We start from the raw sequence: 72089 nt of genomic DNA, 5'->3' as shown, positions 1-72089 counted from the left end.
TATTACTAGAAAAAACACACAAGAAATAAGAGAAAGAAATATGAAAAACACAATAAAGTAAGTTAGTAAGCATACTATACACAGGGTGAGTTCCAATACCATATTTACAATGTGCAGGGGTACTGGGGTGATGGAGGTAGATATGTATAGGGGTAAGGTGACTAGGCATAAGGATATAAGATAAACAGAGTAGCAGCAGCTTGTATGTGAGTCGGTGATTGTGTGATTGAGTCAGTAAGTGCATATTATGTGTTAGTGAGCAGATGATGGAGTGTGTGTTTGTGTGAGTGTGTGTGGGGGGGGCAGTGAGACAGTGCAAAAGTACAAATAAAAGGTCAATAAAATATTTATCACTCTTATTGTTTGGGGTTAGAACTGCTTCCGTAAGGCAAGCAGTACCGGTACATCAGGTGTGGCACCAACATGCTCTTGAACAGAGAATAGTCTATGGCTTGGGTGGTTGTAGTCTTTGACGATTTTCCGGGCCTTTCTACCACACCCCCTGATATAGATGTCGTGGATGGTTGGCAGCTCAGCTCTAGTGATGTACTGGTCTGTCCACACCACCCTCTGTAGCGCCATGCAGTCGAGGGCGGTGCTATTGCCATACCAGGCAGTGGTGCAGCCAACCGGGAAGAGGTGCTGTCGCACCTTTTTCACGACTGTGTTTGGACCATTTTAAGTCTAGTGATTTGGACACAGAGGAACTTGAAGCTCTTGACCTGCTCCACTGCAGCCTCCCCTCCCCCTGTTTTACACAGTCTGGGTTTTGTGAAACATAAACTAGCAGGTGCTTTACACGCTTGGGTGTTGGTGCCAGCTATCCCAGGATTTCCATAACCCGCGGGTCCAGGTCTGCACTGCCAAAACGTTAATCACACATGTTTTCACCTCTTTACTGCAGCAACCAGATAATAACAACATAGAGAAGACGCAAGACCACAACAAATGAAGACAATGTGTACTGTTGAGTTACATATAGGCCTATATACACTAATCTGCTATCTGTTACAACACAATTCAATAAAATGATGCTAAAACAAATAAGAAATGATTTCAACATCAACAGAAATCTGTTTACCCTGCTGTATGCCCCTTTATATCAGGTGGTACCAAAACCGTGTACTTTAAGTAGTTACATATAGGGTTGGTGTCATGACATTGTACAGTACAAATGTGATACACTTGCATTTGAGCACTTACACATTGAACATTTTAATGATTTATCTGTATTCCTAGATTGCACGTTGTAATGAAGATTCTCTTTAGGCAATGCACCCGACTGAATGTTCTGCTTAATGCATTCTCAATTGGCACTGATGAATATGTTGTCTAAAGTGGCCGTGAAACACAGAGACATTTTCAAAAGGAGGCAAATAATTAGTAGGAAAATCTTTTGTCATCGTTGTGATGTTGCCAGATTGACTTTAGATGCAGTTTAACTTTAGCTAGCAAGCATTTTTTAAATAAACTTTTCTAGGTAATGGCATCGCTCTAAAGTCAATTTGACGACATTCATAATAATTTCAACATTGTTTCCAATTAATTATTTGTCTACTTTAGCAATGTCATCGTACTACTAAGCTACAGTGCCTTAGGAAAGTATTCAGACCCCTTGAATTGTTACACGTTTTGTAACGTTACAGCCTTATTCTAAAATGGATGAAATAATATTTAAAAACTAAATCAGGTCTTAAGACATTTTTAAACATTTATTAAAAATTCAAACCAGAAATACCTTATTTACATAAGTATTCACACTTTGTTATGAGACTCGAAATTGAGCTCAGGTGCATCCTGTTTCCATTGATCCTTCAGCTGTTTCTACAACTTCTACAAGTCCACCTGTGATAAATGTGAAAGAAAATGTCTGCAGCATTGAAGCATTGATCATTCTTAAATGGAAGAAGTTTGGAACCACCAAGACGCTTCCTAGAGTTGGACGCCCGGCCAAACTGAGCAATCAACGTATATGGGCCTTGGTTAGAGACGTGACCATGAACCTGATGGTCACTCTGACAGAGCTCTAGAGTTCCTCTATGGAGATGGGAGAACTTCCAGAAGGACAACCATCTCTATACTACTCCACCAATCAGGCCTTTATCTTAGAGTGACCAGACGGAAGCCACTCTTCAGTAAAAGGTATATGACAGCCCGCTTGGAGTTTGCCAAAAGGCACCTAAAGACTCACAGACCATGAGAAACAAGATTCTCTGGTCTAAGGAAACCAAGATTGAACTCTTTGGCATGAATGCCAAGCATCACGTCTGGAGGAAACCTGGCACCATCCCTACGGTGAAGCATGGTGGTGGTTGCATCATGCTGTGGGGATGTTTTTCAGTGGCAGGGACTTGGAGATTAGTCAGAATCGAGGGAAAGATGAACAGAGCAAAGTACAGATAGATCTTTAATGAAAACCTGCAGGGTCGTTGTCCTGTTGGAAGGTGAACCTTCGCCCCAATCTGAGGTCCTGAGCTCACATTGGGGTGAAGGTTCACCTTACAACAGGACAACAACCCTAAGCACACAGCCAAGACAACGCAGGAGTGGCTTCGGAGCAGGTCTCTGAATGTCCTTGAGTGGCCCAGCCAGAGCCCGGACTTGAACCTGATCAAACATCTCTGGAGAGACCTGAAAATAGCTGTGCAGCAACGACCCCCATCCAACCTGACAGAGCTTGAGAGGATCTGCAGAGAAGAATGGGAGAAACTCCCCAAATACAAATGTGCCAAGCTTGTAGCATCATACCCAAGAATATGGTCCTTCTGTAGCTCAGTTGGTAGAGCATGGCGCTTGTAACGCCAGGGTAGTGGGTTCGATTCCCGGGACCACCCATACGTAGAATGTATGCACACATGACTGTAAGTCGCTTTGGATAAAAGCGTCTGCTAAATGGCATATTATTATTATTATTATTATTAATATGTGATGCTGTAATCACTGCCAAAGGTGCTTCAACAAAGTACTGAGTAAAAGGTCTGAATACTTATGTAAATGTGATATTTCAGGTTTTTTACTCTACATAACTTAGCACAAATAAAAAACAATTAAAAAACGTTTTTGCTGTGTCATTATGGGGTATTGTATGTAGATTGATGAAGGAAAAAGAACAATTTAATGAATTTTATAATAAGACTGTAACCTAACAAAATGTGAAAAATGTCAAGGGGTCTGAATACTTTCCGAAGGCACTGTGGAATTGTTTTAAGATGGTCATACCGGGCCTCCCGAGTCGGGCAGCGGTCTAAGGCACTGCATCACAGTGCTTGAGGCATCACTATGGACCCGGGTTCGATCCCAGGCTATGTCACAACCAGCCGTGACCGGAAGTTCCATAGGGACGGCGCACAATAGGCCCAGCATTGTCCGGTTAGGGGAGGGTTTCACCGTTTTTTAAAACTTGGCTCATCGTGCTCTAGCGACTCCTTGTGGCGGGCTGGGCGCCTGCAGGCTGAATTCAGTCATCAGTTAAACAGTGTTTCCTCCGACACATTGGTGCGGCTAGCTTCCAGGTTAAGGTGTTAAGAAGTGCTGTTTGGCGCATGTTTCAGAGGATGCATGACTTTACCTGATTTTACCTTCACCTCTCCCGAGCCCGTTGGGGAGTTGCAACGAAGATCGCAATTGGATATCACGAGATTGTGGAGAAAAAGGGGGTCATTCCAAGGATCATTTCGCTATTTGATTTAGAATTTTAAGACCTGTTGAAGTAAAAAGAAAATCTATTTAAAAAAGTATTTGATGAAAAGTATTTTTGGCCATACTGCTGTTAGCCCATACAAACTAATTGAATAACAGATTCACTACATGGAAGAACAGAAAGGAAGTTTGTTCTAAAGTGTCTGTACTATATCTGAGAGATATTGTATCTCTAGGTTAAACTGATGGATTTTTATGGGTATTTGGTTACTAGACTAATTGGATTTCCGTGGGGGCACAGACATCAACCTTCGGGGTTTAATGTCCATTCTAGAATGCCCTTCTAGCCAATCAGAAACAAGTATTCAATAACACCGTGGTACAATTGACTTTATCCGATGAGACGTTACCTCCCAGGTTGGACAACCAAAGCCTTTTGAGCTGTTTGATGGTTGATTGTGAAATATAAATAAAAAAATGTACAGTAGACTACCATCCTAATATAATTTGTAGTAAGATAACAGAACGGTGCCCCTGGTCAACTGTACCCTGGCCCAAATAACCTGTTCCAACAGGAAATACCCTTGCCCTTACCCAATCCCTCTCCTCTCTGTCTGAGTCCCCCTGGCCTAGCTCTAATCAGAACCAGCTGTGCTAGGCTGCTCCTCGTCCTCTCCTTGCGTGACAGACCAAGACACCAAATAATTGGGAGGAGGAGAAGGAGGACATGATGACCTACAAAACACAAAGCACAACAAAGTCATGTAACTGCTAACAGGTTCTCCCCAGTTTACATTGTACTATGCCATGTCCTGTCTGCCCAGACAGAAAAGGCATGTGTCCCCTCTTCTTCCCTCTCATGTACTGACTTGGTCACTAAGCAAGTGATTTCCACATGTGAGTCATTAAGAGTAGGTGTTTTATAGGTGTTGTTGTTTTCCACTAGTCTGTCAGCACAAAGCTACTCTGTCAGCATCTGTAATTGCTGCCTACCTGTAAGATTCCTGATTCCTTCTGTTTAAAAAGGTATTTTAACACACGTCTTTACCACCAAACATGTTTATAAGATCACATTTCAACCACACAAAATGACATCGACGGTATGCAGAAATTGGCAGTCATCGAGCAATATTTGCATGCAGACATGTAAGACTGCAAATGTGGAAAGGGTAGCCGGAACCTTTTTTAAGGGACAATGGATTTAGCATCATCCACTGACAGAGGTTTCTCTCTCTCTTTTCATGAGCACAATAGGAATTTCATCTTGGCTTGGACCCAGATAATGGTTGGAAATAATTGAGAACTTTACTAAACCACACAATTTTATGTGTTTTTAAAACAGAGGAATGTGCCGAATGCTTGCATGAATTCCTCAGCAGCACAGTCTACCCTGAGCTAGACTAGTGTGGTACAGTATATGTGTTGAATACCTACTGGCATTCACCACCAACCTGGAAATGTGCAATGAAATGAACTAACATAAACTCATTTTGTACATTTTGCATGTCCATCACTTAAAAGGGTAACAATAAACCACTCATTCTAGTTATAAAAATTCCATTAGAATATGGCCTTGAGTGAAATGTCAAAGAATGCTCATGGGATGCAGTGGACAATTTGAAATGAAAAAGGTTGCATTATGCTGCAGAGATAGCAATTGCTGAGTATCGTGTGCGTGAAATAGACTGAGTGTACGTGAAATAGACTGAATACCAAGGACTATGCTTGCCCCACGGTATCTCGCTGGGAATATTACTTGAATGTACTGTACATTACATATTGGGACAGCTTTTTCCAAACCTTTTATTAAAAATGATTTTTCTTAGATGTTTTTCTCTGTACTGTATTACTTGATATTACTGAAGAAAACTTTGGGCTTAAATGACTAGTGTTTGGCTCACTGATACATACAATTTATCATTAACCATGACGTTAGCCAAGCCCTCTTATGCATCTATATATCTAAATTACATTCTGATATGCTGCCAGGCAATATCTTTCTGTTCTACTTATGATTCAATGTTTTGCCATATGCTGCCATAAAGTATTAGGGGAGACGTTGATCTTGACTGCTGGATCTAAAATGAGTCTTTTGGCCCTCTTTAGTGCTTTGGTGTAAAACCACAATTACTTAATACAGTAAATGTGAAACCTCGTTGAGGCTCATATTGGCCTATTGAGAAAACAACTGTTCATTTCCTGTTAAATGAACTGATAATGGCCTAGGCCTATCAATGTGTATTTATAAAAACCTTTAGCGCTGGTTACTGCTGTACCATCTTGTTAAATGTATTTGACAACTATGGGGTAATTCAATCAACTCCTGGAATCAGAGTGTTTAGACAGTAATGAATGAGGCTTAGGTCTACTCATGTGCTCGCCCAATCAGCAATCCCCTGCCTATGCAAACCCATATGACAAACTTGTGCATACTCACACCAGGTTACTGCCAGGGCACAGGGGACCACAGATAAACAAACTCGATTAAGCATATGCCAAGCTTCATACATCTAGAATGTCTGTGCCAGGATACATAATATACATTTTGATAGGATTTGCTCTGGGTAGAATTACAAACATTCTACCCTGGAATGAAAACCTTTACCTGTGATTTCAAAAGCAAATTATTGTGTATGTCAAAGGCCTTGGCCTCAACCTCTGTCTCTCTCCGTTTTGACTCTATTTTGCTTTTGATGTTAGACACTCCACCATGAGTCATTTACTCTTTTTTTAAATCTTGGTCGAGGATAAGTCCTTTAAAGCCAGACTGGCGAAAGTAAGATAAACTTCATTTGTGTTGTTTACATCTGGCTGAGAGTGCTTTTGGTACAGGAGATGGACCTGGAGCGCTGAGACAGGATGATGAAGCATTGTCGTCCTAGCTTGAGAGATCTTATCAAACCACAAAATCATCAACTGTTAGAGAGGAGGACAGACCAACCTGCAGATCCACAAAAACATCAACTGTTAGAGAGGAGGACAGACCAACCTGCAGATCCACAAAAACATCAACTGTTAGAGAGGAGGACAGACCAACCTGCAGATCCACAAACTCATCAACTGTTAGAGAGGAGGACAGACCAACCTGCAGATCCACAAAAACATCAACTGTTAGAGAGGAGGACAGACCAACGTGCAGATCCACAAAATCATCAACTGTTAGAGAGGAGGACAGACCAACCTGCAGATCCACAAAAACATCAACTGTTAGAGAGGAGGACAGACCAACCTGCACATCCACATAAACATCAACTATTAGAGAGGAGGACAGACCAACCTGCAGATCCACAAAAACATCAACTGTTAGAGAGGAGGACAGACCAACCTGCAGATCCACAAAAACATCAACTGTTAGAGAGGAGGACAGACCAACCTGCAGATCCACAAAAACATCAAATGTTAGAGATGAGGACAGACCAACCTGCAGATCCACAAAAACATCAACTATTAGAGAGGAGGACAGACCAAACTGCAGATCCACAAAAACATCAACTGTTAGAGAGGAGGACAGACCAACCTGCAGATCCACAAAATCATCAACTGTTAGGGAGGAGGACAGACCAACCTGCAGATCCACAAAAACATCAACTGTTAGAGAGGAGGACAGACCAACCTGCAGATCCACAAAAACATAAACTGTTAGAGAGGAGGACAGACCAACCTGCAGATCCACAAAAACATAAACTATTAGAGAGGAGGACGGACAAACCTGCAGATCCACAAAAACATCAACTGTTAGAGAGGAGGACAGACCAACCTGCAGATCCACAAAAACATAAACTATTAGAGAGGAGGACGGACAAACCTGCAGATCCACAAAAACATCAACTGTTAGAGAGGAGGACAGACCAACGTGCAGATCCACAGAAACATCAACTGTTAGAGAGGAGGACAGACCAACCTCCAGATCCACAAAAACATCAACTGTTAGAGAGGAGGACAGACCAACGTGCACATCCACATAAACATCAACTATTAGAGAGGAGGACAGACCAACCTGCAGATCCACAAAAACATCAACTGTTAGAGAGGAGGACAGACCAACCTGCAGATCCACAAAAACATCAACTATTAGAGAGGAGGACAGACCAACCTGCAGATCCACAAAAACATCAACTGTTAGAGAGGAGGACAGACCAACCTGCAGATCCACAAAATCATCAACTGTTAGAGAGGAGGACAGACCAACCTGCAGATCCACAAAAACATCAACTATTAGAGAGGAGGACAGACCAACCTGCATATCCACAAAAACATCAACTATTAGAGAGGAGGACAGACCAACCTGCAGATCCACAAAAACATCAACTGTTAGAGAGGAGGACAGACCAACCTGCAGATCCACAAAATTATCAACTATTAGAGAGGAGGACAGACCAACCTGCAGATCCACAAAATCAACAACTGTTAGAGAGGAGGACAGACCAACCTGCAGATCCACAAAAACATCAACTGTTAGAGAGGAGGACAGACCAACGTGCAGATCCACAGAAACATCAACTGTTAGAGAGGAGGACAGACCAACCTGCAGATCCACAAAAACATCAACTGTTAGAGAGGAGGACAGACCAACGTGCACATCCACAGAAACATCAACTGTTAGAGAGGAGGACAGACCAACCTGCAGATCCACAAAAACATCAGCTGTTAGAGAGGAGGACAGACCAACCTGCAGATCCACAAAAACATCAACTATTAGAGAGGAGGACAGACCAACCTGCAGATCCACAAAAACATCAACTGTTAGAGAGGAGGACAGACCAACCTGCAGATCCACAAAATTATGAACTATTAGAGAGGAGGACAGACCAACCTGCAGATCCACAAAATCATCAACTGTTAGAGAGGAGGACAGACCAACCTGCAGATCCACAAAAACATCAACTGTTAGAGAGGAGGACAGACCAACCTGCAGATCCACAAAAACATAAACTATTAGAGAGGAGGACGGACAAATCTGCAGATCCACAAAAACATCAACTGTTAGAGAGGAGGACAGACCAACGTGCAGATCCACAGAAACATCAACTGTTAGAGAGGAGGACAGACCAACCTGCGGATCCACAAAAACATCAACTGTTAGAGAGGAGGACAGACCAACGTGCACATCCACAGAAACATCAACTGTTAGAGAGGAGGACAGACCAACCTGCAGATCCACAAAAACATCAACTATTAGAGAGGAGGACAGACCAACCTGCAGATCCACAAAAACATCAACTGTTAGAGAGGAGGACAGACCAACGTGCACATCCACAGAAACATCAACTGTTAGAGAGGAGGACAGACCAACCTGCAGATCCACAAAAACATCAGCTGTTAGAGAGGAGGACAGACCAACCTGCAGATCCACAAAAACATCAACTATTAGAGAGGAGGACAGACCAACCTGCAGATCCACAAAAACATCAACTGTTAGAGAGGAGGACAGACCAACCTGCAGATCCACAAAATTATGAACTATTAGAGAGGAGGACAGACCAACCTGCAGATCCACAAAATCATCAACTGTTAGAGAGGAGGACAGACCAACCTGCAGATCCACAAAAACATCAACTGTTAGAGAGGAGGACAGACCAACCTGCAGATCCACAAAAACATAAACTGTTAGAGAGGAGGACAGACCAACCTGCAGATCCACAAAAAGGAGAGGAGGACGGACAAACCTGCAGATCCACAAAAACATCAACTGTTAGAGAGGAGGACAGACCAACCTGCAGATCCACAAAAACATAAACTATTAGAGAGGAGGACGGACAAACCTGCAGATCCACAAAAACATCAACTGTTAGAGAGGAGGACAGACCAACCTGCAGATCCACAAAAACATCAACTGTTAGAGAGGAGGACAGACCAACCTGCAGATCCACAAAAACATCAACTGTTAGAGAGGAGGACAGACCAACGTGCACATCCACATAAACATCAACTATTAGAGAGGAGGACAGACCAACCTGCAGATCCACAAAAACATCAACTGTTAGAGAGGAGGACAGACCAACCTGCAGATCCACAAAAACATCAACTATTAGAGGAGGACAGACCAACCTGCAGATCCACAAAAACATCAACTGTTAGAGAGGAGGACAGACCAACCTGCAGATCCACAAAATCATCAACTGTTAGAGAGGAGGACAGACCAACCTGCAGATCCACAAAAACATCAACTATTAGAGAGGAGGACAGACCAACCTGCATATCCACAAAAACATCAACTATTAGAGAGGAGGACAGACCAACCTGCAGATCCACAAAAACATCAACTGTTAGAGAGGAGGACAGACCAACCTGCAGATCCACAAAATTATCAACTATTAGAGAGGAGGACAGACCAACCTGCAGATCCACAAAATCAACAACTGTTAGAGAGGAGGACAGACCAACCTGCAGATCCACAAAAACATCAACTGTTAGAGAGGAGGACAGACCAACGTGCAGATCCACAGAAACATCAACTGTTAGAGAGGAGGACAGACCAACCTGCAGATCCACAAAAACATCAACTGTTAGAGAGGAGGACAGACCAACGTGCACATCCACAGAAACATCAACTGTTAGAGAGGAGGACAGACCAACCTGCAGATCCACAAAAACATCAGCTGTTAGAGAGGAGGACAGACCAACCTGCAGATCCACAAAAACATCAACTATTAGAGAGGAGGACAGACCAACCTGCAGATCCACAAAAACATCAACTGTTAGAGAGGAGGACAGACCAACCTGCAGATCCACAAAATTATGAACTATTAGAGAGGAGGACAGACCAACCTGCAGATCCACAAAATCATCAACTGTTAGAGAGGAGGACAGACCAACCTGCAGATCCACAAAAACATCAACTGTTAGAGAGGAGGACAGACCAACCTGCAGATCCACAAAAACATAAACTATTAGAGAGGAGGACGGACAAATCTGCAGATCCACAAAAACATCAACTGTTAGAGAGGAGGACAGACCAACGTGCAGATCCACAGAAACATCAACTGTTAGAGAGGAGGACAGACCAACCTGCGGATCCACAAAAACATCAACTGTTAGAGAGGAGGACAGACCAACGTGCACATCCACAGAAACATCAACTGTTAGAGAGGAGGACAGACCAACCTGCAGATCCACAAAAACATCAACTGTTAGAGAGGAGGACAGACCAACCTGCAGATCCACAAAAACATCAACTATTAGAGAGGAGGACAGACCAACCTGCAGATCCACAAAAACATCAACTGTTAGAGAGGAGGACAGACCAACCTGCAGATCCACAAAATCATCAACTGTTAGAGAGGAGGACAGACCAACCTGCAGATCCACAAAAACATCAACTATTAGAGGAGAGAGGAGGACAGACCAACCTGCATATCCACAAAAACATCAACTATTAGAGAGGAGGACAGACCAACCTGCAGATCCACAAAAACATCAACTGTTAGAGAGGAGGACAGACCAACCTGCAGATCCACAAAATTATCAACTATTAGAGAGGAGGACAGACCAACCTGCAGATCCACAAAATCATCAACTGTTAGAGAGGAGGACAGACCAACCTGCAGATCCACAAAAACATCAACTGTTAGAGAGGAGGACAGACCAACGTGCAGATCCACAGAAACATCAACTGTTAGAGAGGAGGACAGACCAACCTGCAGATCCACAAAAACATCAACTGTTAGAGAGGAGGACAGACCAACCTGCACATCCACAGAAACATCAACTGTTAGAGAGGAGGACAGACCAACCTGCAGATCCACAAAAACATCAGCTGTTAGAGAGGAGGACAGACCAACCTGCAGATCCACAAAAACATCAACTATTAGAGAGGAGGACAGACCAACCTGCAGATCCACAAAAACATCAACTGTTAGAGAGGAGGACAGACCAACCTGCAGATCCACAAAATTATGAACTATTAGAGAGGAGGACAGACCAACCTGCAGATCCACAAAATCATCAACTGTTAGAGAGGAGGACAGACCAACCTGCAGATCCACAAAAACATCAACTGTTAGAGAGGAGGACAGACCAACCTGCAGATCCACAAAAACATAAACTATTAGAGAGGAGGACGGACAAATCTGCAGATCCACAAAAACATCAACTGTTAGAGAGGAGGACAGACCAACGTGCAGATCCACAGAAACATCAACTGTTAGAGAGGAGGACAGACCAACCTGCAGATCCACAAAAACATCAACTGTTAGAGAGGAGGACAGACCAACGTGCACATCCACAGAAACATCAACTGTTAGAGAGGAGGACAGACCAACCTGCAGATCCACAAAAACATCAACTATTAGAGAGGAGGACAGACCAACCTGCAGATCCACAAAAACATCAACTGTTAGAGAGGAGGACAGACCAACGTGCACATCCACAGAAACATCAACTGTTAGAGAGGAGGACAGACCAACCTGCAGATCCACAAAAACATCAGCTGTTAGAGAGGAGGACAGACCAACCTGCAGATCCACAAAAACATCAACTATTAGAGAGGAGGACAGACCAACCTGCAGATCCACAAAAACATCAACTGTTAGAGAGGAGGACAGACCAACCTGCAGATCCACAAAAACATCAACTATTAGAGAGGAGGACAGACCAACCTGCAGATCCACAAAATCATCAACTGTTAGAGAGGAGGACAGACCAACCTGCAGATCCACAAAAACATCAACTGTTAGAGAGGAGGACAGACCAACCTGCAGATCCACAAAAACATAAACTATTAGAGAGGAGGACGGACAAATCTGCAGATCCACAAAAACATCAACTGTTAGAGAGGAGGACAGACCAACGTGCAGATCCACAGAAACATCAACTGTTAGAGAGGAGGACAGACCAACCTGCGGATCCACAAAAACATCAACTGTTAGAGAGGAGGACAGACCAACGTGCACATCCACAGAAACATCAACTGTTAGAGAGGAGAACAGACCAACCTGCAGATCCACAAAAACATCAACTATTAGAGAGGAGGACAGACCAACCTGCAGATCCACAAAAACATCAACTGTTAGAGAGGAGGACAGACCAACCTGCAGATCCACAAAAACATCAACTGTTAGAGAGGAGGACAGACCAACGTGCACATCCACAGAAACATCAACTGTTAGAGAGGAGGACAGACCAACCTGCAGATCCACAAAAACATCAACTGTTAGAGAGGAGGACAGACCAACCTGCAGATCCACAAAAACATCAACTATTAGAGAGGAGGACAGACCAACCTGCAGATCCACAAAAACATCAACTGTTAGAGAGGAGGACAGACCAACCTGCAGATCCACAAAAACATAAACTATTAGAGAGGAGGACAGACAAACCTGCAGATCCACAAAAACATCAACTGTTAGAGAGGAGGACAGACCAACGTGCAGATCCACAGAAACATCAACTGTTAGAGAGGAGGACAGACCAACCTGCAGATCCACAAAAACATCAACTGTTAGAGAGGAGGACAGACCAACGTGCACATCCACAGAAACATCAACTGTTAGAGAGGAGGACAGACCAACCTGCAGATCCACAAAAACATCAACTATTAGAGAGGAGGACAGACCAACCTGCAGATCCACAAAAACATCAACTGTTAGAGAGGAGGACAGACCAACCTGCAGATCCACAAAATTATCAACTATTAGAGAAGAGGACAGACCAACCTGCAGATCCACAAAATCATCAACTGTTAGAGAGGAGGACAGACCAACCTGCATATCCACAAAAACATAAACTATTAGAGAGGAGGACAGACAAACCTGCAGATCCACAAAAACATCAACTGTTAGAGAGGAGGACAGACCAACCTGCAGATCCACAAAAGCATCAACTGTTAGAGAGGAGGACAGACCAACCTGCAGATCCAGAAAAACATCAACTGTTAGAGAGGAGGACAGACCAACCTGCAGATCCACAAAAACATAAACTATTAGAGAGGAGGACGGACAAACCTGCAGATCCACAAAAACATCAACTGTTAGAGAGGAGGACAGACCAACCTGCAGATCCACAAAAACATAAACTATTAGAGAGGAGGACGGACAAACCTGCAGATCCACAAAAACATCAACTGTTAGAGAGGAGGACAGACCAACGTGCAGATCCACAGAAACATCAACTGTTAGAGAGGAGGACAGACCAACCTGCAGATCCACAAAAACATCAACTGTTAGAGAGGAGGACAGACCAACGTGCACATCCACATAAACATCAACTATTAGAGAGGAGGACAGACCAACGTGCAGATCCACAGAAACATCAACTGTTAGAGAGGAGGACAGACCAACCTCCAGATCCACAAAAACATCAACTTTTAGAGATGAGGACAGACCAACCTGCACATCCACATAAACATCAACTATTAGAGAGGAGGACAGACCAACCTGCAGATCCACAAAAACATCAACTGTTAGAGAGGAGGACAGACCAACCTGCAGATCCACAAAAACATCAACTCTTAGAGAGGAGGACAGACCAACCTGCAGATCCACAAAAACATCAAATGTTAGAGATGAGGACAGACCAACCTGCAGATCCACAAAAACATAGACTATTAGAGAGGAGGACAGACCAAACTGCAGATCCACAAAAACATCAACTGTTAGAGAGGAGGACAGACCAACATACAGATCCACAAAATCATCAACTGTTAGAGAGGAGGACAGACCAACCTGCAGATCCACAAAAACATCAACTGTTAGAGAGGAGGACAGACCAACCTGCAGATCCACAAAAACATCAACTATTAGAGAGGAGGACGGACAAACCTGCAGATCCACAAAAACATCAACTGTTAGAGAGGAGGACAGACCAACCTGCAGATCCACAAAAACATAAACTATTAGAGAGGAGGACGGACAAACCTGCAGATCCACAAAAACATCAACTGTTAGAGAGGAGGACAGACCAACGTGCAGATCCACAGAAACATCAACTGTTAGAGAGGAGGACAGACCAACCTGCAGATCCACAAAAACATCAACTGTTAGAGAGGAGGACAGACCAACCTGCAGATCCACAAAAACATCAACTGTTAGAGAGGAGGACAGACCAACCTGCAGATCCACAAAAACATAAACTATTAGAGAGGAGGACGGACAAACCTGCAGATCCACAAAAACATCAACTGTTAGAGAGGAGGACAGACCAACGTGCACATCCACAGAAACATCAACTGTTAGAGAGGAGGACAGACCAACCTGCAGATCCACAAAAACATCAACTGTTAGAGAGGAGGACAGACCAACGTGCACATCCACAGAAACATCAACTGTTAGAGAGGAGGACAGACCAACCTGCAGATCCACAAAAACATCAACTGTTAGAGAGGAGGACAGACCAACCTGCAGATCCACAAAAACATCAACTATTAGAGAGGAGGACAGACCAACCTGCAGATCCACAAAAACATCAACTGTTAGAGAGGAGGACAGACCAACCTGCAGATCCACAAAATTATCAACTATTAGAGAGGAGGACAGACCAACCTGCAGATCCACAAAATCATCAACTGTTAGAGAGGAGGACAGACCAACCTGCAGATCCACAAAAACATCAACTGTTAGAGAGGAGGACAGACCAACCTGCAGATCCACAGAAACATCAACTGTTAGAGAGGAGGACAGACCAACCTGCAGATCCACAAAAACATCAACTGTTAGAGAGGAGGACAGACCAACGTGCACATCCACAGAAACATCAACTGTTAGAGAGGAGGACAGACCAACCTGCAGATCCACAAAAACATCAACTATTAGAGAGGAGGACAGACCAACCTGCAGATCCACAAAAACATCAACTGTTAGAGAGGAGGACAGACCAACCTGCAGATCCACAAAATTATCAACTATTAGAGAGGAGGACAGACCAACCTGCAGATCCACAAAATAATCAACTGTTAGAGAGGAGGACAGACCAACCTGCATATCCACAAAAACATAAACTATTAGAGAGGAGGACGGACAAACCTGCAGATCCACAAAAACATCAACTGTTAGAGAGGAGGACAGACCAACCTGCAGATCCACAAAAGCATCAACTGTTAGAGAGGAGGACAGACCAACCTGCAGATCCACAAAAACATCAACTGTTAGAGAGGAGGACAGACCAACCTGCAGATCCACAAAAACATAAACTATTAGAGAGGAGGACGGACAAACCTGCAGATCCACAAAAACATCAACTGTTAGAGAGGAGGACAGACCAACCTGCAGATCCACAAAAACATAAACTATTAGAGAGGAGGACGGACAAACCTGCAGATCCACAAAAACATCAACTGTTAGAGAGGAGGACAGACCAACGTGCAGATCCACAGAAACATCAACTGTTAGAGAGGAGGACAGACCAACCTGCAGATCCACAAAAACATCAACTGTTAGAGAGGAGGACAGACCAACGTGCACATCCACATCAACATCAACTATTAGAGAGGAGGACAGACCAACCTCCAGATCCACAAAAACATCAACTTTTAGAGATGAGGACAGACCAACCTGCACATCCACATAAACATCAACTATTAGAGAGGAGGACAGACCAACCTGCAGATCCACAAAAACATCAACTGTTAGAGAGGAGGACAGACCAACCTGCAGATCCACAAAAACATCAACTCTTAGAGAGGAGGACAGACCAAACTGCAGATCCACAAAAACATCGACTATTAGAGAGGAGGACAGACCAAACTGCAGATCCACAAAAACATCAACTGTTAGAGAGGAGGACAGACCAACCTACAGATCCACAAAATCATCAACTGTTAGAGAGGAGGACAGACCAACCTGCAGATCCACAAAAACATCAACTGTTAGAGAGGAGGACAGACCAACCTGCAGATCCACAAAAACATCAACTGTTAGAGAGGAGGACAGACCAACCTGCAGATCCACAAAAACATAAACTATTAGAGAGGAGGACGGACAAACCTGCAGATCCACAAAAACATCAACTGTTAGAGAGGAGGACAGACCAACGTGCAGATCCACAGAAACATCAACTGTTAGAGAGGAGGACAGACCAACCTGCAGATCCACAAAAACATCAACTGTTAGAGAGGAGGACAGACCAACGTGCACATCCACATAAACATCAACTATTAGAGAGGAGGACAGACCAACCTGCAGATCCACAAAAACATCAACTATTAGAGAGGAGGACAGACCAACCTGCAGATCCACAAAAACATCAACTGTTAGAGAGGAGGACAGACCAACCTGCAGATCCACAAAATCATCAACTGTTAGAGAGGAGGACAGACCAACCTGCAGATCCACAAAAACATCAACTGTTAGAGAGGAGGACAGACCAACCTGCATATCCACAAAAACATCAACTGTTAGAGAGGAGGACAGACCAACCTGCAGATCCACAAAAACATCAACTGTTAGAGAGGAGGACAGACCAAACTGCAGATCCACAAAAACATAAACTATTAGAGAGGAGGACGGACAAACCTGCAGATCCACAAAAACATCAACTGTTAGAGAGGAGGACAGACCAACGTGCAGATCCACAGAAACATCAACTGTTAGAGAGGAGGACAGACCAACCTGCAGATCCAGAAAAACATCAACTGTTAGAGAGGAGGACAGACCAACGTGCACATCCACAAAAACATAAACTATTAGAGAGGAGGACGGACAAACCTGCAGATCCACAAAAACATCAACTGTTAGAGAGGAGGACAGACCAACGTGCAGATCCACAGAAACATCAACTGTTAGAGAGGAGGACAGACCAACCTGCAGATCCACAAAAACATCAACTGTTAGAGAGGAGGACAGACCAACGTGCACATCCACATAAACATCAACTATTAGAGAGGAGGACAGACCAACCTGCAGATCCACAAAAACATCAACTATTAGAGAGGAGGACAGACCAACCTGCAGATCCACAAAAACATCAAATGTTAGAGATGAGGACAGACCAACCTGCAGATCCACAAAAACATCAACTATTAGAGAGGAGGACAGACCAAACTGCAGATCCACAAAAACATCAACTGTTAGAGAGGAGGACATACCAACCTGCAGATCCACAAAAACATAAACTATTAGAGAGGAGGACAGACCAAGGTGCACAGAACAGGATCCAGTTGCAGAGAGAGCTGTTTAATCCCAGGGTCCTTAGCTTATTGATGAGCTTTGAGGGCACTATGGTGTTGACCGCTGAGCTGTAGTCAATGAATGGCATTCTCACATAGGCGTTCCTTTTGTCCAGGTGGGACAGGGCAGTGTGAAGTGCAATAGAGATTTCATCATCTGTGGATCTGTTGGGGCGGTATGCAAATTGGAGTGAATCTAGGGTTTCTGGATTGATTGTCACGTTCTGACCTTAGTTCCTTTGTTTTTGTCTTTGTTTTAGTATGGTCAGGGCATGAGTTGGGGTGGGCAGTCTATGTTTGTTTTTCTATGTTGGTTTTTGAGTTTGGCCTAGTATGGTTCTCAATCAGAGGCAGCTGTCAATTGTTGTCCCTGATTGAGAATCATACTTAGGTAGCCTGGGTTTCACTTTTGGTTAGTGGGTGTTTTTTTCCGTGTCAGTGTTTGTCGCCACACGGCACTGTTTCGTTCATTTCACGTTTATTGTTTTGTATTTCGTATTGTTCAGTTTATGTTTTAAAATAAACATTATGGACACTTACCACGCTGCGTTTTGGTCCTCCGGTCCTTCTCGTTTCTCCTCCTCGGAAGAGGAGGACGAGATCCCTTACAATGATGGTGTTGATGTGAGCCATGACCAGCTTTACAAAGCACTTCATGGCTACAGACACGAGTGCTATGGGTCGGTAGTCATTTAGGCAAGTTACCTTAGTGTTCTTGGGCACAGGAACTATGGTGGTCTGCTTAAAACATGTTGGATTGTGATCTGTGCCAACAACAGGCGATTCTAAACCCTACCTGTATGCTTCACATAAAAACAATTGTCACGGGATGCTTTTTAAATCACCAGACATTGACATACACACCTTTGCTGCATATGGCAAGGGAAAACTCCCTTGTATGAAAGAGCACATGAAAAATAATTTAGAGTAACCTGACAAATGGCTCGAAGGTTGTGGCTGGACTGCTAAGGTCATCCCCATGGTGCCACTAGGGTATTTTAAAATGCTGATGATAAATTAGTTCACTGAGGTGTGCAATTGTTTGGATGAATTGATTTAATAACTTGCTTATGATGGCTATGATGTTGGTGTTGTTCTGGTGTAATGTACATGTTATTGTATCTTGTTATATTTTTTTTCTTTTGCTTTGTGGTCTTATGGCACCATTGAAAATTAAACCCTGCTCCCCTGAATAAATAAAAGTGAATAAAAATATTATAAATAAATGTACTGTCGATTAGGAGAGCTCTATAGCACACAAATGTGGAACTGATTAGTTTTTTAAAATAATGTTTGATAGAGTGGAGGTACTGTCTGTTGACCTCTGCTGATGACAGCGATTCAAACGATTCAATTATGATTTTGTTTCTACTTCAGTGGAGGTCAATTGCTGTTGAAAACTCCAGATGATACTGGTAGGTCTTGTGTAGATCAAAGTACTCTACACTGGAGATGTTGTGGGTGACAACAAGTGGTGTCAGATTCGGCTTGGAATGTGTGTTGCGAAGAACCAAAAATATCTGCTTTAACCACTATTGTCGTCCTTGCCTTTGTATAATACAGACTTTGAGCGGTTTTCGGTCCCAGTCCAGTCTAGGGAAAGACATGACTGACACTGTGGTCAGCTAACCTCGTTTCCATCTCTCGGAACCAGTGCTTTTCTCTAGTTGGGAAGTTGAGAGTTGCCAGGATCAGGCACTGCCAATGAATAATTTTCCAGCAATCTTTGGTTTCCATTAGAAGAACATCACAATGGCAATCAAGTCTACTGAAACATTTCCATCTTTGTTTTTGTTCTAACACTTTAATTGTTGAAGTACTGTGCAATAATACAGCAGACTGTGAAAACCACCATCTAAGGAGCCTGTCTAAGGCCTAAGGACACTGTCTGAAGCATGGATAGCTGTTGTTCACATGGATTTAGCTTGCGATGTAGTGGAGCGCAAACACATGTAAATGTTGTTTAACACACCCGTTTATATAGCGTGCCTTTCACAAACCTATTGCGCTAAATTAGCATTGTTAGCGTTAGCGTTTATGTTGCCGGTTGTTCTTCATCTCTATCAACATTTATCATTAACCTTTTTATTTAGCTGAAGATCCATGGCCTGTGGATTAACATGTGAAGTCCCTGGACAAAAACTGGTTGAATCAATTCAATGTGATGACGTTGAATCAACGTGGGAAAATGATTGGATTTGAAAAAAGTCATCAACGTAAAGGAATTTCATATTTTTTTCACCCAACTTTGAACCTAAATCCAATGATATGGTGACATTTTTTGTTGATTTCACCTTGAATTCACATTAGTTGACAACTCAACCAAATGTAAATCTAACTAGACGTTGAATTGATGTCTGTGCCCAGTGGGAATGAGATGCTGATGACAGACTGAACTGTTGTCAGTTATTGTATTTTCTAATCTGATCTAATCTAATTCACTCTCACACATTTTAGTGTCCAAATGAAGTCATAGCACAGTCCACATTTTCAGAGAGGAGTGACAACCAACCCGTTTAAAGAGCAACCCAACTTCTAATTGGGATCATGCAGTTGACTACATTGAATAAGGAGACCAGTAGTGTCAATGTCAATGCTGGTGTTTCCCTGATGTGATAGGCTACTTCTGGGATATCAGACTTGCTAGGGCATATCTAATTCTACTTTATTGTTACTATATGGCAATGTAACAATCTCATTGCAACTTTTGACAGTTGGGTCATATAAAAATCTATTATTAAATATTACTAGTATTACATTGAAGGTTTGCATATGATTTGAACGAAGACTTCAATGCGTTTGAACCCACCTGACTCTTCTCACTCTTATAACCTTGGGCTACAAAGCCCTGCTGAATAATTACATGCAATAAATGTGTTTTGGGCAGTCATCATTGCTATTATCTACGCTTGTGTTGTGTGACGGCTGTAATTGGGGACAGAGGGACAGAATATGTTTATTACTTACATATGTGGCAAGCATGTGGTTTACATTTTCCAGTATGTACACTTTGGGTATATTTACCATTGAGGCATCTCACTACGACCAGATTAACTGATCAAATCAAATCGAATATTATTGGTCACATACACATATTTAGCAGATGTTATTGCGGTGTAGCCGAAATGCTTGTGTTCCTAGCTCCAACAGTGCAGTAATATCTAACAATTCACAACAATACACACATCTAAACTTTAAAAAATGGAATTAAGAAATATATAAATATTAGGACAAGCAATGTTGGAGTGGCATTGACTGAAATACAGTAGAATAGAATATGGTATGTACATATGAAATGGGTAAAGCAGTATGTAAACATTATTAAAGTGACTAGTGTTCCATTATTAATAAAGTTACCAGTGACTCCATGTCTATGTATATAGGGCAGCAGCCTCTAAGGTGCAGGGTTGAGTGACTGGGTGGTAGCCCGGTTACTCTGATGGCCTTGAGATAAAAGCTGTTTTTCAGCCTCTCGGTCCTAACTTTGATGCACCCGTACTGACGTCACCTTCTGGATGATAGTAGGGTGATAGGAACTAAAGCAAATGGAACTAAAGCGAAGAAAACGAATCTGGGGATGGGTACAAAACACTTCATAACAATGATACAGTTTGTTCTATATCACTGCAATGTAGTATGGCACGTGTGAGAGGTTTGACAGTTATGTATTGGATTAGTTTAATATCATTATTCAGATGAGAAATTGGTCGATAAGATTATACAACTCCATATTCCATTTTTCCATTCTCTCTGGACTTACTATATGCTATAACTATAATTTTAAATGATCCAATTGTAATCTAATTGTAATTGTAATCACAAATGATCGATCATGTATAATTTGACATTTTGGTATTTATTTAAACACAAACAAATCTCATGATGGACATCAAGAGCCAAAACATTCCTTCCAATCCAAATAACATTATTCTTGCTCTTAGCATTTTGACCTATATTATTATGTTATTATGTGAATCAAGCCTATTCACATGAGGTAATAAGTGTACACCCATCCATAATGGCTACAATCATTGCTTTTGTTTCATCGATTTTGATGAAAGGAAAAGTGGCGAATGTTGAAACAGTCATCAGTGTTGCTGAGGGAGGGATGGAGGGAGGGCTCCAGCTCAACTGCTCCAGACAGGGATCTCTCTCTTTCTCTCTCTCTCTCTCTCTCTCTCTCTCTCTCTCTCTCTCTCTCTCTCTCTCTCTCTCTCTCTCTCTCTCTCTCTCTCTCTCTCTCTCTCTCGCTCCCCCTCTCCCATTAGAGAGCTCATCGCTCCTCATAGTCAGTCAGTGATTAGCCAAAGAGGGCTGAACAGCCTACGTCTGTGTGAGAGGAACCAGACTTGTTTTTCTGTGCCGAGAGCAGGTGATAAAAGGGAACTATCATGTCAAGGCCAGATGTGTCCTCGCTGGTGTTTGGCTATGATGCAATGCGGCCCTGAAGACGAGAGCTCCCAGAACCCCACTCTGCTGCAGAGTGAACCTATGTATGCATATCATTAGGAACCTTCTGACCCATTTTATATGCTCTCTCTCTCTCTCTCTCTCTCTCTCTCTCTCTCTCTCTCTCTCTCTCTCTCTCTCTCTCTCTCTCTCTCTCTCTCTCTCTCTCTCTCTCTCTCTCTCTCTCTCTCTCTCTCTCTCTCACACACACACACACACACACACACGCACAGGCACACACGCAGTGCATGGTACTGACCACATCAATGGCCGATCAAGTGGTGTTACAGCTGTGGGTATTGCTGGGTCGTCAGTGTCACTGTAAAGTGTATGATAGTGCCCATATTTGAAGTTGCAGATACGTCTTAACCACTGACAGATGGATTATGATCTCAAGCATACAGTTTCAGAATATCAGAATGTAAACCATAAACATGGCATTTTACCAAAATCCTATCACATAAGTAGCAATAATAATATTGAAGTATTACGTATAATACAAAGTCCGGTAGTTTTTTTGTTGAACTGGTGAGCTCTCTAAATATGATTCACATTCTTTTTTTTCTAGTGAGGGGATGCAGAACTGTACTGGTGGACAAATTCCAGGGAGAAAACAGTGAAAAACACTGATTCAGACACAGAGGGGCAAGCAGAAAGTTGTTTTGCCAGGTTTACAAAATGTAGTGTTTGCCCTAGCACAAAGTTTGCACCTGTTGCTTTCCAGGATAAATAACGAATAACTTGTGAAACAAAAAGGTCTAGTTAGGTTTAGATACTATGGGGTTGTGCCTTCAACAAGGCTTAATTTCTTTAAACCATGTAAGTTTAGTGGAGAACTACCGAACTAGTGTAAGTCACATTACAGTATTAGAACTATTTCACAGAAGAGTGACATTGCAGAAGTCTCATAATGTTATACTTACATTAGAGACAAAGCTATATCGTGTGCTGTCCATGGTTCTGAAGCGACTATGTTCATCATCATCACTGAGATAAAACAGTTGTCAAATGAAACACCCAAAACATTGTACAGAAACATTGCAGCTCTATATCAAACTAAGCAGGACATTTCATGGGGACTACATATTCTCCAAGGCAACAATGTAACCCCTATGTTTGATGTCTGCGCCCCCGAGGAAAACAAATTAGCATAATAAAAAAATCTCCATAAAAATAATTTAAGTTAGATATATGAATACGCTATACCTTAAATGACATATTGAAGTATTCCCTTTCTAACAGAATGATTGACTTTGTAAAACCCCCAGAACGGACAAGTTGTCAAGGAGAAAAAAACACATTTTTGCATGTATCTCAATCCACCATATCCGCCTAAGTCGCACTTCCGCATCTGTGGTGAAAGGTAACAGAGCTGGAATGGTGTTTGTAAGACCTTGAGACATCCCAAAAATCGGTCTTCTTACAAAATTGTCTGTAGTGTCCGAACGGTTTGGTCAACAAACTATGATGATGAGACTCTCACGAACACGAAGGTGGTTTCTCTACAACCTCCACGACCTCCACAATGCTGCCACCACAGTGCTTCACTGTAGGGATGGTGTAAGGTTTCCTCCAGACGTGACACTTGTCATTCAGGGCAAAGAGTTCAATCTTGGTTCATTGACCAGTCCTTTAGGTGCCTTTTGGCAATCTCCAAGCGGGCTGTCATGTGCCTTTGACTGAGGAGTGGCTTCTGTCTACGCACTATACCATAAAGAGATGGTTGGCCTTCTGGAAGGTTCACCCATCTCCACAGAGTTCCAAACTTCTTCCATTTAAGAATGATGGAGCCCACTGTGTTCTTGGAGACCTTCAATGCTGCAGAAATGTTTCGGTACCCTTCCCCAGATCTGTGCCTCGACACTATCCGGTCTTGGAGCAATAACGATAATTCCTTTGACCTCATGGCTTGGTTTTTGCTCTAACATGCACTGCAATCTACACACAATAACTCGAAATTGAGCTCAGGTGTATCCTGTTTCCATTGATCATCCTTGAGATGTTTCGACAACTTGATTGGAGTCCACCTTTGGTAAATTCAGCAATGCACACACCTGGCAAACACAAATTTGGAAAGGCACACACCTGTCTGACAGTGCATGTCAGGGCAAAAACCAAGCCATGAGGTCGAGGGAAGTGTCTGTAGAGCACCGAGACAGGATTGTGTTAAGACACAGATCTGGGGAAGGATACCCAAACATTTCTGCAGCGTTGAAGATCCCCAAGAACACAGTGGCCTCTATCATTCTTATATGGAATATATTTAGAACCACTAAGATTCTTCCTAGAGCTGGCCGCCCGGCCAAACTGACCAATCAGGGGGGAAGGGCCTTAGTCAGGGAGGTGACCAATAGTCCGGTGGTCACTATGACAGAGCTCCAGAGTTCCTCTGTGGAGATGGGAGAACCTTCCAGAAGGACAACCATCTCTGCAGCACTCCACCAATCAGGCCTTTATGGTAGAGTGGCCAGACAAAACTAATTCCTCAGTAAAAGGCACATAACAGCCAGCTTGCAGTTTGCCAAAAGGCACCTAAATGACTCTCAGACAGTGAAAAACAAGATTCCGTGGTATAATGAAACCAAGATTGAAATCTTTAGCCTGAATGCCAAGAGTCACGTCTGGAGGAAACCTGGCACCATCCCTACGGTGAAGCATGGTTGTGGCAGCATCATGCCGTGGGGATGTTTTTCAGCAGAAGGAACTGGAAGACTAGTCAGGATTGAGGGAAAGATGAATGGAGAAAAGTACAGAGAGATCCTTGATGAAAACCTGCTCCAGAGTACTCAGGACCTCGTGAAGGGTGAAGGTTCACCATCCAACAGGACAACAACCCTAAGCGCACAGCCAAGACAATGCAGGAGTATCTGAATGCCCTTGAGTGGCCCAGCCAGAGCCCGGACTTGAAGCCAATCAATCATCTCTGGAGAGACCTGAAAATAGCTGTGCAGCAATGCTCCCCGTCTAATCTGACAGAACGTTAGAGGATCTGCAGAGAAGAATGGGACAAAGTCCCCAAATACAGGTGTGCCGAGCTTGTAGCGTCATACCTAAGAAGACTTGAGGCTGTAATCGTTGCCAAAGGTGCATCAACAAAGTAATTATAAAGGGTCTGAATACTTATGTAAATGTTTTATTTCAATTTCTGTGGTGAAAAAAACTGTTTTTGCTTTGTCATTATGGCGTACTGTGTGTAGATTGATGAGGGGAATAATTTTTCAAATCAATTTTAGAATAAGGCTGTAACTTAACAAAATGTGGAAAAAGTCATGGGGGGGTCTGAATACTTTCCGATCGCACTGTACATAGGGCAGTAGCCTCTAAGATGCAGGGTAGACTACCGGGTGGTAGCTGGCTAGTGCTGACTTTTTAACAGTCTGATGGCCTGGAGATAGAAGCTGTTTTTCAGTCTCTCGGTCCCAACTTTGACGCACCTGTACTGTCTCCGCTTTCTAGATGGTAGTGGGGTGAATAGGACATGGCACAGGTGGCGGAGGTCCATGACGATCTTCTTGGCCTTCCTGTGACACCGGGTGCTGTAGGCTGACATCAGCACCCTCTGGAGAGACCTGCCGTTGCAGACGGTGCATTTGCCATATCAGGCAATGATAGGACAGGATGCTCTCAATGGTGCATCTGTAGAGGTTTGTTATGGTCGTGGTTTTGTTAGGGTCCTAGGGGCCAATTCTCTTTGCAAATACTCCTTCTGGGAAAATTATGTTGAACCTTTTGCATAACTTCAGTATCTTGCGATCAGTAGTTATATCACGGCTCCAGAAATTAAGCATCAAGGCAGGTCCATGTGTTTCCCTGCATGGTCTCTATTTACTTAGAGCTGCAGGACTAAACTGGGAGAAAGAGTCTGGTCATTCCAACAGCCAAGTTATTCTGCCATGTCACCAGCCATGTACAACGTCACACCATGAGGCACTACTGAGAGTCAGTCAAATGACCTCGAGGCAGACCAATAATGACTTCTAATGAACACTGCACACACAGAGTAATTAACACATTATTATGGCCCAAGCCAAAGCAGCCTTTCCTAAAGCAATTACAGTTAGTCTTTGGCACTTTAATCAGTCTAATGCACTCTTTTTAAAAAAGATTGTTAGTAAAGAAAAGCTATTATGTGGTTTACTGACACAAGTACCAAATATATTAGTGTACATTTGATCCAATGTCAATGCTAATGTTTGCCATGGTCACTCTACTGTAATTGCCTGTGATCAAGGATAATAGTCGGCGTTTGTGCTTGTGCTTCCAGGGGGCGCAGGGTTTCTCTAAGAATCACGCCAGTGTCAGGGGTCCAAGAATAACAAATATATTTTCATTTAGACTTCAAGCACATTTCTCCTCCCTGTAGGATAGTGGACCAGGAAGGTCAGTGGGAGCCGGAGCTCGCTAGGGCCTCTGCTCCGCTGGTCACAACAGTCATTGTTACTTATTAGAAAAACCTATTGGTTGGATGGGCCAAATGTGACATGTTTTCAGAAAGGCTTGACACAGATCGTACTGTATATTATCTGGACCTGAAAAACTCTCTCTCTCTCTCTCTCTCTCTCTCTCTCTCTCTCTCTCTCTCTCCATCCCCTCTTTCCCTCTCCTCCTCTCTCTAAATTGATAAACACATGCTTCATCTTAGTCAAGGCCAAGGCAAATGTTTGACACACCTGCTGAACCGAAATTGGAGCCCTCCGGAGATCCCGAAGGGGTCCAAGCCTCAGCCTGAACTGGCCCAAGCTTTAATATATGCCGTTAAATGCAGTAAAACATTCTCTATACATAGCCATCTAGCCGTTGGATTCTGCTGACATCAAGCAAGGCAGGAGGCTCTTCGGAGAACCAGAGACCCAATGCTCCTCACGGATGTTCCAGACTCACCTCTGTGCTTAGAACTCCCTGGGTTCGGACCAACGTCACTGTGTCCGACCTCTGAAAATACACCAGAACTGTGGCTCTCTGAGTTATTATTAACATCTACTGCCTTGTCCACCAGAGCATCAGAAAGTGAGTTCTCCAGGATAAAATATTCACAGCTGGTACTGTGGTTTGGTCCTGAAGCCGCAAATTCCTCTGAGCAAACAGAGAAGCTGTGAATGTGTGAAGCCATCGGTGTGGATTTCATTTGAGGTCCACACAGGTTTGTTAGAAATTATGTAGTCAAAACAGCAACATTATACCGCATGTCCTTAAATCAACAAAACACTGATCTGTACCTTTTCCTGAAGACATCAGAAAACACATTTCTGGAAGTATATAGAAGTTCAAGTTATGTGAAAGATGAACTATGTAAAGTATAGTTTGAACCTAGTATTCAGACATATAGTCCTACACTATAAGTTCAACAAACAAACACTTTGTCAGAATCATTTTATTTTTGTAATGGAAAAACAATTCTACTGGTGCCTTGAATACATTTCAGTCTAACTGTACATTATATATTTACAGAACACCCAAGTAATCATATAAACAAAGCTTGAGTGTTCTGTTAAGATTAAAGCAAATTTGAAGCTTGTTCAAATGCATCATACTTACTCACATTTTGACATGACAATTACACATTTTGGATTATTGAGGCCAACAAAAGAAGTCTGTTTATATCAAAACAACAGGATCAACAGAGAGATTGTGATTCCACTCAGAAATATCCTCAGAGAGTAACAGATGTTGGAGTATTGACAGTGATTGAACACACCCTTGGGTGGGGATGGTGTGTGTGTGTGTGTGTGTGGTGTGTGTGTGTGTGTGTGTGTGTGTGTGTGTGTGTGTGTGTGTGTGTGTGTGTGTGTGTGTGTGTGTGTGTGTGTGCGTGCGTGCGTGCGTGTGTGCGTGTGCGCGTGCCCGCATGTGTGTCTGTGTGTGTGTCCTGATGCCTGCCCTAGCTCTCTGTCTGAATCTGCTAATTGCTGGAACTGAACTGGAGGTTACGAGGAGAAAAAGAAACCATTACATCATGCTTAATTAGAGTCAGCTCATGAACAACTTTCTAATATTTATGTTACACCATATGCCATCGCCTTGTATCTGACACTCACTGGACAGGCAGAGGGAAACATCCTGATTTAGATATCACAGGTCAAGGTGGAACGTGCTCAGCTGCTATGCCACCTCCAGAAAGCTTATTTTCTGAGAGAGGCCACATTCATAGTCATACCTCCAAAAACAGGTTTCCTTTTGTTGGTAAGAGATTAAAGAACACATGTATCCTTTATGGCAAAATGGCGCTGATAGAGATGGCAGCTTTGCTTCAAGTCCTTAGAAAACTGCAGCATTTAGATTTTTATGTATTATTTCTTACATTGTTAGTCCAGAAAACCTTAAGCGTTATTACACACAGCCGGGAAGAACTATTGGATATCAGAGAGATGTCAACTTACCAGCACAACCAGCACTATGACCAGTAATACGACTTTCCCAAAGCATATCTTTTGTCTGCACCTCCCAGGGCATTTGAACTGATTCTAGAGGTAGACCGAAAACAACGCCGTTGGAGGAGGAGAGGGTGCCGGAGTGGTCTCCTAGTGAAGCTTTGGATGCGCGGACACCACCCACCACTTCAGAGTATATTACTCGCCAGTCCCTAGTTAACATTGTTGACGAAATTAGGGCAAGAGTTGCTTTCCAAAGAGATATCCGGGATTGTAACATACTCTGTTTCACGGAGACATGGCTAGCTGGGGACATACATACGGAATCTGTACAGCCAACGGGACTTTCAGTGCATCGCACTGACAGGAACAAACATGTCTCTGGTAAGAAGAACGGCGGGGTGTATGTTTCATGATTAACGATACAAGAACTTAAGTCAAGTCCTTTTGTTCACCTGACCAAGAATTCCTCACAATCAAATGCTTACTGTATTATCACCCAAGAGAACTCTCCCCAGTTATAGTCACGGCCGTGTATATACTCAAGGGGATACCAAGACGGCCATCAAAGAACTTCACAGGTCTATATGTAACTGGAAACCATACAGTTTAAAGCCGGCAGGTTACATACACCTTAGCCAAATACATTTATACTCAGTTTTTCACAATTACTGACATTTAATCATAGTAAAAATTCCCTGTTTTAGGTAAATTAGGATCACCACTTTATTTTAAGAATGTGAAATGTCAGAATAATAGTAGAGAGAATGATTTATTTCAGCTTTTGTTTCTTTCATCACATTCCCAGTGGGTCAGAAGTTTACATACACTCAATTCATAGTTGGTAGCATTTCCTTTACATTATTTAACTTGAGTCAAACGCTTTGGGTAGCCTTCCACAAGCTTACCACAATAAGTTGGGTGAATTTCGGCCCATTCCTCCTGACAGAGCTGGTGCAACTGAGTCAGGTTTGTAGGTCTCCTTGCTTGCACACACGTTTTCAGTTCTGCCCACAAATTTTCTATAAGATTGAGGTAAGGGCTTTGTGAAGCCACAACTTTGGAAGTATGCTTGGGGTCATTGTAGAAGACACATTTGCAACAATGCTTTAACTTCCTGACTGATGTCTTGAAATGTTGCTTCAATATACCCACATAATTTTCCTACCTCCTGATGCCATCTATTTTGTGAAGTGCACCAGTCCCTCCTGAAATCCCTCCTGCACCACTGCTACTCTACAGGAGGTTAGTGCCAACACTGCTACTTTAACTTTCACAATGCATACAAGGCCACCCCCCGCCCTCAGCGATGCATAAAAGGCCCTCCCCCGCCCTCCTTTTGGCAAATCTGACCATTACTCCATCTTGTTGCTCCCCTCCTATATGCAGAAACTAAATCAGGAAACGCCCGTGCTTAGGTATTGTCACGCCCTCGAAGTCGAAGTATTTTGTGTTTTTCTTCATGTATTTGGTCAGGCCAGGGTGTGACATGGGTTTTTGTATGTGGTGTGTAGCTTAGTGGGGTTGTAGCTTAGTGGGGTGTTCTAGGAAAGTCTATGGCTGTCTGAAGTGGTTCTCAATCAGAGGCAGGTGTTTATCGTTGTCTCTGATTGGGAACCATATTTAGGCAGCCATATTCTTTGGTTGTATTGTGGGTGATTGTCCTGAGTGTCTTGATGTCCTTGTTCGATGTTAGTTGACACATGTATAGGCTGTTTTCGGTTTTCGTTTCGTTTATTGTTATGTAGTGTTTGTGTTTATTCGTGTTTACGTTGGTTTGATTAAACATGGATCGCAATTGACACGCTGCAGTTTGGTCCAACTCTCCTTCACCATATGAAAACCGTGACAGAATCACCCACCCAACTCGGACCAAGCGGCGTGGTAAACAGCAGCGACGTCAGCAGCAGCAGCAGCAACAGCGGCCAGCATCACAGGAGGAATGGACATGGGAGGATGTATTGGACGGCAAGGGTTGCTACACCTGGGAGGAGATCCTGGCGGGAAAGGATCGCCTTCAATGGGAACAGGTTGAGGTCGCTAGGAGAGCAGAGGCAGCCGGAGAGAGGAACCGGCGATATGAGGAGGGAGCACGGCAGTGCGACAGGTACGAGAGGCAGCCCCAAAAAATGTTTGGGGGGGGGGCAGACGAGGTGTGGTACTAAGCCAGGTAGCAGACCTGAGCTCACGCCTCGTGCTTATTATAAGCAGCGCATTACTGGTCAGGCACCGTGTTATGCGGTTAAGTGCATGGTGTCGCCAGTGCGTGCCCATAGCCCGGTGCGCTATAGGGCAGCCCCCCGAAAGTGCCATGCGAGTGTGGGCATTGAGCCAGGGCGTATGGTGCCTGCTCAGCGGGTCTGGTCGCCGGTACGCAGTTTTGGTCCAGGTTATCTTGCGCCGGCTCTGCGTGCTGTGTCTCCGGGGCGCTGGGAGGGTGCAGTGCGTCCTCTGCCTGTGCTCCGCTCGTGCCGGGCAAATGTGGGAGTGGAGCCTAAGGGAGAGGTGCGTGTAGTAAGCACTAGATCTCCCATGCTTACCCACAGCCCGGTTCAACCTGTGCCTGCACTCTGGAGGGTCCGGGCTAGAGTAGTTGTCCAGCTTTGGGAAGTGGTGCCAAGGTTGCGCACCAGAGCTCCAGTGCTCCCCCACAGCCCGGTCCTTCAGGCTCCTCCTAACACCAAGCCTCCTGAAGGTCTCCCCGGCAGCAGCGCCGGACAGGCGGGACCACCTGCAGGGATGAGACAGAGAGACAGCCTGGTGCGTGGGGCTGCCACAGGAACCACCAGGCTGTCTCTCTGTCTCCTCCCTGCAGGTGGTCCCGCCTGTCCGGCGCTGCTGCCGGAGTCTCCCGCCTGTCCGGCGCTGCTGCCCCTCTGTTCTGAGCTTCCTTTCACTCCTGAGCTTCTCCTCAGTCCCGAGCTTCACCTCAGTCCCGAGCTTCACCTCAGTCCCGATCTGCTCCTCAGTCTAGTGGGGTTCTGGGTGAGGACTACTAGGCCATGGTTGGCGGCGAGGTTGGACTATCCAGGGACGCAAGGAGAGGGGACTAAGACATTAACTGAGTGGGGTCCACGTCCCGCGCCGGAGCCGCCACCATGGACAGACGCCCACCCGGACCCTCCCTATTGATTTGAGGTGCGTTTGGGAGTCCGCACCTTAGGGGGGGTTCTGTCACGCCCTGGTCGAAGTATTTTGTGTTATACTGTGAGGCGCACGGTGTCCCCAGTGCGGGTGCATAGCCCGGTGCGGTACATACCAGCTCCGCGTATCGGCCGGGCTAGAGTGAGCATCGAGCCAAGTGCCATGAAGCCGGCTCTACACATCTGGTCTCCAGTGCGTCTCCTTGGGCCGGCTTACATGGTGGTGCCAAGGTTGCGCACTCCTTGGGCCGGCTTACATGGCTTACATGGCACCAGCCTTGCGCATGGTGTCCCCGGTTGTGTTCCCGGTTCGCCTGCATAGCCCAGAGGCGCCAGAGCCCCTCAGCCCAGAGACGCCAGAGCCCCTGAGCCCAGAGGCGCCAGAGCCCCTGAGCCCAGAGGCGCCAGAGCCCCTGTCCCTCAGTCCCAAGCTGCCCCTCTGGCCCTCGCTACATATTCGTTGCCAGACCCACTGGCTCCAGGTCATCTACAAGTCCATGCTTGGTAAAGCACTGCCTTATCTCAGGTCAGCCTCATCTCAGTTCACTGGTCACGATGGAAACACCCACCCGTAGCACACGCTCCAGCAGGTGTATCTCACCGATCATCCCTAAAGCCAACACTCCATTTGGCCGCCTTTCCTTCCAGTTCTCTGCTGCCTGTGACTGGAACGAATTGCAAAAATCGCTGAAGTTGGAGACTTTTATCTCCCTCACCAACTTCAAACATCTGCTATCTGAGCAGCTAACCGATCGCTGCAGCTGTACATAGTCCATCGGTAAATAGCCCAACCAATTTACCTACCTCATCCCCATACTGTTTATATTTATTTACTTTTCTGCTCTTTTGCACACCAGTATCTCTACCTGCACATGACCATCTGATCATTCATCACTCCAGTGTTAATCTGCAAAATTGTAATTATCCGCCTACCTCCTCATGCCTTTTGCACACAATGTATATAGACTCTTTTTTTCTTTCTACTGTGTTATTGACTTGTTTATTGTTTACTCCATGTGTAACTCTGTTGTCTGTTCACACTGCTATGCTTTATCTTGGCCAGGTTTCAGTTGTAAATGAGAACTTGTTCTCAACTAGCCTACCTGGTTAAATAAAACCTCCACCCTACCTGTTATCCTAAACCCACTCCAATTTGCTTCCCGCCCCAATAGGTCCACAGACGATGCAATCACCATCACACTGCACACTGCCCTATCCCTATCTGCCCTGGACAAGAGGAATACCTATTTAAGAATGCTGTTCATTGACTACAGCTCAGCATTCAACACCATAGTACCCACCAAACGTATCATTAAGCTTGGGACCCTGGGTCTCGACCCTGCCCTATGCAACTGGGTCCTGGGCTTACTGACGGGCCGCCCATAGGTGGTGAAGGCAGGAAACAACATCTCCACTCTGCTGATCCTCAACACTGGGGCCCCACAAGGGTGCATTCTTAGCCCTCTCCTGTACTCCCTGTTCACCCACAACTGCGTGGCCATGCACGCCTCCAACTCAATCATCAAGTTTGCAGACGACACTACAGTGGTAGGCTTGATTACCAACAACGACAAGACAGCCTAAAGGGAGGAGGTGAGGGCTCTCAGAGTGTGGTGTCAGGAACATAACCTCTCACTCAATGTCAGCAAAACAAAAGCGATGATCGTGGACTTCAGTAAACAGCAAAGAGAGCACCCCCCTATCCACATCAACGGGACAGCAGTGGAGATGGTGGAAGGTTTTAAGTTGCTCGGTGTACATATCAGTGTGGTGAAGAAGGCACAACAGCGCATCTTCACCCTCAGGAGATTGAAAGAATTTGGCTTGTCACCGAAAACCCTCACTAACTTTTACAGGTGCACAATTGAGAGCATCCTGTCAGGCTGTATCACCCCCTGGTACAGCAACTGCACCACCCAGAACCGCAGGGCTCTACCGAGGTTGGTACGGTCTGCACAACGCATCACGCGATTTGCGTGAAGAAGAGGCAGAGAAAAAGGGGCAAAAGGGCAGTCTAATAAACTAAACCAGACTTCCCTCCATTCTGCTAGCAAACGTGCAATCTTTGGAGAATAAAATTGACGAGTTACGCGGAAGATTAAACTACCAACAGGACATTAATAACTGTAACATCTTATGCTTCATGGAGTCGTGGCTGAACGATGACACAATCAACATACAGCTGGCTGGTTACATGCTATACCGGGTGGATAGAACAGCGGCTTCTGGCAAGACAAGGAGAGGTTATTTGTAAATAACAGCTGGTGCACGATATCGAAGGAAGTCTCGAGCTATTGCTCGCCTAAGGTAGAGTATCTCATGATAAGCTGTAGACCACATGATCTACCTAGAGAGTTTTCATCTGTATTTTTCTGAGCTATTTACATACCACCACAGTCAAAGGCTGGCACTAAGATAGCATTGAATGAGCTGTATTCTGCCGTAAGCAAACAATAAAATGCTCACCCAAGGGACTTTAATGCAGGGACATGTAAATCTGTTTGACCAAATTTCTATCAGCATGTTAAATGTTCAACCTGAGGAAAAAACCTCTGGACCACATATATTCCACACACAGAGACGCATACACAGCTCCTCCCCACCCTCTCTTTGGCAAATCTGACCATAATTCTATCCTCCTGATTCCTGCTTACAAGCAAAATTTAAAGCAGGAAGCAACAGTGACTAGATTAATACAAAAGTGCTCAGATGAAGCAGATGCTAAGCACAGGACTGTTTTGCTAGCACAGACTGGAATATGTTCCAGGATTCCTCTGATGGAGTACACAATAGCAATTATTGGCTTCATCAATAAGTGCATTGATGACGTCGCCCCACAGTGACCGTATGTACATACCACAACCAGAAGCCATGGATTACAGGCAGCATCCACACTGAGCTAAAGGCAGTATGATCGAATCATACTACACCGGCTCTGACGCTTAACAGATGTAGCAGGGCTTGCAAACCATTACAGACTACATAGAGCAGCACAGCCGAGAGCTGCCCAGTGATACGAGCCTACCAGATGAGATAAACTACTTCTATGCTTGCTTCGAGGCAAATAACACTGAAACATGCATGAGAGCGCCAGCTGCTCCGGATGACTGTGTGATCACGCCGTAGCCGATGTGAGTAAGACCTTTAACTTGTTATGGCTGGGGGCAGTATTGAGTAGCTTGGATGAGTAGCTTGGATGAGTAGCTTGTTTCATGCTTCTATTGTGAAGTGGGGGAGAATGAGAGGGGATTGAGTCAGAGGTCTGCCAGAGAGGCATGAGCTGGTCACGCGCGTTCACGTGAGAGTTAGCTTGAGTTCCATTGCATTTCTGAAGACAAAGGAATTCTCTGGTTGGAACATTATTGAAGATGTATGATAAAAACACCCTAAAGATTGATTTGATACATCGTTTGACGTGTTTTTACGAACTGTAATATAACTTTTTTGACTTTTCGTCTGAACTATGGGCTCGCGCATTGAGCATTTGGATTACTGTGCTAAACACGCGAACAAAAATGAGGTATTTGGACATAAATTATGGATTTTATCGTACAAATCAAACATTTATTGTGGAACTGGGATTCCTGGGAGTGCATTCTGATGAAGATCATCAAATGTAAGTGAATATTTATAATGTTATTTCTGACTTCTGTTGACTCCACAACATGGCGGATATCTGTATGGCTTGATTTGTTGTGTGAGCACTGTACTCAGATTACTGCATGGTGTGCTTTTTCGGTAAAGCTTTTTTGAAATCTGACACAGCGGTTGCATTAAGGAGAAGTGTATCTATAATTCCATGCATAATAGTTTTTTTTTAAACTGCAGTGTTGGTTGGGGGCTCGTAAGTAAGCATTTCACTGTAAGGTCTGTTGTAAAGTCTTGTATTTGGCGCATGTGAGTAATATAATTTGATTTGATTTGAAACTACCTGCCCTCCAGGACACCTATAACACCCCGATGTCACAGGAAGGAAAAAAAGATCATCAAGGATAATAACCACCAGACCTGTTCACCTCGAATCCATCCAGAAGGCAAGGTCAGTACAGGCGTGTCAGAGCTGGGAGAGAGAGATTGAAAAACAGCTTCTATTTCAAAGCCATCAGATTGTTAAACAGGCACCACTAGCACAGAGAGGGGGCTGCCTACCTACAGACTTTAATCAATTGAACAAAAGTCACTTTAATAATGCCACTTTAAGAATGTTTACATACAGTTGAAGTCGGCAGTTTACATACACACAGGCTGGAGTCATTAAAACTTGTTTTTCAACCACTCCACAAATTTTTTGTTAGCAAACTTTTGGCAAGTCGGTTAGGACATCTACTAAGAAATATTTCCAACAATTGTTTACAGACAGATTATTTCACTAATAATTCACTGTATCATAATTCCTGTGGGTCAGAAGTTTACATACACTAAGTTGACTGTGCCTTTAAACAGCTTGGAAAATTCCAGAAAATGTCATGGCTTTAGAAGCTCCTGATAGGCTAATTGACCTCATTTGAGTCAATTGGAGGTGTACCTGTGGATGTATTTCAAGGCCTACCTTGAAACTCAGTGCCAAACTCAGTGCCTCTTAGCTTGACATCATGGGAAAATCAAAAGAAATCAGCCAAGACCTCCGAATTTATTTTGTAGACCTCCACAAGTCTGGTTCATCCTTGGGAGCAATTTCTAAACGCCTGAAGGTGCCACGTTCATCTGTACAAACAATAGTACGCAAGTATAAACATAATGGAATCAGGAATGAGACATGTTCTGTCTTCAAAAGATGAACGTACGTCGGTGCGAAAAGTGCAAATCAATCCCAGAACAACACCAAATGACCTTGTAAAGATGCTAGAGGAAACAGGTAAAAAAGTATCTATATTCACAGTAAGACGAGGCCTAAATCGACATAACCTGAAAGGCCGCTCAGCAAGGAAGGAGACACTGTTCCAAAACCGCCATAAAAAAACCAGATGTCGGTTTGCATCTGCACATGGGGACAAAGATCATACTTTTTTGGAAAAATTCAATAAACTTATTGTGGGAAGCTTGTGGAAGGCTACCTGAAACGTTTGACTCAAGTTAAGCAATTTAAAGGCAATGCTACCAAATAATAATTGAGTGTACGTAAACTTCTGACCCACTGGGAATGTGATGAAAGAAGTAAAAGCTAAAATAAATCATTCCCTCTACTATTATTCTGACATTTTGCATTCTAAAAAATAAAGTGGTGATCCTAACTGACCTAAGACAGAGAATTTATACTAGGATTAAATGTCAGTAATTGTGAAAAACTGAGTTTAAATGTATTTGGCTAAGGTGTATGTAAACTTCCGACTTCAACTATATCTCGCATTACTCATCTATTGCATCTTAGCCACTCTGTCACTGCTCATCAATTTATTTTCTACTCATATATTCTCATCCCATTCCTTTACTAGATTGTGTGTATTCGGTTTTGTTGTGGAATTGTTAGATATGACCTGTTAGATACTACTGCACTGTCGGATCCAAACTCTGCACAAAAAGAAATGTCCCTTTTTCAGGACCTTGTCTTTCAAAGATAATTTGTAAACATCCAAATAACTGCACAGATCTTCATTGTAAAGGGTTTAAATACTGTTTCCCATGTTTGTTCAATGAACCATAAGCAATTAATGAACATGCACCTATGAAACGGTCGTTAAGACACTAACAGCTTACAGACAGTATGCAATTCATGTCACAGTTATAAAAACTTAGGACACTAAAGAGGCCTTTCTACTGACTTTGAAAAACACCAAAAGAAAGATGTCCAGGGTCCCTGCTCATCTGCGTGAACGTGCCTTAGACATGCTGCAAGGAGGCATGAGGACTGCAGATATGGCCAGGGCAGTCAATGTCTGGACTGTGAGACACCTAAGACAGCGCTACAGGGAGACAGGACGGACAGCTGATCATCCTCGCAGTGGCAGACCAAATGTAATAACACCTACACAGGATCGGTACATCCGAACATCATACCTGCTGGATAGGTACAGGATGGCAACAACAACAGCCCGAGTTACACCAGGAACACACAATCCCTCCATCAGTGCTGAGACTGTCCACAATAGGCTGAGAGAGGCTGGACTGAGGGTTTGTAGGCCTGTTGTAAGGCAGGTCCTCACCAGACTTCACCACACAAATCCACCGTTGCTGGACACAAATCCACCGTTGCTGGACCAGACAGGAAGTGCTCTTCACTGACGAGTGGCGGTTTTGTCTCACTAGGGGTGATGGTTGGATTTGCGTTTATCGTCGGAGGAATGAGCATTACACCGAGGCCTGTACTATGGAGCGGGATCGATTTGGAGGTGGAGGGTCCGTCATGGTCTGGGGCGGTGTGTCACAGCATCATTGTACTGAGCTTGTTGTCATTGCAGGCAATCTCATCACTGTGCGTTACAGGGAAGACATCCTCCTCCCTCATGTAGTACCCTTCCTGCATGCTCATCCTGACATGACCCTTCACATTGACAATGCCACCAGACATACTGCTCGTTCTGTGAGTGATTTCCTGCAAGACAGGAATGTCCGTGTTCTGCCATGGCCATCGAAGAGCCGTATCTCAATCCCATTGAGCACGTCTGGGACCTTTTGGATCGGCGGGTGAGGGCTAGGGCCATTCCCCCCCAGAAATGTCCGGAAACTTGCAGGTACCTTGGTGGAAGAGGGGGGTAACATCTCACAGCAAGAACTGGCAAGTCTGGTGCAGTCCATGAGGAGGAGATGCACAGCAGTACTTAATGCAGCTGGTGGCCACACCAGATACTGATTGTTACCTTTGATTTTGACCCCCTCTTTGTTCAGGGACACATTATTCCATTTCTGTTAGTCACATGTCTGTGGAACTTGTTCAGTTTATGTCTCAGTTGTTGAATCTTATGTTCATACAAATATTTACACATGTTAATGTTTGCTGAAAATAAACGCAGTTGACAGTGAGAGGACCTTTCTTTTTTTGCTGAGTTTAGAAGCATAAGAATTTTGCTACACTCGCAATAACACCTGCTAACCATGTGTATGTGACCAATAACATTTGATTTGATTTGAAACAATGAAGAATTCCATAGCACCACTTTATGCCATCTGCTTAACAGTGCTGAAATTTGAAAACAACTGACATACTTACAAATTAGCAAACTCTCTATTTAATGACATCAGTATATCAGATCCTTTATATGCAAGTGCTTATACTATGCTCATGCTCATCAAAGTCCGCTCCATGTTTTCTTTAGAACACTGGCTGACACAAATCTTGGACAGAATATACCCCAGTTTGAGGTTTGATTGTCAACATTTTCCACCGTGGAACCTCAAAGTCAATCCCTGAGTTATGAAAGAATTTAGGAACAAGCTGTTAAATACTTATTTGATGTTCTAGGCTACCCTGGGGCGGCAGGGTAGCCTAGTGTTTAGAGCGTTGGACTAGTAACTGGATGGTTGCAAGTTCAATCCCCCGAGCTGACAAGGTACAAATCTGCCGTTCTGCCCCTGAACAGGCAGTTAACCCATTGTTCCTAGGCCGTCATTGAAAATAAGAATTTGTTCTTAACTGACTTGCCAAGTTAAATAAAGGTAAAATGAATCGTGACCAGCTTCTAAACAACTTCTTCCTTCTGGTCAAGCTGCTAGGAAATCTGACCTGTTGTACTTACAGTACCCAACTAATTAATTAAGGGGTTGGTATTTGTAAATTGATACAAAAAGCATACCACTATTTCCATTACTTTGTTAATCTGACCATTTACAGCTGCTGTTGATACAGGCATGTTAGTTTTGATTACAAACTGGGTGTTTCAAGCCCTAAATGCTGATTGGCTGAAAGCCGTGGTATACCATGGGTATGACAAAACATTTATTTTTTACTAATCTTATTATGTTGATAACCAGTTTATAGTAGCAATCAGGCACCTCTGATGTTTGTGATATATTTCAATATACCACGGCTAAGGGCTGTATCCAGGCACTCCGCGTTGCATAGTGGATAAGAACAGCCATTAGCTGTGGTATATTGGTCATATACCACACTCCCTCGGGCCTTATTGCTTAAGTATAGACCTACAGTGCATAACATGTGCTGTGTGAAGCTGTGATATTGTGATATAAATAGGTGCAAACATAGAAAGCGTCAATTCAACATGGTAAAGAGAAATATATTTATTTAATTCATGTTTAAACAATAGATTAGTATTTAAAAAGAATAGTATATATGATTAAAAAAGAATTTGTTCATCCATTTTTTTTGTCTTTTTGGTTTCTTTAAATATTACATCAAATAAATAATTTATTTTAAAGCAGTCAGGTAAAGGAATAGAGATATCCAATACAGTGAACTTGCATGTTAATAATGTTTGTAAGGGTTGTTTATGCTATGGTGCTTGCATGACTAAATTCTCTGCATTTGACTCACTCCATGGCCCAGCTTCTCTTTCATCACATCTTAGTCACCCAAGTGCTTCTAGTAATGTGTCTGTCTGTACATCTAGCCCTTCACTGGGTCACAAAGCTTGAGTGTCAATTTCAGTTTCTCGTATCAGTTACCACAGAATAAATAACTGCATCAATAGATCATCACAACGACAAATACACACGATACACTCTGCCCTTTGACCCTGTCTTCAGTGACGCTGTTGGAATCAGTGTCCCTTTTTTGTCCTCTTATTCAGTATTGAGATTTGTCTCCAACAGTTCATTAATTGAAAATGATTTGGCACAGAAAACATTTAATATTTTCTCTTGTGCCGACTCATAACTTAAAAAAAAATATGTGGCATCATCAGTCAGACTTCATGATAATGAGTTCAAACGTTGACTCCATATGACTCCATTATATGTCTTTGAAGGTTTCCGGTCTTTCTCCTCAGTGCAGTGAAACATTCACAGGGGAAGGAACTGTCCAATGAGGTGGCTACACCACTATGGGCAGGAAGTGGGTGGCAGTGTTTTTCCTTCGTGTTTTCTTGCCCCTCATTGGCTTGCCGTTGGCGCTCAGCCCCACGAACATGGCCTTCTTCTTGTTCCGCCACTCTGCTGAGGCATAGGTGTTGTACCTGTTCTCCTCAATCCGCTCGGTCAACCGACAGTCAACACCAAAGTCCCTCTGGAGAACAAACAATAAAAACAAATTGTAAGTGAGTGATTCAACAACTTTGGCAGCACAGGCAATGGAACTGAGGTCACATTTGCACAATTTATTAATGAAGCAGAAGTTCCCATCCAGATATCCACGTTGTTTGGCTCCAATAAGGCAAGCTAAACAACAGTGTAAATGCAGACTTGCAGAGTCATGACAACAGTGGGTTCCATCAGGCTTCTAACAGACTGCTCTTGTCATTCAGTGTTCTGACTAACTAGACACGAAAATGAATGCAGTTGTGATCCGGTAAAGAATGTTCCTTTCCCAAAATGCTCTTTGGCCACAGCTAATTAGCTCCAGAAGTAAAGTGAATGTTCCCAAAGCATAAGAGAGTATTTTTTTTGCCTAGTGTTTAACTCACGTCGGCTACCTCTTTCTCATGGAAACGTGTGTGAAAATGATCTCCCACCAAATGGCATATATGAAGTTAGAACAAGCTTATCAGAATGTAATGCTTGTTTAATGAGGGACAGACAAGCCACCAAAGCTTTACTGAATGAATGACAGTACTTTAGTGTGACATAGTAGAGTATATTGGGAATTATTTTCCTAGCTAGAATTATTTTTGTGTCTCATTTAATCTGATTTCACTATTGAGAGAGCCTTAGTAACAGCCTTTCACTGTTATGTTTCAGATAATGTTGTATGAGAGCACATGAAACAGTGCCGGTAGCCCTTGAGGGCTTTTAGTAGAATGGAGAGGCTGTTGCATTGTGTTTCTCTGGTCTGAATAAAGAGGAGCACAAGCATGGTGTATCTGTGTGTTTGGGAGAGAGGGGTGATAGGGGCGCCTCGCCTTACGTTCTTCTAGACGACATCTCTTTTGGCCCGGCCGACTTGTGCTTGGGGATTATTTATGGGCGGTGGAGGGGAACTGTCCTTTAAAACAAACCTAGGCTTCTCTAAGGGCCTGAAGACAGGGGAGAGAAGAGCTCTCACACAACATCAAAGGAGACTTGATTTCAGCAGTAGTGGCAGTGTGAAAACACTAGCTGGAATCTAACTAGTGAGTGTTGTTCTGAACACTGAATCAGTCTAATGGGAAGTTTGTATTGTCAACCAAATAATTAGCTCCAGTTTTTGTTTGGGATATTGTTATTTTGTGTGTGAATTTCATGACAGGCTCAACTTACCGCGCCGTACAGCTCTCCTTTCTTGCTGATTGCCAGGTAAAAGTTACTGCTGAGCCCCTTGATGGCCACGATCCCAACATCCACTGACTTGATCTCCAGCACACCTGACAGACACACAGAGACATTCTAAGTTAGTTATACCAGGCCAATAAACTGACGTGATAGAAGTCATTGAGTTATTGAAATGCTTGAAAAAGCCAGCAGTGTCTCTGTTTTGACTGCATACAGTTGTTAGGCTCCCATGTTTTTTTTCTGTTGTAGCATGCAGGCAGGCCAGTTAATGTATACTGTAGATGTAGGATCTTTATTTGATCACTATTTTGTTGCAGAAAATGTTCCTGCAAAGCATGAAATGCAAACTTGTAGTGTATTTACGTTTTTAAAAGGCTTCTAAAGTTTGTGATTTCCACTTAGAAGTTTCAGACTTGATTTGCCCAACCTCAACCCCAACAAAAATATCCATGAATTATAATTAACATAATAATTCACATTTTCTGTTGCTGCAGGAATATTTTCCTCCTGTAGCAAACTGGCTCGAATTAAGATTGGGCTCCCGAGTGGCACAGCGGTCTAAGGCACTGCATCTCAGTGCAAGAGGCGTCACTACAGTCCCTGGTTTGAATCTAGCTGTATCACATCTGGCCTTGATTGGGAGTCCCATAGGGTAGTGAAACAATGGCCCAGCGTCGTCCGGGGTAGGCCGTTATTGTAAATAAGAATTTGTTCTTAACTGACTTGCCTAGTTAAATAAAGGTTAAATACAGATCCTACATCTGCAATCGGATACAGTACGTTGTTGTCCATGATGTTGTAAGTTACTGAAGGTAGTTCTTTCCAGTATGTTTACTGAAACTATTGAGTCCTCTACACTACAGAATCCCATCTAAGCCACACCGGGGGTCGACTAACACTGTTATCGCTGCCTGTTATCCCTACCCATGTTTTAAATAATCACTGTCATCTTTGCTTGATCCCTCAGAAAACCACAGACTCCTAATTGGCTGCCTGGCTGTGTGTCTCTGTGCCAGTCATGGAAAACAGACAGGCTGAGCCTGAGCCGACATTTCATACCTATGCTAACGGGCCATAAATCCTGAGTGGAAGGTGTTGGCCAGGGCTAAGCCTTGGAAAAAAAGGATCCACTTTTGTTTATTTTCGGAGCGGAGCGGCACGTTGGGGAAAGCTGAAATGTAAGTATCAGTTTGCAGTCTAAATGTTTCTTGAACCAATTACTGATTAAAGCTGTGGTAACCAGTCTCCTTTTCCCCACGCCTTCATCCTGAAGTCAGTTGCATAAACCCATAAAGCTATCATGGGTTAGAGGGGATTAGAACCCATTTTGGTGGAAGTGGGAATCAAGCAAGGAGGCAGGGCCTTGGTGGCTGGTCTGGCCCAGTGTGGAGCCTCCTAGCCTGGGTCAGGTGAGACGAGATATTATCTCATAAGGTGGCCTTTGACGGGCTCGTCAGGGTAGTTAATGGGACCAGTTGGTACTGATTCACCTTCATTCTTCCTCCCCTGTGACATCTTTCATTTGAGCCATCCCTCTTCTCACTCATTGGACACACATTTCTAACATCCTGCCGTTCTGGGGTGATTTAATGGGCGGCCTGAGACATGGTGGGACCCACTTTTAGGGGGTGAGGGCTCTGGGAGTGTGGTGCCTGGAAAACAACCTCTCACTCAATGTCAAGAAAACAAAGGAGATGATCATGGACTTCATGAAACAGCAGAGTGCACCTCGCTATCTACATTGATGGGACCGTAGTGAAGAAGGTGGAAAGCTTCAAGTTTCTTGGCGTCACTGATAAACTAAAATGGACCACCCACACTGACAGTGTGATGAAGAAGGTGCAAAACAGAGCCTCTTCAACCTCAGGAGGCTAAAGAAATTTGGCTTGTCACATAAAAACCTCACAAACTTTTACAGATGCACAATTGAAAGGATCCTGTCGGCCTGTATCACCGTCTGGTACGGCAACTGCACCACCCGTAACCACAAGGCTCTCCAGAAGGTGGTGCGGTCTGCCCAACACATTAACGGGGGCACCTACCCGACCTCCAGGACACCTACTTTACAGCACAGGAAGGAAATCAACCACCTGAGCCACTGCCTGTTCACCCCTCTATCATCCAGAAGGTGAGGTCAGTACAGGTGTATCAATGCTGGTACAGAGAGACTGAAAAGCAGCTTCTATCTCAAGGCCATCAGACTGTTAAACAGCCATCACGAACACATTAGAGGCTGCTGCCTGTAGGCATCTCATATGTATATACTACATTCTATACTATTTTACGGTATCTTTGTCACTTTATGAAGTTTATATATAGGCTGATGGCAGCCCATTACTCATCTCATATGTATATACTGTATTCTATATTATTCTACGGTATCTTAGTCACTTAATGTTTACATATCAGGCATTACTCATCTCATATGTATATACTGTTTTGTATAATATCCTACTGTATCTCATTGACTTAATAATGTTTACATATGTTCCATTACTCATCTCATATGTATATACTGTATTCTACTGTATCTTAGTGCGTTCTGCTGTGACATCGCTCGTCCAGTCGTGGCCAAAAGTACAGTAGTGGCCAAAGGTTTTGAGAGTGAGACAAATGTTAATTTTCACAAGGTTTTCTGCTTCAGTGACTTTAGATATTTTTGTTACTATGGAATACTGAAGTATAATTACAAGCATTTCACAAGTGTCAAAGGCTTTTATTGACAAATACATGAAGTTGATGCAAAGAGTAAATATTTGCAGTGTTGACCCTTCTTTTTCAAGACCTCTGCAATCTGCCCTGGCATGCTGTCAATTAACTTCTGGGCCAGATCCTGACTGATGGCAGCCCATTCTTGCATAATCAATGCTTGGAGTTTGTCAGAATTTGTGGGTTTTTGTTTGTCCGCCCGCCTCTTGAGGATTGACCACAAGTTCTCAATGGGATTAAGGTCTGGGGAGTTTCCTGGCCATGGACCCAACATATAGATGTTTTGTTCCATGAGCCACTTAGTTATCACTTTTGCCTTATGGCAAGGTGCTCCATCATGCTGGAAAAGGCATTGTTCATCATCAAACTGTTCCTGATTCTTTATTCATGGCTGTGTTCTTAGGAAAGATTGTGAGTGAGTCCATTCCCTTGGCTGAGAAGCAACCCCACACATGAATGGTCTCAGGATGCTTTACTGTTGGCATGACACAGGGCTGATGGTAGTGCTCACCTTGTCTTCTCCGGACAAGCTTTTTTCCGGATGCCCCAAACAATCAGAAAGGGGATTCATCAGAGAAAATGACTTTACCCCAGTCCTCAGCAGTCCAATCCCTGTACCTTTTGCAGAATATCAGTCTGTCCCTGATGTTTTTCCTGGAGAGAAGTGGCTTCTTTGCTGCCCTTCTTGACACCAGACCATCCTCCAAAAGTCTTCGCCTCACTGGGCATGCAGATGCACTCACACCTGCCTGCTGCCATTCCTGAGAAAGCTCTGTATTTGTGGTGCCCCGATCCCGCAGCTGAATCAACTTTAGGGGAAGATCCTGGCACTTGCTGGACTTTCTTGGGCGACCTGAAGCCTTCTTCACAACAATTGAACCCCTCTCCTTGAAGTTCTTGATGATCCAATAAATGGTTGATTTAGGTGCAATCTTATGGGCAGCAATATCCTTGCCTGTGATGCCCTTTTTGTGTAAATTAATGATGACGGCACGTGTTTCCGTGCAGGTAAACATGGTTGACAGAGGAAGAACAATGATTCCAAGCACCACTCTCCTTTTGAAGATTCCAGTCTGCTATTTGAACTCAATCAGCATGACAGAGTGATCTCCAGCCTTGTCCTCGTCAACACTCACACCTGTGTTAACGAGAGAATCACTGACATGATGTCAGCTGGTCCTTTTGTGGCAGAGCTGAAATGCAGTGGACATGTTTTTTGGGGGATTCAGTTAATTTGCATGGCAAAGGAGGACTTTGCAATTAATTGCAATTCATCTGATCACTCTTCATAACATTCTGGAGTATATGCAAATTGTCATCATACAAACTGAGGCAGCAGACTTTGTGAAAATGTATATTTGCGTCATTCTCAAAAGTTTTGGCCACAACTGTATATAGTCTTAATTCTTTCCTACTTAGATTTGTGTGTATTGGGTATTTGTTGTGTAATTTGTTAGATATTACTTGTTAGATATTACTGCACTGTCGGAGCTAGCAACACAAGCATTTCGCTACACCCATAATAACATCTGCTAATCACGTGTATGTGACCAATACAATTTGATTTGCTTTGAGGAGGGCTGTTGCAGGGTTCTTTGATCAGTGGTATCTTCCTCTTTGGACTATGTGTTCTGTCCCTGTACTGTACTGGGTTATATGTTATGGTTAACAATTTATAGGAAGAGTATCTCACTTGGGGACTCTAGTCTACCCCTGCCAGGGACTTCCGTGTAAACTAACTTCACCTTTGAACCAATACAGTCTCCAGCTGTTGATTCTACTCAAAGGTCATGACTTCTAGTCAGACTCCCATCCCCTAGTTTTCCTTCTACAGTCAAAGACAAAAACTTCCAAAGGAGGAGTGTGAAAATATACAGATGTAGGATCTTAATTTGGTCACACTGTTGCAGGAGAACTTAAACTTGTGGTGTATTTGAGGTTTTAAAAGTCTCCTGAAGTTTGTGATTTCCACTTTGAAATTTCAGACTTGATTTTCCCTTATGTTGCTGCAGGATTATTTTCCTGCTGTAGGGAACTGGCTCAAATTAAGATCCTGCATATGTATAGACATATTTCAAAAGGCGGAGAGGTTTCATCTGCACCTGTGAACCGGCAAAACAAGCAGTGTGGCCACCATTCAACAGACAGATTAGACAGGCTTCTCTATACATGGCGGGCGTGAGAGAGCCCCTTCCGTATGGGCTCTGGTTGCACACACCTAGTGAGTGGTGTTAAGGCTATCGGCCTGCTATCTGCTCCTCTGCCTTCCTCAGCTTCATGAACAGGGGATGGGAAGGAGGGATGATTGGATGACAGTCTACGTCTGTTCCTCTTCCTTATGCCCTCTGTTCCTGCCTCCTCAATCTGTTATCTTTTTATGTTTGGGGGGTTGTTTTTTCTCCCTGTTGTTGGCACGTTGACCAAAACTGACATTTTTGTTTTGTGAGGGTGGACTTTTAAGTTTTATGACCAATATTGAAAGTGTAATAACCAGAGTTTTCTTAATGAACAAGAAAATAAGGTGCTGACATTCTGCAATTAACATTTTTCTGAAACTACTAAGAAAAACACCTGTGTATATAGCAGGACTGTGTTAGTTTTATATTGCAGATTCAGTAAAACCAGGCTCCAAGGTCCTGTAACAGTCGACTGCGTTCTTCATTGCTATAATGAAGGGTTAGTTCCAGAGATGGACAAGACTTTAACAGAGTCCAAAATCAGTTTTCCGCCTCATTTCACTGTATGAAACTGTATTTATGCTACCTAGATTTGTGGTCCAATGTTTGCTTGCCTCACTAAAGGAATTTACCACTGCACACAAGAAGGGGAGTGTGTGTATGGTGTATCAGGATATTGTAGCTCAGGTAAAACATTTCTGGTAAGGTAAGTTGTGACTTCTATCTCTTTCAACCTCAATTGATTGATGTGTTCACAGTATTTGAGTAATGTGTGTGTCTGGGGTTTCTCCTACAGTACCATTAGCAGAGGCCAGGTCTGCTAATTACAGGGTTACTGAAGAGCAGACAGCTGGTGGCTCAGTTCAGTTCTGTTCACTGACTGTCCATTGGGTGGTCGAGTCATCTGCCTGGTGTGACTCTCATTGACAGCAGCCTTGCCTTATACCCTGGGCTCTGTAGGTGGCCTCTCTCCTCCCGTCCCTGCCCACGGACCCTCTATCTCCACAGAGGGACGTGGTTTCTTGGCAGGGTGACAGAACTCACATTATCACATCTTGTCATAATTACCTCAACATTTGTAGCTTCATCCAGATGACTTTACTGCTAAGCCTCCCCATTTCTACCCCTAGACTCTACTACAGCACATACAATGTATGCCCTATTCTGAGAGAAACCTTACATTTTCTCATCAACACCAGACACCAATTCTATACTAAAGTTCAAGCAGCTTAGATGCCACAAGACCACCAATGTTGTCACCCCAGACTGTGTGCATAGTTGTCCTGGGAACTCCAACTTGTTGCCCCCATGACAGGCATGTCTTTCCAATTAACCTTCCAGATCCTGGGGTGTAGAGACAGCTCAGGCCCTATTAAAGAGGCACCATTTGGGGTTGGGGTTTGGGATTGGGGGTTGGGGTTTGGGGTTGGTTCTGAAACTTGTTGGCGAAGCATATTATCAGTGGGCTGGTTCACAACTCTACAGGAGTAGGTAGGAGGGGCTAGGGCTGGGCTGGGCCAGTGGTAGGAGGTATAGTGACAAGGGCAGGGGAAGGGGCTATGTCTGGTGTAGTGGCAAGTGAGGTGACTGGGGCTGGTGTAGTGGCATGGATGGAGCTGGGGCTGGTGTAGTGGCATGGATGGAGCTGGGGCTGGTGTAGTGGCATGGATGGAGCTGGGGCTGGTGTAGTGGCATGGATGGAGCTGGGGCTGGTGTAGTGGCATGGATGGAGCTGGGGCTGGTGTAGTGGCATGGATGGAGCTGGGGCTGGTGTAGTGGGAGGGATGGGAGGCTGGGGGGCTGGGGTAGTGGCAGGGCAGCGAGGTTGGGGGACTGGTGTAGTGGCAGGGCAGGGAGGCTGAGGCTGGTGTAGTGGCAGTGAAGGGTACTGGGGTAGTGGCAGGCCAGGGATGGGGAGGCAGGGGGGCTGGGCAGGGGGACTGGGGTAGTGGCAGGGGAGGGAGTGGGGCTGGGGGTCAGGTGTTGACCCTGAGCTAGCTCCTGACAGCAGTGCTTCACACTTTTGATCTGGCCTCCACAGGACTCTGGCTCCCAGGCTCCTGAGAGATCAGTGAAGAGGTGTCTGGGCCCTCTTTAGGACCGGCTTCATTACACTGCAGAGCAGCACATCTCTCCTCCGCTGACCACCTCTACACCCCTCACCACCTTTACACCCCTCACCACCTCTTTTTGTGCAGACTTCAAGGAGTTGGCCTGATGGTGCCCTCTGATGTCACTGGCATCCCCCCGTATTTGAGGAACAATAGAGGAAAGACCCCTCCCCCATTTGCGCCATGTAATGGCTTACCTTGACCACCTATTGAGATGTGCCTGTTGTCAACTAACTCAGGTGATAAATTAACTGAAAAGGAGACTGGAACAGGACTTTAAGGTTAAGGAGGGCTGTGAAAGTGTTTCCGCAGTTTATCTTCTAGGCCCTTCCTAAAATTATATTGCTGCTCTGCTCCCATTGGATGGCCTACAACTGGGTGTGAGAAGGTAGGTACTTGTCTGCGTTTTAATTGTAAAACCGTTAGATTTCAGTATAAAAACACTCCAGGTTTTTTCACTTTTCAACAATCCCAAGTTTGATATGCATTCCTTGAGGTTAAAGTGACTAACATCTGAGAGATCTTCCCTCTGACAACTGGTGACAGCCTGATTGATGCTCTGTCAAATTCACCATGGCACAGGGGTTCATGTCCATGGAACAGCTTCAGCATTAGGGGCAGAGGGAGCACTAGATCCATTGGGAAACAAAAACGCTATTGTGGTGTTGAGGGAATTTTATACTTGATACGTAATGAAGTATTGGGGTTGATAAAGCCGGAAAATATCACACTCTAACCAGACAAGCACAAGGTGTTCAAAGGCTTGTGTCAAAGAAAAATGTCTGATGTTTTCACCATTCACTGTCATTGTAATTTATGACTATTGACTACTCAATACATTTTTATTCATTAGTGACTTGTGACAGATATTTTACACAACGATGGGGATTATACATTTTTAGTAACTCATTGGTGACTGGCTAAATCTGTATGACAGTAACTGATCCAGGGCGGTAGATTGGCGGTAGCATGACAGTGTGTTATGGATCTGGTGTGAATGTATTGGTGCTAAATAGAAGGAAAACTTCACCTGTTCACTGTCTGCTTCTTCACCTAGCGACAGTTAAGTTAGCTTAGTAACATTAGAGATGCCTTTCAAATCAAGTCAACTTGTGTTATAGATCCATCTCCACACAGAAATGAATACTTCTCTAATACAATCCGTCCTGCTGTCAATATTGTTTTCTTTGGCTGAAACGTGCATTCACTGCAGTCTTACACGGGGGACTAATATTGACACCACACTGTCAAGCTGTGTGTGATTTTAAACCTGGCACCAAAGCATGATTAAAAGACAATCCAGATATTTGAAAGAAAATATTAACCTGTACTGAGTATAAATGTGATGTTTCAAATACCAGAGCTCTGTTTTCCAGCCAACAGATAGCATTAGATTTCTCTGAGACAGAACATTCACATTAGCATGGTTTGAGATCAGTTTACCATGCTGGGTAATAGTACTTGTGTATTATGTCATGGTGGTTTTAAGCACATTGAAGACCAAATTAAATACATGTTGATATTCACGCTGGTTTTAGAAAAAAATGCAGTCTTCTCAGATAATGTGATTCACCCAATGCTATTGGTTCTGCAGCATGCTATAGCACCAAATCTTTGCTGGTAAATGTCAAAACATGTCATTGGGCACATGTGTGTTTATGGGTTTGATCTGGCAAGGTAATTAAGAACCTTTCTTGAATTTTCTAAACGGTATGCATGTGTAAACATAATGTTGTGATTCCAATTGTTCTGGACATTTTATAGACTCTTTATGCTATGTAGTGAACCTGGGGTCATTGGGATTTAAGGTGCCATGTTTTTGAAGTCCAGATGCCTTTTTACTGCTGGGAAAAGTCCCATACACTGCAGCACTCAAGCAGTAGGCCTAACAAACTAATCCGCTCCAGACCTATCACCACAGCATTCAACATTTCCTCCTGAAAGTGCATCAACAGCTTTTCCTATGTCTGTTGTGTTACAGTTTTCTGTTTGTTGTTTTAGATCCCTCCAGATTGAGGGCAGGTATTGAGTATGTGACACATTCACACACACACACACACACACACACACACACACACACCCTGTTCCCCCTTATAAATGTGAGAGCAGTCATCCATGTGGATGGGGATAGTGTTGGACCAGTGTTGGCCAGTGTGGGAACGTGTTGCATTAGTAGCTAGTAAAGCAGTGGGTATCGGGATATAGGATCTGTGACGGATAAGATCCAGGGCTCCTGCTCCAGCCACGAGTTGCCCAGGGACAGCCCCCCTCTCACGCATGCAATGGGTAATTAGCTGGCATTCCTGCCTGTTCCTTTAAAATGGGACGACCGTCCAGATGCGTCTCTGGTCGGAGCACTGGTCTCCTTGCGCTACCTTTGATGATTCCATTAAGACTCTCTCTCCTCTCTCGCTCACCAACTTCCATCTGTCCCACCACACTCTGAGTGTGGGTGCGTGTGTAGACATCTCTGAATGTGTTGTGATGTCTGTGGTTCTCGGTGATTTGCAACTTTGACCTGACCTAGTGAATGTTTGTAACATTGCAGCACCCAGACACATGAAACATGCTCACTTTTCCCTCCCTGGACAGCTTACTATTCAACTACATTGGCCTATCCAAGTTAGACTTAGCAGTGCATCTTCCAAAAAAGAGAAATTGCCATGTAGCTTTACCAATCCTGGGCTCTGGGCAACAACATACTGTTGCAGAGCTGACAGTATGTTCAAAGGTTGCTCTTCTGTTGAAGCATTCTGATGAATTGTGAGCCTTTGACATTCTGGTTTGGTTTAAGGAACAAGTAAATTCCTGCACGTCTGTATGCGTTTTGAATCTGCACTATTTGAGCAAATAAGGTAGACTTTGAAAATGCATCAAAATAAAGATTGCCAACTTCAAATTCCATGGTAAATAATCCATAATTTACAAAGGGCTGAGAGGTTGCTGGAAGACACAGAATAAAGAGGTGGCTGGATGGTTTAGTGGCAGGACTATGCGATTCACCTAATCTGTGTCTTATTTCAAACATGTTCAGATGAGTCAATGATTGACACAAGAGTAAATTGATGGGTGAATATCAGGAAAGTGCTGAAACAATATACTTAAATAATTATTTTTAAAGAATAGGGGAAAACTGTGACCCCTAGAGCCATGCCTCAGTTTCCCCTTATCCCCAGCGAATTTGGTCAGAGTCACCACATAGACTGCTAGCTTTACTTATTTGAATTTTGAGTTGAAACAGTACTTAAAGGCCCAATGCAGCCAATTTTTATATCAATATCAAATCATTTCTGGGTAACAATTAAGTACCTTACTGTAATAGATTTCCATTCAAATGGGCAAAAATGGCATTTTAGCAAAAAACTATTTCTCAAGCAAGTATTTTGCTAGGACTGTCTGGGAGTGGTCAGAGTGTGGAGGGGAAAACAGAAAACGAGCTGTTAATGGCAGAGAGGTTTTAAACTCTATTTATTGTTGGTGCATTAATAAATGTACTGCATGGAAGGTCCTGTGTAGATTGTATTTTCAACCAGCAACTATCAGGAAATAACACATATCCATTTTTTTCCCACACTTTTACAGTTAGTTTTATCAGCTGTTGGACTATATAATATAAAACACAGGCAAAACAGAGATTTGACTGCACTGGGCCTTTAAACAGCCTTGCATGAAGTCAAACCATTTATTGGGGTTCATGTGTGGCGATATCAATAAGAGGTTCAGCTGAGTTTAGCTGTCACAAGTTATCAAGGCCCCTGTGTGAACTAACATTTATCCACTGCAAAACAACGTGAACACAAGTATTAACTCCTACACTTAACTCCTACACTTTTTGGGGGGTATCTGTACTTTACTTTTTATATTTTTGACAACTTTTACTTTTACTTCACTACATTCATAAAGCAAATATTGGAAAAGTACTCATTACATTTTGAATGCTTAGCAGGACAGGAATATTGTCAAATTCACGCACTTATCAAGATAACACCTGGTCATCCCTACTTCCTCTGGTCTGGTGGACTCATTAAACATAAATTCATCTTTTGTAAATATTGTCTGAGAGTTGCAGTGTGCCCCTGGCTATCCATACATTTTTAAAACAAGAAAAGTTTGCCGTCTGCTTTGCTTAATATAAGGATTTTTAAATGATTTACACTTTTACTTTTGATACTTAAATATAGTTTAGCAATTATTTTTACAGTTACTTTTACTTGAGTAACTTTCTATAAAGGTATCTTTTACTTTACTCAAGTATGACAATTTGGTATCATAATTTTCATAATTTTCTACCACTGCACCGCATCTCTCTCTCTTTCTCTCTCTCTCTCTCTCTGACTGCAGCTTGTTAGAGACAGACAGGACACAATGATAATGAGGAGACAGTTGTGTTCCCCCTTAGACTAACCCTGGCACAAATGACCCTCTCTTTAAGTAATGGGGTTAAAGGTTAGGCATACATCTGGACCGCCATACCTCCAAGTTGAACTCTAAATAGGGCAAATGTGGGGGCAGAAACTAGAAGAAGATGTTTTGAAGACAAAGCTAAGCTACCCTGATCAACCTTTTTTTTTCCTGAGAAGGGTTCAAGAGGGGTTAGTTGAAGATGAGCAAAATTATGAAGTTTGAACTTTGTAAAGTACTGGCTTGCTTTCAATCATTGAGTTTCAATGTCGCTATGAATCATAACTCTTACACTATAAACAAATCAGATTTCTGTAATAGGCCTTCACAAATCTAAGTGAATGCACAACCTCTTTAAACAGTTCCAACTTCCTCTGTGATAAAGGAGATACTGGCTGAAAGGTTTAAAGTCAGAAATTGTCAACACAAGTCTGTTGACCTGGGTGTAAGGGTGTGGAGGAGGTGTAGGGGGTGAAGCGGTGTAGGAGGCAGTGGTGTAAAGTACTTAAGTAAACATACTTTAAAGTACTACTTCAGTAGTTTTTTTTGGTATCTATCCTTAACTATTTATATTTTTCACAACTTTTACATTTACTTCACTACATTCCTAAAGAAAAGAATGTACTTTTTAATCCGTACATTTTCACTGACACCCAAAAGTACTCGTACTTATCAAAAGTACTTATCAAAAGAACATTCCTGGTCATCCTTGCTGCCTCTGATCTGGCGGACTCACTAAACACAACATTTTAATGCTTAGTTTGTAAATGATGTCTGAGTGTTGGAGTGTGCCCCTGCTATCTGTAAATGATGTCTGAGTGTTGGAGTGTGCCCCTGCTATCTGTAAATGATGTCTGAGTGTTGGAGTGTGCCCCTGCTATCTGTAAATGATGTCTGAGTGTTGGAGTGTGCCCCTGCTATCTGTAAATGATGTCTGAGTGTTGGAGTGTGCCCCTGCTATCTGTAAATGATGTCTGAGTGTTGGAGTGTGCCCCTGCTATCTGTAAATGATGTCTGAGTGTTGGAGTGTGCCCCTGCTATCTGTAAATGATGTCTGAGTGTTGGAGTGTGCCCCTGCTATCTGTAAATGATGTCTGAGTGTTGGAGTGTGCCCCTGCTATCTGTAAATGATGTCTGAGTGTTGGAGTGTGCCCCTGCTATCTGTAAATGATGTCTGAGTGTTGGAGTGTGTGCTATCTTTAAATGATGTCTGAGTGTTGGAGTGTGCCCCTGCTATCTGTAAATGATGTCTGAGTGTTGGAGTGTGCCCCTGCTATCTGTAAATGATGTCTGAGTGTTGGAGTGTGCCCCTGCTATCTGTAAATGATGTCTGAGTGTTGGAGTGTGCCCTGCTATCTGTAAATGATGTCTGAGTGTTGGAGTGTGCCCTGCTATCTGTAAATGATGTCTGAGTGTTGGAGTGTGCCCCTGCTATCTGTAAATGATGTCTGAGTGTTGGAGTGTGCCCCTGCTATCTGTAAATGATGTCTGAGTGTTGGAGTGTGCCCCTGCTATCTGTAAATGATGTCTGAGTGTTGGAGTGTGCCCCTGCTATCTGTAAATGATGTCTGAGTGTTGGAGTGTGCCCCTGCTATCTGTAAATGATGTCTGAGTGTTGGAGTGTGCCCCTGCTATCTGTAAATGATGTCTGAGTGTTGGAGTGTGCCCCTGCTATCTGTAAATGATGTCTGAGTGTTGGAGTGTGCCCCTGCTATCTGTAAATGATGTCTGAGTGTTGGAGTGTGCCCCTGCTATCTGTAAATGATGTCTGAGTGTTGGAGTGTGCCCCTGCTATCTGTAAATGATGTCTGAGTGTTGGAGTGTGCCCTGCTATCTGTAAATGATGTCTGAGTGTTGGAGTGTGCCCTGCTATCTTTAAATGATGTCTGAGTGTTGGAGTGTGCCCTGCTATCTGTAAATGATGTCTGAGTGTTGGAGTGTGCCCCTGCTATCTGTAAATGATGTCTGAGTGTTGGAGTGTGCCCCTGCTATCTGTAAATGATGTCTGAGTGTTGGAGTGTGCCCCTGCTATCTGTAAATGATCTGCTATCTGTAAATGATGTCTGAGTGTTGGAGTGGCTATCTGTAAATGATGTCTGAGTGTTGGAGTGTGCCCCTGCTATCTGTAAATGATGTCTGAGTGTTGGAGTGTGCCCCTGCTATCTGTAAAAATGATGCTATCTGTAAATGATGTCTGAGTGTTGGAGTGTGCCCCTGCTATCTGTAAATGATGTCTGAGTGTTGGAGTGTGCCCCTGCTATCTGTAAATGATGTCTGAGTGTTGGAGTGTGCCCCTGCTATCTGTAAATGATGTCTGAGTGTTGGAGTGTGCCCCTGCTATCTGTAAATGATGTCTGAGTGTTGGAGTGTGCCCCTGCTATCTGTAAATGATGTCTGAGTGTTGGAGTGTGCCCCTGCTATCTGTAAATGATGTCTGAGTGTTGGAGTGTGCCCCTGCTATCTGTAAATGATGTCTGAGTGTTGGAGTGTGCCCCTGCTATCTGTAAATGATGTCTGAGTGTTGGAGTGTGCCCCTGCTATCCGTCAATAAAAAAAACGAGAAGATTGTTCCGTCTGGTTTGCTTAATATAAGGAAATAAAAATTATTTATACTTTTACTTTTGATATTTAAGTAAATTTGAGCAATTCCAATTCTTTTTGATACTTAAGTATATTTAAAAATAAATACTTTTAGACTTACTCAAGTAGTATTTTACTGGGTATCTGTGCTGTATCTGTATTTTTACTCAAGTATGACAAATGGGTACTTTTTCACCACTAACACACACACACACACACACACACACACACACACACACACACACACACAGAAATCAGTACCATGGACAGCCACCTGACACTTAGCTTACGTTGATTGGACAAAAATTATTATTTATTTTTTTTGTCACTGTAGACTAATCATACGTGATTTTGAAATGTTGAAGTTGAAATGGTGCTAGAATAGTGGAAGCACCTCTGGTTTTCTTTGTGACTTAAGGTAACTCTCCGGTATTCTATGTCAATAGTTGTTTAGTAGTCCGAAAATGTGGGAAACATTAACTTGATTGACCATGCTGTAGGTTTCTTTATTTTTTAATCTAATCTTTATTTAAGTAGGAAAGTCAGTTAAGAACAAATTCTTATTTACAATGATGGCCTAGTCCAGCCAAACCTGGACAACGCTGGGCAACTGTGCCCAATGAGACTCCTAATAAAGGCCGGATGGGATACAGCCTGGATTCAAACCAGGGACTGTAGTGACTCCTCTTGCACTGAAATGCAGTGCCTTAGACCGCTGCGCTACTTGGGAGTACAAATGTTTGTTACATGCAATATGCTTTGTGGACCTGACAGATGTTGCTCTCTGGTTTTGTGATGAAACAAAGGAGTGGTTGAATTTATTCTGCCTTCTTATTGTCTTGGCTTTAGGCCTATATATCATGGTGGCAAGGCATATGAACTAATAGGTTATAGAACAAACAACACAAATATCACAACAAATAGTTGTTTGCTGATGACACAACGGTGGTAGGACTGATAACCGACACGATGAGACGGCCTATAGGGAGACGGTCAGAGACCTGGCAGTGTGGTTCCAGGACAACAACCTCTCCCTCAATGTGAGCAAGACAAAGGAGATGATTGTGGACTACAGGGAAAGGAGGGCCGAACAAGTCCCCATTCAAATTGACGGGGCCGTAGAGGAGCAGGTTGAAAGTTTTAAGTTCCTTGGTGTCCACATCACCAATAAACTATCATGGTCCAAACACACCAAGAAAGTCTTGAAGAGGGCATGACAACAACATTTCCCCCTCGAGAGACATGGCATCCCCAGATCCTCAAAAAGTTCAACAGCTGCACCATCGAGAGCATCCTGACCGGTTGCAATCACTGCCTGCTATGTCAACTGCTCGGCATCCGACTGCAAGGTGCTACAGAGGGTAATGCATACAGCCCAGTACATAACTGGGGTCAAGCTTCCTGCCATCCAGAACCTACAGTACCAGTCAAATGTAATTTAAGGGTTTTCTTTATTTAAAAAAAACTATTTTCAACATTGTAGAATAAAAGTGAAGACATCAAAACTATGAAATAACACATATGGAAACACTCAGAATGTTTGTACAACAGTTTTCATAAGCAACGCAAAAAAATTACTCCTGTGTAATAATTTATCCTAAATCCTGAACAGGAGGGTCAAACTCATTTTTCCCTGGGGGCGGAATTTGGTCTTCAACGAGGTCCATAGGGCATCAACTGAAAATTGGTAATATTTCCTCATCCTCAAAAGGAAACAAAAATTGTCCTCTATCTATTGTTTTGGAATGTTTGATGCTCCCTGAATGTCTAGCCTTCATTTAGGTGATAATTAGCGAGATGGACACAGTCAAGAAACTGTATGAATGTAGGTCCATTATCATTCTACACAGTTTAGATTTGGTTTAAGTCATTTTAAAGTAGATTGAGTTTGTTTCCCACGGGCCATATGTTTGACACCCCTGGTCTAGAATAAAATAATCCCTAAACATGTTGCTTCTAATACTAAATATAAAAGGACAGGACGTAACAGTAAATTAGACATCATTCAGAACTGCTGGAATGCACATTCTCCAAACCCCTGGTCAAACAGTCGGTCATTATTTATGAATCAGAAAAGAGAAAGTCTACGAAGGTCAAATATAATAAAAATAAACGCTGGCACTAACCTTTTGTACATCCACACACTCCTCATAACTCACTTTTATTGCCTGTGTGGTTAAGATTTCCCAGGAGAACCATAAATGTGCACTATAACCACAGACAGAAGGAGAACACTCAAGAGAAAGTGCCATCCGTGTGGTGCAGACGGGTGCTGTTACAACATACATTTACTTACACATTTCACATCATGGTGTCTTTCTATCCTCGCATAAACACATTATCAAGAGACACACAACCACACTTCCACTTGCTAAGAGAATGCAAACCAGTGAGGGAACACACAGCTTTGTGTTTCAACACCACCACAAAGCTCACGAAGAAGCACGTAAGAGCCAATAACTGTAATTATCGGCTGAGAAAAAGAGAACATAAACACATAACTATTAGGAAAACTAATATTTCTACAACTTCCACTCACCCCTTTTGATTGATCATCACCAACCAATCATATTAGTCAATTTTCAAAGGTACCACTAGTCTAAGACATGGTTCTAAATGCTGAGCCATGGAACATCAGAGCCCGCGTCCTCCATCATCCAGGATCTGGTAGAACCATAAAAGTTATAGATTTACCTAGTCCCCCCATCCTCTGTGCCAGAGGTATTCAACTCTGACCCTACGAGGTCCGGAGCCTGTTGTTCTACCTGGTAATTAATTGCACCCACCTGGTGTCCCAGGTCTCAATCAGTCTCTGATGTTGGATCTCAAAGCCTAAGATTTTCACTGCACCCTGTACATGTGATTATTAAACCATCTGAATCTGATGAGAGGGGAACCATGAATAAATGCAGTGGAACTGGCTTTCGAGGTCCAGAGTTTCATTTGAGGGCTGTACACTGAGACTCTGTACACTTTGCAACACTTAAGATGATACCTCTTGTCAGAACCATTTCCTTTCACAAATCTTCTCAGAAAGAGATGCATCCTGCGATAGATCCAACCAGCCAGGCCAGCAGAGGATAACACCCACTATTAAAGGTTTGATAGTTATAGGGTCACTTTGGGTCAGTCAGAGGAGCTTTAGATTCAGTCAAGTCTCACTTCCTTGGCTATACAGTACAATATAATACAACTTTATTATTCCCAGAAGGGCAATTCTTTCAGGGATGACAGGGTGCATCAGACAGGACAAACACACACAGACAGTATAAAAATAGCAATAATGAAAATAAAATAAAATATATATACACCACTGGACAAACGTTTTAGAATAACAGTTCATTCAAGGGTTTTTCTTTCTTTCTTTTTTTTACTATTTTCTACATTGTAGGATAATAGTGAAGACATCAAAACTATGAAATAACACATATGGAATCATGTAGTAACCAAAAAAGTGTTAAACAAATAAAAATATATTTTATATTTGAGATTCTTCAAATAGCCGCCCATTGCCTTGATGATAAAATATTTTTTGATTTGTAGTGTACCTATAATGCTCTATTCATACCCATTTAACATTTAATAACATCATGTTTGGTTTTCTAATGGAGGACAGGAAGCTGAATGTACATATAATAACTTCATCATCATGGCAGAACATGTCTTTTTTTAATCTACCCCCCTGTTTACTGTTTCTTAAAGGAGGTAAAGTTATATAAACAATCTTTGAAATTGGTTGAATCAAAACAAGCCCTTGAATTTTATAATATTTTCTGTATTATTAATATTTGTATAATAGTTTTGATGTCTTCACTATTATTATACAATGTAGAAATTAGTAAAAAAATAAAGAAAAACCCTTGAATGGGTAGGTGTTCTTAAACTTTTGACCAGTAGTGTATATTAAGGCATCAGTTAAAAGGGCAGGGTGCAAGTTGAATATCAGATCTAGAGGTACAGTAGCTGTAACAAATGATGCAATATAAAATAAAAAAACACAATGTCCAGGGTCCTTATATAAGGAAAGGAGTGAACCATGACATGACAGATGAAGTGCTGCTACTACAAATAAACTGTGTTTGCTATGCACCAGCATCTCATCCGGGAGCACAACACATCAATGTTCTCTTAATGCCCTAGAACTTGACACGAACAAATGAGTTTGGCTTCGGAACAGCCCGTTTTGGCAGGGATCCTCAGTAATACTAATTAAGCAGCATCAGATTTGAGCAAGGGCTGAATGGGGTGAGAGGGGGATGGATGGCTACTTGCCTGTCCCCTCCGTGAAGTACACCCCACAAAGTTGACAACATGATTGGAAAGAGACTGACTGGGGAGCTCACAATCCAACCTGCAGTTGAACCCTAAACGGCTAAGTCCCCTCAATCAAAACTGTCAAGGTCTAATGATGCTCATTAGCAGGCCCCCTTCCTCCCCAGCATCCCCCAGCATATAACTTCAGACCATAGTCCACTGTGGGTGAGTTAAGTATATTAGAGGGTGTTTATTCAATTCCAGTTTGTTTCATTGATAAGCAACGGAGAGGAGAGGAAAGGGGTCCAGATGTCAAATCCAAGAGAATGACTAAGGTAAAAGACGCCCATCTGTTATAAACAGTTTCTTATTGCTTGGTGACATTCGAAAAACACATAAAATAATGGACATATTGGAGGATTCCGTATGAAAATAAGCTTGTTTGTTTGGTTCACACATGCAGTGCTATACTATTCTAATACTGGAGAGTAATATCTGCTAACACAGTGTGACAAAGTGATACTGAGCAGATGGATTCTGAAAGGGAATCGCACAATATGGGCTGGATTGGGTTTCAAACAGCGCATAGATGGGTCTTTTGTGGAGGGCCCGGCTGAGAGAGAGAGAAAGGGGCTGGGTAACAGACTGGCCAGGTTGCAGCACAGACCTGACCAACACAGCACACAAAGAGGCTCTAAGAAACCAGGTTTGTGCCCAAGTAGTGTGTCCTACCTAGGCATTTGTACCAAGAATATTTAACTAAGGACCAACTCTCACCCTGCACCTAAAGAAATGTGCCATGGTTCTTGAAAGGTCTGGCTTAAACTGACCTACGGTTATACAAATAAACAAAAGCACTAATTATCATATCATTCTCCAGAAAGATATGTTATCAGACTTTTAATTTCATTTAATTAGAAGATCTTTCATTCATTTGGCTTTTGATTCTACCGTACGTAAACATTTAGCCTCCGTCCATGGGCACATCAAAGCTGCAGAGGCTAAAGACCCTAACAGGCTACAATTCTGTGGGCAGTGGAGGCCTGGCCAGGCAATGTCTACTGGTCCCGCACTGTGTAATTAGAACCAATTTCACCATATTCTGCCACGCATCAGCCTACCATGACATCTAAGTTTACAGACAGACACACCTACTCAATATCTGCTTTTCCTCACAAAGTATGACACATTTTCACACATTTTTCTGGAGACACTCCAAGTGAACCTATTTCAGCACAGAACATCACATCTCAGTCCTGATGAGGAAAGTCTTCTGATATTTGGTTAATTTGAACAAGAAAACGAATTCCATGATGCTGCAAGCTACAAATAAACTAAGAGAAGGTGACAGGCTAGATGACCATGTACTCAGAACAATCTCCCTTCCACTGCTCAATAAAGACTTAGGATCCTTTTTCAGCTGTCCCACTGTCAGCGTTTATGACTGGACAAACTGCAGAGCAAGGAGAAAACAATCGCTCCCCCAGCATCTTTATCATCACCACCAACATATAGCAATATTACCCTGCAGCTCTCTATCTTCCTGCTACCTTGAGACATTTCAACTAGTCAACAAGACCCCCTTTCTAGGACCAAACCAGGAGACCTGGTTTTTAAACTGTAGTTTCTACAGTTTCTGAATAAATAAACCAAAACGTGCTTATCACCACATCTTGTGCCACATCTTTGACTTTTCACCACAAACTGATGGGTTTCCAGTCAGCGGGACACAGGACATTGCTGCAACCTGGTGGGCATTTTACTTTTAGATTCATATAAGATGCTTGTGTATATAAATCTCCTTAGAGGCTAAAAAATTTGCGAGTAACCCCCCTCCCAGACATTCCTGGCCCAGTCTAGCTACACTTCAGATGGGACAGTATTAGGTCTGCATGGGATGTGAATTCCCCAAGAAGTGCTCTGTGCATCTGGTTTCAGCATTATTACCAGCCAGACTTGTGCCTAAGGTCATTCTGGGAGCTAATGACAACCGCATTATATTCACATGTGGTTGGCTATTGGCGGGAACAACTCACATGCAGCATGCATTGGACACTCAATATTCTCTTTAGTTTTTTTTACCGCTATCTTTCAATAAACAAGAAAGACGCCCCTATAGAATATTGTAAAGTGGCTTTCAAACTATCTAAGTATTCAACGCCTGGGTGTTAATGTGGTGACCTGATATCAAAGCTTGAACTTTTGGTGTTTTTTGACACGTCTGATTCTAATGGTTGAACTGTGAGCACTGTGAGCGCTGAAGGCGAGAGGAAGCTCTGCTAATTGACATTCCTTCAGCCATGTCTTGCACAGCCTCAGCGTTTGAGTGGACCTGTCAGTGAGGAGAAGCCTCACACCACATGGGCTCCATATGGCAAAGCCTTCTTTTATTAGGGCCACAGTGTGTTCAGAGTTGGCTGACAGAAAGTGCACGGCCAGTTTGGACAGAGAGACTGTGGCGATCAGGTGCTGCGAGTGTTGTCCTGGGTGTCTGGTGTATTGCTCACTGCATAGTAAACTTTACGGCACCCAGGCAGGCAATTGTAGCGTTTTAAGCAGCATGACAAGGAGCTGAGGTGTCATTCTCAGCAGGGGCGTGTGAATGGATACAAGCACTTAGAGAGATTCATGTCAGCCGTGCCCATAAAGGGTAAAGGATACGGCTACGGCAACTGGGAAGGGATGAGGTTGATGAAAACCTCAAACAATGATAACATATATGCCACTAGTATCACTAGTATTATGATCTATAATAAAGTGATATAATACGTCACAAAATAAAACATACAGGGATGTGATCCCTGAGCCCCAGGGATGATGTTGATTTTTTTTATATTTGCTCAGAGACAAAAGGGTTCTTCAGGCTATTTCTAATTGGTTCCAGTAGCGGTGCTCTAAAGGAAAGTACACTGAGTAACTGAGGCAACAAACATGCTGCTTCCAGAACCTTATGCTGCCCAGGCAGAGAGAGAGACACGAAACACAGGCTACACATGATCTATGCTGCCCACCACTGCTGCCCACCACTGCTGCCCACCAGAATACCAGGTAAGGTTCCTATTATGTGTAAATGTGCAGTGGAGAAAAATCTGAGAGCAATGCCATAACAATGGGGGAAAACCACCACCCCACAAACTCTATGAGACCCACATGTGAGAGGGGAGAGAAAAGAAGCCAAACTCACAGAACATAAGCTGAGGGAGTGCATATTTTATGGGGTTACTTACTGTAGAGATCGTCTTTGTTTTTGGTGCCATTGACTTTGCCATTTCTATCAATCCTGAGAAAGAACTTCTGATAGGAGTAGAGTTTCCTCTTGCGCACGTCTCCTTGGAGATGATTATAGCTGCGCACATGCCTCCCCACAACAGTTGCTGAAGAGGTGTTGGCCACCCTGGGCAAGCGCAGCATGGAGTGAGTGGCGACTCCAGGTGCATTGTGATGACACGTGGAGGGCAACGGGTAGAGCAGGAGGACGAGCATTGTGGAGATGAGGGACAGACGAATGCAGGACCAGGCGGCGGCACCCTTAGTCACTGTCCATCTGGACATTGTACTGGAGCTGGGAGGACTGGAGAGAGGCTCACAGAAAGGACCATGCTGGAGAGGGGAGAGGGAGAAGGGCTGAGAGCGGGAGATGAAACCCCCGGCGGCTGACGACGACAACACTGCTGCTGCTTATTCCTCTCGTGTTCCAAAGGAATGTGTCAACGTCCATAACTCAAAACACCTCTGCTGGGGAACAAGCACCTCTCGCCCTCCACCGCTCACTCTCCTCATTAAATACAAATGAGAAACTACCTCTACCACCTCTGGAGAGGATGAGATAAGGGGAGGGTTAGAAGAGGGGACGGGGAGACAGCAAAAATGTTCAAAAAATGAATAAAATAAACAATTTCTAAACAGACAAACTAAAGCTTTTTCTCATCAAAATGAAGAATCCAAGGAGGGGAGAAAAAGGGACCCATGTAATCCTTGGTTTTCTTCTGTTCTCTTTGGCTGTTTCTCAAAAAGTCACTTCGCTGGAGTGTATCTCTCTCTCTCTCTGCTGTGCTGTGCTCCTCTATGTGAGGGAGTGAGAGCGGTAGCGCTGGCTTTCTGTGTCCTTGGTCCCTCTGAGAGAGTTAGAGTAGAGTGTGAGCTGGAGCTCTCCTTCTCTTCTCTCCGTTTCTCTGAGCCGAGTCCCTTTGAGTGGAGTGGTGGAGTGCTGCTTCTTTTCTCTTCTCTGAGCTGCTATCCCTGTCTGTCTGTCTGTCTGTCTGTCTGTCTGTCTGTCTGTCTTGCTGCGCTGAGGTGACTGAGTCTTGCCCCTCTTCTCACCTTATTTATCTGACGCAATCCCCCAGATGTAATCTCTTAGGATAATTGTCAGTCTATGAAACTTGTGGCTTTGAAGATCTATGTGTGTGAGTTTTTCTTCCTCTGTTGCTTAGTTGCCTGTGTGTGTCTGTATCTCTGTGTGTGTGTGTGTGTGTGTGTGTGTGTGTGTGTGTGTGTGTGTGTGTGTGTGTGTGTGTGTGTGTGTGTGTGTGTGTGTGTGTGTGTGTGTGTGTGTGTGTGTGTGTGAGGCCATTTTTTCTACCCTCCTATCACCCCCCTCTCTCGCTCTCTCTCTCTCTCTCTCTCTCTCTCTCTCTCTCTCTCTCTCTCTCTCTCTCTCTCTCTCTCTCTCTCTCTCTCTCACTCTCTTTCTCTCTCCTCTACCCCTCCCTCTCACCCTGTTCCCTCCCCTTCCAAGCCCTACCAGTTCCTCAGAACAGGTTAGGAGTGAATTGTGGAAACTCTCTCTCCTCAACTTCTCTCCTCTCTCTCCCTATGCCTTAACACCATCTCTACCGCTCTATCTTATGTACATGTCGTCTTTCCTCTTTTACATTTCTCTATTTTCCTGTCTTTCGCTGTCTTCCTTTTTCAGTGGTGGAAGTGTTGCCAGACAGGTCAGGTCTCTCTCAACATCAGTCTTATCTGTCCGTTTCTGGTATTTTCCTTAAAGGGTGAAGCTAGGAGTGTTGTCTTCATGTCTTTTAAGAAATATATATTTGTTGAGCAGTTTGCTCTTTATCCTTTCATCATGAGTGATGAACAACAGGAAAGAGAAAGACCTATAAAATAAATACATATATTAATACAGATCAAAGAAAAAACACTGTCAAAAATATCCATTATTAATGCTGTAGTATCTAATAGTATCTAATACTTGACCATGACCATGACTGAATGGAACCTCCTCATAAATTACAACAAAACAGTCTAACCAAGTAAGGAAAAGATGTTGCTGAGTATCTTCACTCCATCCATGTCTACATCTCTACTGAGTTGAGTTGCTGTGAGTGTCGGTGGAGTGTACCACTGAACAGTACCAGTCAAAAGATTGGACACACCTACTCATTCAAGGGTTTTTCTTTATTTTACTATTTTCTACATTGTAGAATAATATGAAATAACACATTTGGAATCATGTAGTAGTAACCAAAAAAGTGTTTAACAAATCAAAATAGATTTTAGATTTTAGATACTTCAAAGAATCTAAAATTTCCACCCTTTGCCTGGATGATGTCGTTGCACACCATTGGCATTCTCTCAACCAGCTTCATGAGGAATCCTTTTCCAACAATCTGTTCATCTCTCTGCGTCTCGCAAAGAGACACATCGGTTTGAACCAAAAATCAAAAATGTGGATTCATCAAACTAATGGACAGATTTCAATTGGTCAAATGTTCCTTGCTCGTGTTTCTTGGCTCAAGCAAGTCTCTTATTATTATTGGTGTCCTTCAGTAGTTGTTTCTTTGCAGCAATTCGACCATGAAGGCCTGATTCACGCAGTCTCCTCTGAATTTATATTTTTTTTTTTAAATAATGTTTTTGTCAGATGCTCCGAATACAAGTGTAGAACTTACCGTGAAATGCTTTCTTACAAGCCCTTAAAGAACAATGCAGTTCAAGAAATATAGTTACTAAATAATATTTACTAAATAAACTAAAGTTTTAAAAAGGTAACACAAGAAAATAACAATGTATATAGTCCGGGTGGCCATTTGATTAATTGTTCAACAGTTTTATGGCTTTGGTGTAGAAGCTGTTAAGGAGCCTTTTGGTCCTAGACCTGACGATCCGGTACCGGTTGCCGTGCTTAACAGAGAGAACAGTCTATGACTTGGGTGACTGGAGACTTTGGGCATTTTTTGGGCATTCCTCTGACACCACCTAGTATGCAGGTCATGGATGTCAGGAAGCTTGGCCCCAGTGATGTACTGGGCCGTACACACTACCCTCTGTAGCTCCTTACAGTCAGATGCCGAGCAGTTGCCATACCAGGCGGTGATGCAACCGGTCAGGATGCTCTCGATGGTGCAGCTATATAACTTTTTGAGGATCTGGGGACCCATGTCAAATCCTTTCAGTCTCCTGAGGGGAAAAGGTGTTGTTGTGCCCCCTTCACATCTGTCTTGGTGTGTTTGGACCATGATAGTTCACTGGTGATGTGGACACCAAGGAACTTGAAACTCTCGACCCGCTCCACTTCAGCCCCGTCAATGTCTCTCCCTCAATGTTAATGGGGGGGATGTTCGGCCCTTCTTTTCCACGATCAGCTCCTTTGTCTTGCTCACATTGAGGGAGAGGTTGCTGTCCTGGCACCCCACTGCCAGGTCTCTGACCTCCTCCCTATAGGCCGTCTCATCAATGTTAGTGATCAGGCCTACCACTGTTGTGTCGTCAGCAAACTTAATGATGGTGTTGGAGTCGTGCTTGGCCGCGCAGTCATGGAAGAACAGGGGGTACAGGACTAAGCATGCATCCCTGAGGGGCCCCCGTGTTAAGGATCAGCATGGCAGATGTGTTGTTGCCTACTCTTACCACTTGGGGCGGCTCGTCAGGAAGTCCAGGATCCAGTTGCAGAAAGAGGTGTTTAGTCCCAGGGTCCTTAGCTTAGTGATGAGCTTTGTGGGCAATATGGTGTTGAATGCTGCACTGTAGCCAATGAACAGCATTCTCACATATGTGTTCCTTTTGTCCTGGTGTGAAAAGGCAGTGTGGAGTGAGATTGAGATTGCATCATCTGGAGATCTGTTGTGCGGTATGCGAATTGAAGTGGATCTAAGGTTTCCGGGCATTGATGGAGTTGCTGTGAGCCATGACCAGCCTTTCAAAGCACTTCAGGGCTACCGATGTGAGTGCTACGGTGCGCTAGTCATTTAGGCAGGTTACCTTCGCTTTCTTGGGCACAGGGACTATGGTGGTCTATTTGAAACATGTAGGTATTATAGACCCAGTCAGGGAGAGGTTGAAAATATCAGTGAAGACACTTGCCAATTGGTCTGTGCATGCTTTGAGAACACGTCATGGTAATCTGTCAGCTTTGTGAATGTTGACCTGTTTGACGTTCTTGCTCACATGGTCTATGGATCACACAGTCGCCTGGAACAGCTGTTGCTCTCAAGCTTGCTTCAATGTTGCTTGCCTCGAAGCGAGCATACATGGCATTTAGGTCGTCTGGGTTCCATTTGTAGTCTTTAATATTTTTCAATTCCTGCCACATCCGACGAGAGTCAGAGCCGGTATAGTAGGATTCGATCTTAGTCCTGTATTGACACATTGCCTGTTTGATACTTATTCTGATGGCATTGCGCAATTCTTATAAGCGTCCGAATTAGGTTCCCGCTCCTTGAAAGCGGCAGCTCTAGCCTTTAGCTCGGTGCAGATGTTGCCTGTAATCCATGGCTTTTGGTTGGAAAATGTATGTACAGTCACTGTGGGGACGACGTTGTCAATGCACTTATTGATGACTGTGACTGTGGAGGTGTACTCCTCAATGCCATTGGATGATTCCCAGAACATATTCCAGTCTGTGCTAGCAAAACAGTCCTGTAGCGTAGCATCCGCGTCATCTGACCACTTCCATATTGAGCGAGACACAGATACTTCCTGCTTTGGTTTTTGCTTGTAAGCAAGAATCAGGAGGATATAATTATAGTCAGATTTACCAAATGGAGGGCGAGGGAGAGCTTTGTATGCGTCTCTGTGTGTGGAGTAAAGGTGGTCCAGAGTTGCACATGTGACATGATGGTGGAAATTTGGGATGAGCATCTTCTGGATGAGCATTTTCTTGTTTACTTATGGCCTTATACAGCTCGTTGATTGCGGTCTTAGTGCCAGCATCGGTTTGTGGTGGTAAATAGATGGCTATGAGTAATACAGATGAGAACTCTTGGTAGATAGTGTTGTCTACAGCTTATCATGAGTTATTCATCCTCAGGGGAGCAATACCTCGAGACTTCTTCATATTAGACAATGCGCACCAGCAGTTATTGACAAATAGACACACACCCCCGCCCCTCATCTTACCAGACATAGCTGCTTTGTCCTGTTGATGCACGGAGAAGCCAGCCAACTCTTTATTTTCCTTGTCGTCATTCAACCACGTCTTGGTGAATCATAAGATATTACAGTTTTTAATGTCCCGCTGGTAGTATAATCTTAATCGTAGATCGTCCAGTTTGATTTCCAATGTTTGCATGTTGGCCAATAGTACGGAGGGAAGTGGTGATTTACTTACTCGTCAGCGAATTCTTACAAGGCACCCCGCCCTCCTCCCCGTTTTCCTCCATCTTTTCTTCACGCCGATGACAGGGATTTTGGCCTTGTCTTGACAAAGCGGTATATCCTTCATGTCGAACTCATTAAATACATTTTTTTTTGTCCAGTTCGAGGTGAGTAATCTCTGTTCTCATGGCCAGAAGCTCTTTTCGGTCATAAGAGATGGTAGTCGCAACATTATGTACAAAATGAGTTACAAACAACGCGAGAAAAAACAACAAAATAGCACAGTTGGTTAGGAGCCTTTAAAACAGTTGATGTTGAGATGTGTCTGTTACTTTAACTCCGTGAAACATTTATTTGGGCTGCAATTTCTGAGGCTGGTAACTCTAATGAACTTGTCCTCTGCAGCAGAGTAACTCTGGGTCTTCCTTTCCTGTGGCGGTCCTCATGATAGCCAATTTCATCATATGGTGGTTTTTGATGGTTTTTGTGACTGCACTTGAAAAAACTTTCAAAGTTCTTAAAGTAAAGATGGACTTTCATTTCTCTTTGCTTATTTGAGCTGTTCTTGCCATAATATGGACTTGGTCTTAGCCTCAACAGCACTCTGTAGGTAGCACCATGGTGTAGCCGGAGGACAGCTATTTGCTGTCCTCCTCTGAGTACATTGACTTCAATACAAAACATAGGAGCCTTATGGTTCTCTGACACACACACTTATCCCACTAGACATGCCACCAGGGGCCTTTTCATAGTCCCCACATCCAAAACAAATTCAAGAAAATATACAGTATTATGTAGAGCCCTTATTGCATGGAACTTCCTTCCATCTCATGTTGCTCAAATATACAGCAAACCTGGTTTCAAAAAACAGATAAGGCAACACCTCACGGCACAACATCTCTCACCTATTTGACCTAGATAGTTTGTGTGTATGAATTGATATGTAAGCTATGTGTGCCTTTAAAAAAATATATGTAGTTCTGTTCTTGAGCTGTTCTTGTCTAATAATGTTCTGTATTATGCCATTCTGTATTATGTTTCATGTTTTGTGTGGACCCCAGGAAGACTAGCTGCTGCTTATGGAACAGCTAATGGGGATCCTAATAAAATACAAAATACCAAAAATATCCCCTTCCATAAAAGTACACAGTAATTATGACAACTTCCGGAGGACGTCCTCCAACCTATAAGAACATTTACAGAATGAACTGATTTGTTGTCCACCTAATCAAAGGATCAGATAATAAATATAGTACTGAATGCATAAGCTACAGTTAGCTAGCACTGCAGCAAAAATGTGGTGAATTGATGACTCAAAGAGAAAGACAATAGCTGAACAGTTTTGAACAAATTATTATTTTACAAAATGAAGGAGAAGCACTAGCGAATGCAGCTAGCTAGTTTAGCCTACTCAAAAACCTGGCTCAAACACAGAGGGATGCTATGTTAGCTAGCCGGTTATGGCTATCCAACACTGGAACTCTTCCAAATTAAGTTAAGCTTTGGGTTTTATTAATCTATTGCCACTGGGGCCCACCAGTGTAACTGCTAAACTGCTTTCTGACTGTACACTGTACTGCATGATTGTAGCGGGTGAACTAACACATTATTTTTAGTAGCTATGTTGACTATGACATAAGCTAATATGGCGACAACGATGTAGGCTGTGTGTAGAGGTTAGTGGTTATAACATGAAGGTTTGTCCAATATACATTTTATTTTGTAACTGTTGGACTAATGATTACACCCTATATCTGCTAGATGCAGGCAAGCATGTGCAAGGCAGTCTTGAATGGGTCACTGTCTATCACCTTGATTACAAAAAAAATGATATCGACTTGTGTACCTACATTGTAAACTTTCATTCATTGGTTAGGTTGTAGCATGATGGGTGTAGGAAACATTTGAGCATCATGTAGTAGCCTAAACCTAACAACGTGGTATTGAGCTGGGTGAATGGAATATGAATGACAGTCATCCAATATGCTGTAATAGAAATAAGGCCATGCGCATTAAAAAAAAATCTTCCTCCCTCATCTTAAATGTCACCGACCGCCCCTGTTTTATACATATCCATTCTTTAATGCTTACTGTGTGTGTACCTGTGCTTGTTCTAGTTGTCATAGAGTGAATCCATAGTTTTTGATAAAAAATGATCAGCCGTGCAAAGACGGGCTACTCCTTCACTGTTAAAACTTCTTAGGGCTGCAATCCCGTTAACGGGATTGATATGACAACAGCCAGTGAAAGTGCAGAGCGCCAAATTCAAACAACAGAACTCTCATAATAAAAATTCCTCAAACATACATGTATCTTATACCATTTTAAAGGTAATCTTGTTGTTAATCCCACCAAAGTGTTTGATTTCAAATAGGCTTTACAGCGAAAGCACCACAAACGATTATGTTAGGTCAGAGCCAAGCCACAGAAAAACACAGCCATTTTTCCAGACAGAGAGGAGTCACAAAAAGCACACATAGAGATAAAATTAATCACTAACCTTTGATGATCTTCATCAGATGACACTCATAGGACTTCATGTTACACAATACATGTATGTTTTGTTCGATAAAGTGCATATTAATATCAAAAGATCTCAGTATACATTGGCGCGGTATGTTCACTAGTGGTCCTTCTGTGGCTCAGTTGGTAGAGCATGGCGCTTGTAACGCCAGGGTAGTGGGTTCGATTCCCGGGACCACCCATACGTAGAATGTATGCACACATGACTGTAAGTCGCTTTGGATAAAAGCGTCAGCTAAATGGCATATATTATATTATTATATTATTATTATTATATTATTATTATTATTATATTAGTTCCAAAAACATCTGGTGATATTGCAGAGAGCCACATAATTTTACAGAAACACTCATTATAAATGTTGATGAAAATACACTTGTTAGACAAGGAAATATAGATACACTTCTCCTTAATGCAAAAGCTGCGTCAGATTTAAAAAAAAAAAGCCTTAAGGAAAAAGCAAACCATGCAATTATCTGAGAACGGCGCTCAGAAAACAAATAGAGATATCCGCCATGTTGGAGTCAACAGAAATCCGATATAACATTATAAATATTCACTTATCTTTGATAATCTTTATCAGAATGCACTCCCAGGAATCCCAGTTCCACATTAAATGTTTGATTTATTTGATAATGTACATCATTTTTGTCCAAAGAGCTACTTTTGTAGGCACATTTGGTAAACAAATCCAAAGTCATGAAGCGCGTTCCCTAGTTGCAGGCGAAATGTCAAAAAGTTCCGTTACTGTCCGTAGAAACATGTCAAACGATGTACGGAATCAATCTTTAGGATGTTT

General features: G+C 43.2%; 1 protein-coding gene across 1 annotated transcript; it reads right to left on the bottom strand.

Annotated features, from left to right (window-relative positions):
- Positions 1-39854: 39854 nt before the first annotated feature.
- On the bottom strand, positions 39855-64675 carry LOC118391723 (fibroblast growth factor 10-like). Its single transcript, XM_035783224.2, has 3 exons — positions 63453-64675; positions 41982-42085; positions 39855-40812 (listed from the first exon to the last, which is right to left on the bottom strand). The coding sequence occupies exons 1-3, from the start codon at positions 63775-63777 to the stop codon at positions 40621-40623; spliced, it is 621 nt and encodes a 206-aa protein (XP_035639117.1). The 5' UTR covers positions 63778-64675; the 3' UTR covers positions 39855-40620.
- Positions 64676-72089: the final 7414 nt, after the last annotated feature.

Source organism: Oncorhynchus keta, chromosome 12 (assembly GCF_023373465.1).
Source record: "Oncorhynchus keta strain PuntledgeMale-10-30-2019 chromosome 12, Oket_V2, whole genome shotgun sequence".
NCBI lineage: Eukaryota > Metazoa > Chordata > Actinopteri > Salmoniformes > Salmonidae > Oncorhynchus > Oncorhynchus keta.
Note: the sequence above shows the minus strand (reverse complement) of the source record. Positions and strands in the feature narration are given on the sequence as shown.

What these genes read in the sequence shown, in the direction of transcription:
- LOC118391723 (XM_035783224.2), bottom strand. Translation starts at nt 63,777, where the DNA reads ATGTCCAGATGGACAGTGACTAAGGGTGCCGCCGCCTGGTCCTGCATT. An exon ending in AAACAAAGACGATCTCTACA is followed by an intron (nt 42,086 to 63,452) that starts GTAAGTAACCCC and finishes TGTGTCTGTCAG; the next exon opens with GTGTGCTGGAGATCAAGTCA. An exon ending in AAGGAGAGCTGTACGGCGCG is followed by an intron (nt 40,813 to 41,981) that starts GTAAGTTGAGCC and finishes TTTGTTCTCCAG; the next exon opens with AGGGACTTTGGTGTTGACTG.